This window comes from Larimichthys crocea, chromosome XIX (genome assembly GCF_000972845.2).
Source record: "Larimichthys crocea isolate SSNF chromosome XIX, L_crocea_2.0, whole genome shotgun sequence".
NCBI lineage: Eukaryota > Metazoa > Chordata > Actinopteri > Sciaenidae > Larimichthys > Larimichthys crocea.
The window spans coordinates 12,146,758-12,209,356 of NC_040029.1; the positions used below are offsets into that span (position 1 = coordinate 12,146,758).

The following is a 62,599-nucleotide window of genomic DNA, read 5'->3' on the forward strand; positions in this document are numbered from 1 at the left end:
CGCTTTGCATGGAAATGAAAGGGAGTCTTCCGAACTGTATTCTTCATATATGGGATGATGTGCTGGTGCATTTTGCTTGAATTTATCCCATTCGAACTCGTCCCGCTCCCTAATTGAAACCCCTCTCCTTGGGTAGGCATTACATTAATTCTTCCAGACAGAGGCTCTTATCAAAATGCAGCAGGCCTACTTGGGTAAATAAAGGTCTGGCAGGCGGGAGGCTGCAGCGTGCTACAGCTGAGACGTGGGCGCATATAAAAAAGATATTAGATCCATTCTAATTATGCTCTTGGAAACACTGTGGCTTGGCCTTCGCCATGTACAGTAGAGGTCAGTGAGAGAAGTACAGCAGTGATTATGAAATCGATAGCTCTCCACTGAAGGGCCAACGGATTCTAAAAGGCCAATTATCATGACAGCTGCCTCAGCAAATACATGGTTTCTCTGCTGCAAAAATCTGATTGGAAATAAGACTGTTACCCATGAGCAGTGCTGCTGGTGTAAATAAAATGTTCTTCTACAGATCTACCAAAAGCTTTTTCACTGTGAAAGATGATATTTACACGGCACTCAGGGCTGTCAGAGTCAGAACAGGGTTCTTAGTTTGAAACAGTGACAATTTGTTCAAAAGCCCAAACCAACATGACCAATAAGAGAACTAACCAGCAAGGCAAGATTAACACACTACATGGCCCTCTGATAGAAATGAGCTGTGACCCCGTGAAGTCGAAACATTTTCAACTCGATATGCTCCAGTTAGTTTGTAATGATCCCAGCTGACATTGGGTGAGAGGTGGGGTATACCCTGGACACATCGACTGACACATAGAGATAGACCAAAAAGCCGGAGTACCCTGAGAGAACCCACACAGACACAGTCTAAGCCACAAACTCTCTTTGAAAGAGGAACATTTTGGGTTGAGACCTCTTCCCTACAAACTATATATGCTGTAATCCATGTCCTTCATTAAACACCCCCCTGGCCTGAAGCCACATGACCCAATTCAACTTAGATACCCCATATTTAAATGTTTGTTGTGTTTCATGATGACCCCTAGGTCTAACAATGTTGTTCTAATTTAATTACTACTCCAAGTGTTGCTGGAGCTTTGACCTCTTCAGAGATTTTTCCCATTACCATGCATCCTGAAAGTAGGTGAAGCTGTGCAGAAACTGCAAAATTGGTTAAATCTTGTTTTCCCAGTGGTCAGTGGTCAACTGGCCATCGGGTATACTGGGAGAAATCCCTGTAGGCCTCCACATCAGAGGGCCATCGAAGATTTCACCGCTCGTAAATCTTCTAAAGAGACTGGATGAAATAAACAGCTCTCTTGCTGAATACATATCACAACATCACCGATATTTCTTTGGTACTATTAAACTTGCACCAGTCCTCTGTAGCCCAGAATGTGCACTCACAGGTCAATAACGTCCAGAGGCTAGATCGCCCTGGAACCAGCTCCTCTCTTCACTGCCCAACTTCCCCCACCAAGAGACTTCACTGCAGGATCCCTTTGATGAGCACAGATTCTGTCTTATTAATGAAGGGGAAAATTAGGGGATACAGGGAATTCTATCAGCCCTAATTCTTCTGACGTCTCATTAAAATCTGGTATTGAAGTGCCCTGTCCTACAGCTGCTCCTGCTCAGTCCAAAGGGGAGTGGAGGGGCATAAGCTCTCCATTCTGCTCCAGATCCCAGAGGATTTGGTTTCTGATGTGGTAAGAGGGTTGGACAGTGGATTGCTTGTAGGAGCCACCAAACGGCAACACCCCCACAAAGAAATGTCAGCCTGTTGGGGCCTTGAGTTTAATTTGATCCTATAACGATTCCATTTGAAAAGGCTACCACACACACACACAGGGGATTTGTAATTGGCTCCCACTTCTACCACACCACTATGTTTAACCATGTACGCCCGGAACATCCTGAATAAATCCGTCCATCATACCACAGCTTTAACTTTGAGTGATTTCTATTCCCACTTTTGATCTAATGAAACTCATAAATGTTGATTTAATTCAGTAACCATCATCGAGTGTAACTGAAGACATCAGTTTGAAGATTGCCAGTCATGACTGCCGTAAAAAAGTGTTGTGTTAATATGTTTTTAATGACAGCAGTTTACACTCATTATAATCCCTCATACCAGACACAGAAACAACATAGAGAATCTGGTTGATTTTCGATTTCTTAGAACTATTGAGATGTACTGACTACAAAAATATTTCAGGACCTCATGTTCCTGTCAGGCCCGGACTCAAAGGAGGACTCAGATGCAGAGATTTCACCAGCTGGGTGGAACTTTATTAGAAATACTCCAACAGTGAGAGACTCAAAGAAAAGACTATGAAAATGATCCTAGAGACAAAATAAAGATACTCAAGAATTAACTCTACAAAGCAAAACCACTCCGAAGAGGGGCAAGAATTAACTCTACAAAGCAAAACCACTCCGAAGAGGGGGAAAAAAAAACATGACAATCAAAGAGGAAAAGGTAACAGAAAATCACTCCACAAGGGAGGACAAAAGCCAAACCCGATATAAGGCTGAACAGAAAACAATAACCATAAACTATGAAATTTACAACAAAAAAAATCACTCACGTTGAGGAAAAAACAACAAACACACGTTACGTGGGGAAGCAAGGAAGATCGAGGACTGTGGGAACGACTGGCTGGGGTGAACGAAACACTCCGGCACAAGACAAAGGGAGACGCAGGCTACGTTTACACATAGCCGGGTATGTTGAGAAACGAATATTTCCCTCCCTCCGTTTTCCAAAATCACATTGTGCACATAGCATCGTTTTCAAAAAAGTTTTCGTTTACATCAACCCGCATAAAAACGCCATCAAGCGTCGGAGAGTAAAGTAAAGTCGGAGAGTACCAACAGTGATGACCGCGACATCCTAAAATTTTCACGCCACTCCTCCGGGACAACCACTTCATTTTCAAAATTATCCCACCAGACAGCAGTCCGCCCGGGTCGGACCCAAAACCGGCGACGTTGGCGGTGACGGCGACTGGGTCTTTGAATAGGTGGGAGAAGTGGCAAAATTGCTGACCTCCGAGCCCTCATTCGTCTCTGGTCATCGACATGATGCAAATGCAACACATGAAAAGTGTTTGCACCAGAAGAAATGCGACTGCTACTCTGAACGCTTCCATGATCATCGTCATAGCAACAAGTAAACATTGCTCGCACTTTTAGCGCATCAGCTGCCTAAAACTCCGTTTATCTCAATTTACACGCAAACGCAAAACCGGAGTTTTCCAGAATCCCCACTCTAGCCGGAGTTTTTAGAAAGATTCGTTTTCAGAGGCGAATTCACCATTTGCGTGTAAAAGATAGGTACAAACAAAGGGAAATGTCTCCGTTTTTAAAAATACCCGTGTACGTGTAAACAGGGCCACAGACAATATATACACCAGGTAATGGGGAACAGGTGGAAACAATCAGGGCGGGGAAGACAATCAGACCGGTGACACATGAGGAAGGGCAAGTAACCTGAAACGAGAGGAGAGTTATCTTTCAAAATAAAACAGGAAATGACAAGACAAGACAAAAACCCAGCTTGACCTCACCGCGTGACAGTTCCAACTACCAGCAGATCTTCCTTTTGCCTGTGATTATCAGTGTTATCTGTTGTGAGGCTGGACTTGTCTCGGGGCAGACAGATCATGGTATAACATTCTTGTGGGAAACACACAACAAAGTGCAGTATAAATAAAGACTAAAATGTCTTATTCAAACAGCAAATGGAGGTGCGAGGGATCAGTAGCATAAGTAGTCATTAGATTCATAAATATAGCTTTGATGTGACATCTCTTGTCTTGGTTTACTCCTCCATTACCCAACCTATAATCAATGCATTAGCTCCAAAGTACCAGGAGAAATGAGTAATTCATCATTTTACTAATTCATAATTCAAGTGCTGCTGCAGCACTGATGCAAACACAGCTCCCACTACACCCGCACACTGTCTTCTCCGTCCACAACATTCAGTGAATTTGTCATGAGCGTTGTGTGCTGAGTCATGCCTTCTCTGACTGCCTGTTCACACACACTGTTCACACCACTCCAGGTAAAAGAGTGCTCCAAAAAAACACAATGCATGAGGGTCAACAGTGAGGTTTTTTTTTTCAGATGTTCAATTCAAAAAGCACAGAAGGTGACTGTCTCTTCTATCTTTGTTCGTTTGTTTACCAGTGTTCCACCTGTTGTCAAGCAGCTGCACAAAGCGTTGTACCGCTGCAAAGCACGCACTGTGATTTTCACACTGTGCTGCTGTATCTCTAATGAATATCAAATCAAATCAAATCAAATTTGATTTGTAGAGCCCAAAGTCACAAAGTACATTTTGCCTCGGAGGGCTTTACACTCTGTACAGGGAGTGACACCCTCTGTCCTTAGACCCTCGGTTTGAGTGAGGAAAAACTTGTCCACCCTTTACAGTTTTTTCCAATTGCTTAAACACAATTTTGCAAACTAGGCTGGTTTTATCAAAATACTAACGCAATTCACCAAACCACACACCCAAACTGCAAAACACCTCATATATCCCGCAAAATGAAGCACTGCAACCAAAATCAAACTTTTGCACCAGATGGCACACACTTCATTCGTATTCTTAGATTTTTGTCTAACCAACTACACACTGTTGGGCATAATGAAAAGCACTCTCATCTTTAGTATGCTTTGCCATAATACTAACATAGTTCAAACTGTAGAGAATTCTTCAGGTTGTTCACATGCACAGAAATACTTGCAGATACACACACGTGCTATTGAAATATTTATTTTATTTATTTTTCACCAAACAAGTCAGTGCAACGTATGCACAGCATATATATTTACATTGGAGTGAACTAAAATATGCTCACAAAACAGTGAGCTGAAAAATACAATTGCAGAAAAAATGTCAGAAAATTTTAAAAAATAAAGAGGAAAGTAAAATAATTTGACAACACTGCTCTACCCCGACCTCTCACTCTTCCTCCCCCTCTCATTCAAACCCTCCCTCTCTCAGCAATGTCTTCCAAAGATGCTTACCTGTTCTCTTTTATTGCTTATTTCCTGATTGAAGTGTAAACAATTACATAACACCATGTTTGGCCAGGTGGCACATATAGTGGCCAATGAGCTCATGTAGTGTCATTTTATTTTATGGCGTGTTTTGAAACTGCAAACATGTGACTTTATGTCAGATTGTTGTGTCTTATGCAGAGAACCGCGTTCAGTACACTTAAAAAGTGCCACTTCGAAATGTGTGTAAAGCAGAAAATGTGTTTAAAGTTTTGGAGATTTGAGATGAGGTTTTGCTCCCTGTGTGTCAGTTTAAATATTTGTGCTATCCATGTCATTTCAGTGTGTTAGCAACTGGACAAAACTGTAACAGGGAAAAAAGGTGGAAGAAACCTCAGGAAGAGCCACAGAGGAGGGATCCCTCTCCCAGGACGGACAGACGTGCAATAGATGTCACGTGTACAAAACAAATCAACACAAACATATTGTACAATTACAATGAATGATAAAATGACAATGAATCACAATGAATGATGAAATGATTACAGTAGCAGTGGAACCTGTGATAGAGACAGAGAGACACAGATGCACAGCAGCAGCAAATCAATAACTAACTATAAACTGTAATGGAGATATGGTAGCAATAATGACAGTAATAATATGTGTAGTGGACGTCATGCAGGACCACAGCAGCAGCCACGATCCACGAGAACCTGCTGGACGACAGAGTACAGAAACTCCAGGGAAGAAGTTTAGTTAGTAACATGCATTAATGAGACATGTATGTTTACAGATGGTGGTGGTGATTGTGTTTTGAAGCCGAAAATATTAAAAGCACTGGCGGTGTTGGATGTACCGCTTCTTCCACCCCCCAGCTAATCTAAAAATTGGCAAAAAATTGGCAAAGACGTACATCATCGGACCCCTAGGCACGTAACGGCACGTACCTGCCAATCAAGTGGTCACACTGTTAATTATGCGCAACTTTGAGCCTTAATATCATCTGAACAGGTGAGTTAAAAAATGTTTTACCCCTTTACACACACTGAGAAATTAGCTATACAAGCTTACAAGACTGTAAACATGTTTATTTCTGCTGTGAAGTTGGGGACGTATGGAGACTGACTCACTTCTCAAGCCAGCCTCAAGTGGACGACAAGATGAACTGCAGTTTGTGGCACAGTTTTGGTCTCTGTAGCTAATTTCCCCGTTCATGACAACTGTACTGAGGGTGAATTTATATACAACTCACCTGTTCAGATTATATTAAGGCTTAAAGTTATTAAGAGCATGGACGCTTTGATTGACAGGTGTGTGCCATCGCAGGTGTCTTGTTTCAGTAACCAGGCTTCATTCATTTATAGCAGAGCGGTATGAGAACAGCACAGTTGGAAAAGCCGTTGGAAGCGTCACCAGTCTACAGACCATACAATACCTGTGCCGTTACCACAGCAACCCATGCAGACAGGTTGGCGATGTCTAGACACATAAATTCAATCTTTCAATTTTTATTTGAAAATACTAATAATAGATGTGATCTGAGAACTAAATATGCCAGATTTGCCTGCAGTCTGAACAAAGCCGACTGGTTAGTGGTTTTTAACATCAAAAACCTCAAATGTCACCAGTGCTTCGGAAAGACATTTGTTGATTTGTTGTTGACATGGAGGTCTTAAAAGAACTTTTCATGACTGTTAAACTTCTCAAGGGTATGGGAAACTCAGATGGAGAAACACTTGTGTTGCCAATCCATATGAAACACAAACACAGCACAGGGTGGTAAAGTACATTACTATTTCATAATCAGTTTTGTTTGTATAGTATATTTCAAACGCATAGGCAATTCATGCCACACAACTGTATCTTCCAAACTGTTCTGACATTAAATGTTTGTTGTTGCCGTTTCAGATAATCCGAGTGAAAATGTCAACACTGTCGTGCGTCTCCGTCTGCCTCAGTGTTGTCTTTGATAGTGCCAAAAGCCAGAATTCTCCACATAGTGGCTTAAACAAACATTTTATTCATGAAAAGATCACTTATTTGCATATCTCAAATTTCCCCATAGAGTAGCTCAAACAGAAGAGTGGAGAGTGAACGCTGTGAAAACAAAGAACACTTTTTTTTTCCCCCACCCAGTATTTTCCAATCAGCTGGGAATGGCTAACTAAAAGTTTGTCTGTCCAATATATAAACTCTTAAACATTGTTCAGGCTTTTATTGTAGCAGAGGCCTTAGAGACCTGCCTCCATTTCTGTCTTTGTTTTCTCTGTCACAGAGAAAAGCAAACCTTGTATGATTTAAAGTGTGGCATCAGTGCTGAAACTCTCTCCTCCTCCTCTGGGGACCATCCAATCGTCTATAAATGAACAAACAGTGTTTTTTTTTAGGCCAGAACCTCCTGCTGCCAGCAGCCTGGTGTCTGTGACTCGCTTTGTTCTGCACCTGCTGACATACATACAGTCGACATACACAGGTTAATAAGCAGCAGGTGCTCTTTACTGTCTCCATGGACCTCCCCGTGCTCTGTAAGCCTCTTCAGCAAAGCTCCAATACTACCCTACACATGCTGAACCTTTTGCTTACATCTGACCCTCCTGAACCTAAACTGTTGATGTCAAAGAAGCTGATCAAGGAGCTCAGGACACGGATGCCGTATTCTACTGTAATTCTAAGTTTTGATATAACTGTACTAATATACCATAGTACTAATAGTACCAATCGTTTGGGCGGCTGTGGTTTGGAGGTAGAGCGGGTCGTCCACTAATCAGAAGATCGGCGATCCCTGGTTTGATCCTCCCCAGTCTGTTTGTCGAACTGTCCTTGGGTTGAACCCCAAATTGCTCCCGAAGGCTGTGTCATCGGTGTGCGAATGGTTAGCTCCTCAAACTGATGAGCAGATGGCACCAATGTCATCAATGTATCAGTTGAGTGGTCGGAAGACTAGAAAGGAGTCCAACAAAAAGACTCTCAATACAAGGTCTAACCTTTCTCAGTGCATGGAGTTACTGATTTTTTATCTTTTGTCTTGTTGTTTTTACGGTCAAGACTAAACCTTGAACCCAAACTTCATCATCCACTCTTGCCTTGTTCTTAAGCATGATGTCGAAATGAAGAAAACATGTTCTTTCATACCTCACATGATATGAGTTTTGATATAACTGTACTAATATCTCCAATCGTTTGGGCGGCTGTGGTTTGGAGGTAGAGCGGGTCGTCCACTAACCCCGGTCTGATCCTCTCCAGTCTGTTTGTCGAAGTGTCCTTGGGTTGAACCCCAAATTGCTCCCGAAGGCTGTGTCATCGGGGTGAATGATGGTTAGCTCCTCAAACTGATGAGCAGATGGCACCAATGCCATCAATGTATCAGTTGAGTGGTCGGAAGACTAGAAAGGAGATATATAAGTACAGTGCATTTACAAGTTCTCAGCTCCTACAAAGAAGGAAAATATAACATGAGTCCAACAAAAAGACTCTCAATACAAGGTCCAACCTTTCTCAGTGCATGGAGTTACTGATTTGTTTCTTTTATCTTCTTGTTTTTACGGTCAAGACTAAACCTTGAACCCAAACTTCATCATCCACTCTTGCCTTGTTCTTAAGCATGGTGTTGAAATGAAGAAAACATGCTCTTTCATACCTCACATGATATGAGTCTGATGTTCACTCACAATCTTTCTTTGAGCATTATTTTTTCAAGGCCACCACAGCTGCATCCTTCAGCGCACAAAACCACTGTGACTGGTTTAAGAAATACAAACAAGCCGGCATTCCTTTCCTCCTACGAAGGACCAGAATGATGATTGGACAGAAGGTTTGCATCCCAACTCTTAAACAGTCCCTTCATGTACTATACATGTGGAGCCAGAGGCCACTGTAAACCGTAGGCACAGCTCTGTAATTCTAGTGCTGTCATCTTCTCTTGGCCGACTGGTCAATACAAGTCTAAAAGAAATATTAATGAAATGAAACGGTCACTTTAAAGCCTCAACAGCAGGAGCACATATGTAGAACAAACAGCTGGAGTTGTTTAACGCGTTAACATGTTATCTGGATTTCAGTGCTATTGACGTCTTAGCAGGCGATGGCATGAAAGGGAAACACTTCCATCGACCCGGCTGGCCCCCTGAGCTTCAATGTGGGCGCTCTGTGAATTATCAGAACCGGGTTTTGAGACCGATAGATGGAGCTCAGAGGGACCTTTCCTGGCCACTCAGCAGAGCACTGATACGACAATTTAAATGGAAGGACAAGGGACATTTCTCACTGTCCATTAGGATCCCTAGGGGGGCCTGGAGCATGGGTCATTAAAGGCTCCTTTACAACAAGGGCTTGTAAATGGAGGGTCTCCTGCTGGCTAGGTAGGAGGAGAATTAGTCATGTGTCCAATATTAATCCTGCTGTAAATACAAGGGTGTATTTAAGCATGGTGGAGTTTATGTTCATGTCAAGCTAGATTGTTTTTATGTACAATGTTGTACTTCATCAAGTTGAAGAACATTGCCAATGCTATAGAGATGAATCCCTCTGACTTTAGTGCCTGTCTGAAGTCGGCATTTGGGGTCCTGTAAAATATATAATAGATGGATTGCCATGAAATTTGATACATTTACGGTCCCCAGAGGATTGATTGGATAAAGTATAAAAACTTCAAAAACTTCATTTATGTCTACTTTTTTTAAATATGGATTTGGTGCAGGGATTCAGGATGAAGCCTGATGACTTTGGTGATTCTCCAAGAAACTGGCAGTTTTGCTTTTGACTGAAATATGGTTGAAACATTCATGTTCAGTAGCTGAACTTTGGTGATTCTCTGACTTTTTAACTAGCACTACTGGTGGCCAGCCAATAGTTCAGTTCAATTCAGCAATATTAATAAACTTTATTTGCATTAGCAGTAACTTAATACACATTTTTTCAGGAATAAAAGTAGCTCATTTTGAGCAGAAAAGGCTGTTTTTCCACATGTAACAGACTATATGGTGTTCACCTGTATCAAAATCACCTGTATTAACATATAATGTTTGTTTTCTGTTAGCCATTCAGTCATGAATCCTTCTGTTTTAAGAAAACCTCTGACTTATTTCCATTTCTTCATGTTAACATCTAGCCGTGGCCTCTGTGGGATCTGCATATTCACTGCAGCAATATTGGGTTTTGCCAGGTCCAGTCCAGCCGATGCATTTAAAGCCTGGCTGTGCATCACAGAGCTGCACACATTTACGTCAGTATGAAAATAATACAGTACTTGTTTTTTTGTCTCCATGGCTGCAACAATTTTAGCCTTAAATTGGTTCAGTGGTGTGAGTTTTCCAAACACACATGATAATCAGGTTAATCCACAAAATCTTCAGAATAATATCAGCTTGACTTCTGTTGCACAGATGTTCTTATTACCTCATGATATAATACTGAAGCCTGGATCTTCAAATCTAATGCATCTTACGTATATGCTGGATTTAGGGAGAGGCACCTGGCTGCAGACCTCCACTGTCAGGCTTGGAAGTGATGATGTTTTTTGGGGGGTGGGGAGGTGGAGAGGACATTTTGAGAGGGTCATTTTCATTTTCAGATGGAAATGATTTTCAGATGCCTCACTGAGCAGGTTGGTCCGTTGCTGCGTTACGTTGACGTGTCCGCCATATTGGATGTGGCAGATCTGTCCGTAAACTAATACAAGGAAATGGACTGAACTTCATAAAGCGCCTTTCTACAAAGTTCTTTAAGTTGATGTCTCTTATACACCCATTCACACACACACTAATATATCTGGGAAACAAACAGGCACCAAAAACAACGTATGTAACTTTTAAAGTGATGATTATAAATGTTTACTCCTTATGTAAGCACCAAACCAACGTATGTATTTTTCTAATGCTGAGTGTTTACAGCTACTAATGTGTGTAACACTGTTACTGTGATGATAAATATTGATATTTAACATAATATTTTTAACAGTAATAGCTTAAGAGAAAATGTGCACTGACCAAACAAAAGTTTACTATAAAAACAATATATACAATAGACCGGGAATTGGAAGATTTTATGTCATTGTTTACTAATTAATTCATTTGTGAGGAAAACGATTCAACCGGAAGTGCATTCACAAATTCACGATTTTATTTTGAAATGTATCCCTTGCATTTCCGGGCCTGACAGTGGAGGTCTGCAGTTTTATTTTGAAATGTATGCCGTTCATTTCCAGGCCTGACAGTGGAGGTGCCTGGCAGTGGAGGTCTGCAGCCAGCATCTCTTGGATATAGGGACCGTCTTAAAAGTTCACGAAGAATGACCAGTAAAGCTTTCCAATCTTTGTCAGAGATCATTCCAACTTTATTTCATCTGGGCCTCTTATCATTGTGTGCTTGTATTTTCCTTTGGTATTTGGATTGTTTTCTATGCTGTCTATGGAAAGCACTTTGTGCTCCTAGCTGCATAAATACAATTATTATTATTATTTTTACATTAGCCCATTGTAGTCACTTTTTTGTCAGTGACACTTCAGATCAACTTTATTTATATCTGCTCTTTCTCCCATCACAAACTCCAGTCTTTAAAGAAAAATCATGAAATGAGTCCTGCGATTATTTCCATCATTCATATCCAACCAGACCATAAAAATAATACCAATTCATGCTTGGTACATACTTAAACGTTCTTTGTGCTGTCGACTCTGGGCTGAGGTACACTGAGACATTTTGTATATTGTTGCAGATCCGACTGTATGATGAAAATGTTGCTTCTCCTCAAACCGATGCCCACATCCATAATTCAGGAAATCAAGGGAGACCTGCTCTCCTGATGTGTACACCGTAAAGCCTAGGGCACTTTTTATTGAACCCAGACGACCTTTTCTCTGCATCATTTGCTTCCCTTTAAACTGCACTATTCTTTCCACTGTATACATTTATATTTTGATTTTCCTTTATGGCAATTGGAACAGGGAGGCGTCTCTGTGAAGTAGAAGGCTGTACCAATCGTCCTCATGGCACCATGTGATGTACGGGGGGATGGAAGAGACTGTTTTGTGGAACACTTTTCACACACATTCTGCTGGCTTCAATGGAAGCTGTAAGCCACATAGTGTATGCCTCAAAAGAGGAGAAGATTAACAGCGAGAGATAAAAAGAAAGAGAGAGAGAGACGGCTCTGAGAGAGTGTGTGGACCGTGGAAATGAGATGCTGATGCTCTGGTAGCTCGTTTGTCACTGTTCTCTTTTGCAGGGAAGCCTGTGTAAAGTATTCATGGGCTCCCTTTTACTTTACATTTTTTCCTTTCTGCATTAGATCACTATTTACTCTTATTGAGCCCTCCACTGCAAAGAATCTTTCAAAAAAAAAACAGCGATGATGTGCCAAAGTGTGATATCGCAGCTGAACGTCTGCTGAGGCGTACCAAAACGACTATTCGCCTGCCAGTTTAACACTGGCTGTGTCATACAAGTGGAAAGCAAGGTGGGATAGATATAGATGTGATTAAAAATTAAGTCAGAAATCAATTCCACCATAAATAATTCAGTAGACCAGTAGTGGAGGCTCAGATTAAAAGCATACAAAATGATTAAAGGAAGAATGAAATTGTGGATACAAGCGATGAAAATGAGTCTTCTCCATAGAGAGGATGGGCTTACCCTTAGAGACAAGGTAAGGACAGACGTCTCAGGGCAGAGCTGCTGCTTGTTCATGGCAAAAAAAAACCCAGACATCTCATCAGGATCCCTCCGGGTACAGAGATGATGTATCTCATCTGTCTTGGGAATGTGTCAAGATCCTCTAGGAGGAGCTGAGAAGAGAGACGTTTGGATTTCATGACCAACTCAACTCAAAATAAAAGAAAGAAAAGAGAACACATTCATAAAGGAACCCAAAGACTTTATTGACTGGTCAGAACAGACCTGAGGATCATTAAACCCAAGCAACCATGCTGTCGATCCAAACACACCCCAAAAAGAGAGAGCACCATCAGTGGCGGCAGAAACATGATCTATCTATTAACAAGCAGTATCGGAGCAGGAAAACATGCTCACACATTTCTTTCCCCGATCTAATTAGAATGAATATAATTTGGACCAGGGTTAGTTGGACTTGTTTAATGCCGTCCTTTGCTGGGGTTTGCTTAATCCTACCACTGACCCTTTGCTACTGTGAACCCCTGAAAGTCCATCTGAAATTAATTTGCATATTTTTGTCTGCTACAGCAAAAATATCTGTTCACTAAATCACTTAGCCTCTGTTCTTTGAGGGAAAGGAGGGATTTATGTATTTTGTTTCAGTTTCATGATGATGGACCCTTGTTCTGCATTATTTCAGCATATTACCATCCCTCTATAGGCCTAAAGATGGAGACCATATTTCAATGCAGCCAATCAAATCTCGCATTAAGCAGTAATGTCAGCCAAAAGTGAAGGTTCTTTACTCACATAGAAAATTCAACAATGTTGATTTCGCCAATGCTGCTCAACACCCATTCCAGATATGCCCACGTATCTCTGGCCCCACTTCAGAACCTCCGCTGAAATGATCGTCTTCCAACCATTGAACATGGTGGTATTACAACTGATCCCTTGACCCAACATGGCCAGTGTTAATCGTGGAGTATTCTCACATCATACAACTCCCACTGGTTTATAATGAACTAATCCATGTGGAATCTCCGCTCACACGGCTTCTCCTACCACTGCTATGCCGATGACACACAGCTATACCTCTCTGATCTGTCAACTTGGATGAAAGACCACCATCTCCAGCTTAATCTGTCAAAAACCGAACTCCTGGTCATCCCTGCCCATGAGTCAATCTGCCATGACTTCAACCTGAAAATTGGTACTGTCACTATTACCCCTAACCATGCTGCTAAAAACCTGGGCGTCGTACTAGATGATCGTCTTTCTCTCTCTGAACACATTTCCTCCGTAGCGAGGTCATGTCGCTATGCATTGTACAATATTAGAAAAATCAGACCGTACCTGACCCAATATGCCGCTCAGCTCCTGATTCAGGCTACAGTCAGCTCCCGCCTCGATTACTGCAACTCGCTCTTGGCTGGCCTACCTGCTTGCGCGATCAAACCATTGCAAATGGTCCAGAATGCCGCAGCGCGACTGGTTTTCAATCAACCTAAAAGGTCACATGTCACCCCACTCTTCAGCGACCTGCACTGGCTGCCTGTAGCTGCCAGAATTAAACACAAAGCTCTGACGCTAGCCTACAAAACCATCTCAGGATCTGCCCCTGCCTATCTCAGCGTCTTACTAAAGGCTCACGTCCCGACCAGGGCGCTACGCTCCGCTCATACAAACCGTCTAGTTGTACCCTCTCCTCTTGCAAAGCGAGGTCACTCTAAACTCTTCTCTGTGGTCGTCCCCAAATGGTGGAATGACCTACCAACGGCTACTAGAACAGTAACATCCCTTTCGACCTTTAAAAAACCTTTCTGTGAATGCTTCCCTGCCTAACAAAACTAACAAAACTAACAACTACTCTGTGCTCCTTTACATCTTTTTCAGCTTATGTCCTCCTCTGTAAGTCGCTTTGGATAAAAGCGTCTGCTAAATGCAATGTAATGTAATGTAATGTAATGTAATGTAATGTAATCTGGTCATCTGTCCTCGATCTTTTAGTTGGGTTTTAGGTGAGGGTGAACTCTGTGTGCACTACACCCTCACATGGAGGCTCCAGGGCTTTCCACTCCATGCATTTCAGAGGAGACCTGTAACAGTATGCCCCTGATTTAACCTGTTCATCTGTTGTAAATCACGTGTTTTTCAGTCATCGCAAATTTCAACAGAAAGCGAAAAATCTGAAATCCTCAAAATAAAAACAATAAATCTTTATTATTCCATTATATCAAACTCCCATGATCCTAAAAGACAACAAAGAAGTTCAGGCTTAATTCCTCCAAGCGTTATTGCAAAACACGTTAATCTGATATTGTCTGGCCTTAATTGTGCATTAAACTCCTCTTTGCGTTCACAAATCTGCTTCCCAACATCGTCCTCTCGATCACCTGCTCCCCGTAATCAAATTTATTCTCTCATCACTCGAAGCTGAATAAAACATGAGGTCTATTTGCATCACTGAGGAAGAAGTGCAGAAAGCACAGTGTCTGCAGCCTATCTCATAACAGACAAAAGTGCTTCCCGCGGTCAGAGGCCTTCGATATCTTCATCTCCACAAAATCCCCTTTGGTTCGAGTCGAGGTTGCACACTTTGGCAGGGGTATAAAAAATGGCATCCAGCAGAACTACTTCCATCGGATCTTGGCTCTACCCTTCTTGGCAATTCAGCCATAGTCTGTGCTTTGGAGATATGCAGACTTTGCGATATGCCTCTGCTTAGTGTCGAGGATCTAAAGTTCTGCCACTTTGCACAAAGTGGAGTTATTTGTTTTGGTCTTTAAAGGAAAAGGAGGATCTTCTTAGTAACACAAAGGAGTGACAGAAAGAACAACAGTGAAATATTTAGATGCATTTAGAACTGTTTATGTCAGACAAATCAATTAAAAGACTAAATCAGTTCTTCAGTGGGTTTCCTGAATATAATACAGAAGCTCCTGTATATTTAATCCCTCATTTCCTTTAGCAAGGTGATAACTGTTCTTTACAATCCCATGAAGAAAAACACACAAGATTGCTTCAATCAGTATCTTTTCATAAAGCACGTCTGAGAGCAGATGGAAGGAAATGTAAAGAAAGAAGCATGTCTGCTGAGCTTCTCCATCCTTTCCACGTTCGCACATTTAGTCCCTCAGACTGACTGTTTGGCAGCCCCTCAAGACGAAAAGAAGAAATCCTTTAATGTCTAAAATGAGGTCATCCATACAATGTCTGTCTCTGGCGTCCAGTGTTTTCACACTTTGCCTGTGGAGCAGCTTCTTGTCTAAGCTCTGATAAAACCCGGATATAAACCCTGACGACGAAGATGAATGTATCCCACAGCCACTCTCGCCTATCAGTCGTGAGCACAGACAAGGACAGGGGGGGGGCTTGGGAAACTATCACTGCCGCTCTCCTCCTCCCTTCACAGGCAGAATTAAAGCTGAAAAGGTTTGCGGCAAGGATAAAAGAGAAGGGTGATTGACGGAGATTGGGAAAGAGGCTAATGCTAATTTATTTTTCTTTTTGGAAGGACAGTTTTTATGGCGTGGCCTCAAGCGCTCTTATGGATTTTATATAACAGGGGTGTTGATGTAGGGGCATTCGGATGGCTGACCACAATCAGCTGACCAGTCAAAAATGACTGAGCATATCAGTTTTAAAGGTCTAGTGTATCGGATTGGGGGGGTTCTTTTCAGAATACAGTGGTCCCTTGTTTATCGCGGGGGATACGTTCCAAAAATAACCCGCAATAAACGAAATCCGCGAAGTAAGTTTTACAATTATTATACATGTTTTAAGGCCGTAAAACCCCTAACCACACACTTTTATACACCTTTTTACACGCATTTTGTACAGTACTCCCTTAAACAGGACACAGAACACATGTGCGGTTCTCCCTTAGCCAATTTTGGATGCAGAACACAATGCACTGTACAGTACGCTGTAAAAAAAAAAAAAAAAGTATGCAAAATGACACTGATAAAAATCCGCGAAACAGCGAGTCCGCGAAAAGTGAACCGCGATATAGCGAGGGATCACTGTATGACAGAAATGGAATATATTCTCATCAACTACCTGTACAGCAGACAGGAACGGACAAACTAAACACTGGCTCACGGGTCTTCCCGTGAACGTCTTCCGGTTTGCTTGCTGTTTTTTGATTGTCTTGCGGGACGTGACGTGGGGCTCCAGTATCCCAAAAGTTGAATCTAGCTCAACTTCTCTCCCGGACGCCGGCAACGTTTTTTTGTAGGCTGCCGGTGAGGAAATGCACGAGTCAGTGTTGTAAAAATGCTTTCACTCATCTAATCTTTAATCTTTAGTCACCCCTGACAGTCCAATTGATGAGGTGGCCGTTACCTGTTGCAGCTAGCAGCATACACACTCACTATGTGCAGAAGTTTGGTCTGTGATGTACAGTGGTCCCTCGTTTATCGCGGGGGATGCGTTCTAAAAAAACCCTGCAATAAATGAAATCCGCGAAGTAAGTTTTACAATTATTATACATGTTTTAAGGCCGTAAAACCCCTAACCATACACTTTTATACACTTTTCATAGACAGGCATTGACATTTTCTCACATTTCTCTCTCTTATTTAAACACTCTCAAAGTTCAAACTTTCGCAGATTTAACAAAAATAAGTACGCATACCGTATTTCACACTTTCTCTTTGTCCTGGTGCCGCTCCGCTCTAACGGCTTTTTCCTCCTTGGTGCAGGTGTTTTTTTCCGAGTGCAGACATCAACAACGCATTTTGTACAGTACTCCTTTAGCCAATCAGGACGCCCAATGCGCGTTCATACTGTACAGTACGCTGTAAAAAAAAATCCGCGAAACAGCGAGTCCGCGAAAAGTGAACCGCGTTATAGTGAGGGACGACTGTGTCCCAGAATCCACTCTAGTTGTATTCCTTATGTTTCCAGACGTTTGAGAAATTGCCCATTTTTAACTCTCATACAGATGCTTTATATAAAACAATGCCGTCCCTAAAATGTGGTCTTTATACACCTTTAATCCAATCACTTGTTAACTAATAACAAGTGAAACATTAGACTAAAGGGGCAAACACCTTGACACCCATCCCAGTGTTATGAAGCTTCAGAAATGCGAGGGTTTTATTAGAAACCCACATCACGTTACACTCCCGGGTTTGATGCGTGGTGTCTGGGGCATCAAGTTCTCCACATGAAACTAAATATGTTGAACCAAAACAAAATCAGCTGATGTGACCAGAATGTGGTTTAGGTTTTGGTAGGCACAAAAAATGGCACAGATAGGTTCAGGGAAAGATCGTGGTTTGGGAGTAAATGAGGTTTTTAAGGTTAGGGGATCTTTGTCATTGACCCAGAGCTAATATGAGTGTTTTCAGTGTAAAAATGTTATCGACTGAACTCTTGTCTTTGGAAACACGAGGACAAGTTTCATTTGATGTGTGTTGGACACGTCTGTCTTCCCAGGAAGAATGACCATTAACAACGTCCATGGAACCTTTTTTGAACTCATCATAAAAGTATTAAAGGGCAATCGCCGTCGACTTTTATTTACCATGAATTCTTTCTGTTACTGAATCATAATTTCAGATGTTTTTTCCCCCCTTTTCTATAAAATCTGAGTCTTCAATAGGAAGCCATAAACAGTCCAATGAGATAAACAGTCAAATGTAAGTGGCCCCGTCTTATGAGACTACTTAACATTCGGGTATACCGCCAGTGAACTCTGCTGCATGTGACAGGATTAAGCTTTGGCTATATAACTTTAATTTAATGCTTGGATGAATTAAAAATGAAGCAGCACATTCCATATACATGCATGACTTAGATTCTCAGAGAAAAAATATGCAACATGTCTGAAAATAACCTGCAGCCTAATTAAATCTGAAATCAAAGTGGAGATGAAAATGAATAAAAAATGAGTGGAAATTACATAATCATAATGCTCTGGGTTTGTCTTGTGGATTTCTTTATTTGATGATGAAAAATGGAACGTTTGCACAGCAGAGAAAGTGTTGTTCTGCAGTGTGAGTGAAGTTATCGATCCGGTTTTTCGCACAGCCTTTGTTGAATGGAAATTGAAATACAGACATCTGTTTTAACATGAAACAACAAACACACAAAGAAAGCACCACACTGTTAGTCCAGGAGAGAGTAAATGACATGTAGACTACAGAGCGATGAGTGTGTGAGCAAGGGAAGGGAAAAAAAGGAGGAGACTACCCCCCTCCTTGAGGATGAAAGCCCAGGAAGGCTTGGAGGGGAAGTGGATGGGAGTGCAGTGAAATCCTATTTCAGCAGCCTGAGGGGAGCCGTGGCACCGAGGCTCCTCCAGCGGGGCCCTCCGTCAAAGCCTGCTCGGTGAGAGGACGGGGGACATGTGAATTGTAGTAAGTGCAGAGGCAGACATGAGCAGAGATGAAAGAGTGAGGATGACTCTCAGCTTCTTTGCTGGATTACACTGAGCAGAGGAGCAGCACTGTCTTTGGCATTTTAATAAGACCGCTTAAACAAGGACAGTGTTGCAGAGATGTATGAAATGACTACTTTGTTTGTATGTGTTGTAATGCCACTTTGGGGGTGTCAGTTAATAATTTTAATAAACGTATTTCAACACACACAACAGAGAAAAGTCCGGTCTGTATTTTTCCTTTCGGCAAATCAGCAGATTATAGAACAAGTAGTTCTGACCGAGCAATCTGACCGGTCAACTTACTAGACATTTAGAATGTGCTCAAAACAGCTCATCACTGAAAATATTACTTCCTCACGTCACAACCTGAAAGTATATAACAAGTAAACAGATATGAATAAGTCCACTTTCAATATAGTAATATATCTGAATTTTAAATGTCATCTTTCTTTAATGGATATTCTGTATTTATTCTGTTAGACCGTGTTAATACAGCAGGTCGGAGATCAAACAGAAAAGACTAAAGGTCAACTGATATGGACTGAAGCTGAATATTTCATTAGACGGTAAATGGTCTGTACTTATATAGAACTTACTAATCTTCCGAGCACTAACCATTTATACGCAGTCTGGGGTTCAGTATCTTGCCCAAGGACATGTCGGGGATCGACCTGCTGAACCTCTTAAACCACAGCCACAGCAATAAAATCATAAAAATCATGATAAAATGATGTTTATTTTGGAAATAACTACATGGATCATTTTAAATTTTTGGACTTTACAACACTGTGGAGTTGTGTGCAAATGTTTGGATCACTTCCTCCATGTCCACTGACACAGTTCTACCAGCTTAGAAATACACAAAGCTCATGGATTTAGTAGCTAAATCTGTCCATGGAAAAATGATCTTTGTTTTTTGTGCAGCATTTATCCAGTTTGGAAACTCTGTCTACTAAACTGGCATCAATTACATATAGGAGTCTATGTGCTCCCTTACCGACTGTGTGCGTGACATAAAGAAAGTGAGTAAAGGAACTGGTTGTCAGGAAAGATGCACTTAAAGCACTGTCCAGCACTTCATACTCATTAATCCCAGGGTAGAGGGGGAACTTCATTGCCCATTCAGCGACTATCAGGCCCAGAGACGACATGTCAATGGCTCTGTTAAATGGCATACCCAGCATCACTTCTGGCACCCTGTACCATATCAGGTTAGTGGACACTCCATGCCAAAGTCAATTAACATGACTTTCAGCAGGTGCTTATGGCCGCTCACGATCATGACATTACCTGGCTTCAGATCTGCGTGGATAAGTCCCATTGAGCTCAGGTGGGAAAACACTGTGGCCAGCTGATGAATTATTGGCGTTGCTCTATCGTGGGTTCCTTTGGCAATTTCCAGTCCAGTTCTTGGCAGCTTTGGGGCCTACCGCATTGTCTTTTTTAAGGTTGCAGCATTTGGTTACAAAACCAAAGTCGCCCATCAGGGAGGGACTTCTGGAACTTTGTTTGTCCATCACACTGACAATACAGATACATATATTTATAACTGAAAGTTTCCTGCTGTTATATTATATATATATTTCGTCCTGGTCGTGGAACTGTGGACCAGCCCTATACCCTTAGTGCGGTCCTGGAGGGTGCATGGGAGTTCGCCCAACCAGTCTACATGTGCTTTGTGGACTTGGAGAAGGTCCGCGTCGACCGTGTCCCTCGGGGAGTCCTGTGGGGGGTGCTCCGGGAGTATGGGGTTCCAGACCCACTAATACGGGCCATCCGGTCCCTGTACTCCCGGTACCAGAGCTTGGTCCGCATTGCCGGAAGTAAGTCGGACTTGTTTCCAGTGGGAGTTGGACTCGCCAGGGCTGCCCTTTGTCACCGGTTCTGTTTATAACCTTTATGGACAGAATTTCTAGGCACAGCCAGGGTGTTGAGGGGCTGAGGTTTGGTGGCCTCAGGATATGAGATGTGAGATCCTGCCTCAAGTGGAGGAGTTCAAGTATCTCTGGGTCTTGTTCACGAGTGAGGGAAGGATGGAGTGGGAGATTGACCAGCGGATCGGTGCAGCTTCTGCAGTGATGCGGACTCTGCATCGGTCCGTCGTTGATTTACCAGTCGATCTATGTTCCTACCCTCACCTATGGTCACGAGCTTTGGGTAGTGACCGAAAGAATGAGATCGCGAATACAAGTGGCCGAAATGAGCTTCCTTCGCAGGGTGGCTGGGCTCTCCCTTAGAGATAGGGTGAGAAGCTCGGCCATCCGCGAGGAGCTCAGAGTAGAACCGCTGCTCCTCCGCATCGAGAGGAACCAGTTGAGGTGGCTCGGGCATCTCGTGAGGATGCCTCCTGGATGCCTCCCTGGTATCTAGTCTATATATGGTAGTCTATATATCTATTGACTGTCATCTTTGCAGAACACTGTACATACAGTTCACAGACATTTCTTTTCAATAGAAATGTTTCATTCTTCTTATCCATGTCTATGAACGGTCCATCGCTAAAAGGCACTCAATAACACTCAACCAACCTATGCTACTGTCATAACAATGATATTTTCTGAGGTGAACTCAGAAAGTCCGTCAAACACTGGATGTAGGCTTTAAATAGAAATGTGGCGCCCCTCAGCTGTTTGGTCTAGGTAGATTTAGACAAAATAAATGATCTGAAAGAACTTAAGTTTTAAGACAAATACTGTATAGAAAATTATAATTTTATTATCATTTTGTGTATAAAATGTATATTAAAAACAAAAAAAAACAAATATCATTGATGAAATATGAATCTATTTTTACAATAAAAAAGTAAACCTGACATAATCCATCCATCCTTTGGTTGGAACGTGGTGGCAGCAGGTTTAGCAGGGTGTTCCAGACGTCCTTCTCTCCAGCAACACATTCCAGCTCCTCCGGGGGGATCCTGAGGCGCTCCCAGACTAGATGGGCTACCTCCAGCGAGTTCTGGGTCTGCCCCGGGGTTTCCTCTCAGTTGGATGTCCCTGGAACACTTCCAGGGGAAGGCCCCCAGTAGATATGAGTGCTACTAAAACTGAAGTTAATAATCAAAGCGGGTCTGTTACCTGTAGGTCTTAGATCGACTTTAGTAACGCCAAAGTATGTATTAATACAACAAATAAATGTTTGATATGTAATCAATGTTCAAAGAGATTTCCATATGTGTCTGTTTAAATATTACAAGTTAAAGAATAGAGATTACATATGTTAATAGCCACTGTAAAGATGACATATTAGATCACTAATTGTGGTTCCACAGAAATAAAGCAGCAGAATAATTCAGCTGACGAGATGTTTAGTTCATTTTCATGCTGAGGGATGTTTTGGTGTTTTTTGGACGTGTCAAACAAACGAGAGAAGATATTTTCGTCGCACCTATTGTCGTCAAAGTCCAGTTCAAGGTCTGATTTTTCACTGAAACGTTCTCTTTCTGCAAATGACCTGATTCATTTCATGTGTGTGTGTTCAAGAGCTTCCTACTTTAATCAGAAAACATCTTTTGACTGACATTCAGGCTCAAACTCTCGTTAGTCTATCTATCACTGACCTGAATTTTATAATAAAACATATTTTTAAAATTAAATACAGAATTAAAAAAAAAAAGCTTCAGGTGTCTGGTTGGAGTTGTTTCATAAAGCTTCTGGTTCAGGTAGCAGAACTCTAGTCTGCATTACACACAGGACATGTGCTGCGTTATCTTAACAGCTTTTTAATGACTATAATTCAAAGTGTCCTGACGGTACATGAAATGTAGTCGCTATAATGCTGCTGAGGAAAATGTTTAATGCATTTTAAATGTCTAACCTCGACGTCTGGATGAATTCTGATATGCATATCACTAAATCATTGATAAGAGTTTACACTGAAGCAGCTGAAAAATGTTCACACTGTACAGCAAACAGAACGATTGTAACGGCACTTGTTTTATTTATTTACTTCATTAATGTAGAAATGCACGCCTATGATTGACAGTGCAGGATAACCAATGACAGTACAGGATATGAGGCTTCATATTGGGAGTTAAAGGTGCTCTGTGGAGTTTCAGAGTTATGTTTCTGCCTCATAAAACATCTTTAATATTATAAATCCTGCATTCTTTACATCCATGTTTACTTCTTTTTCACTGACGTTGTTGCTGTATATTTGGTGTGTTACTGCCACCTGTGGAACCTTTAAGGAAATGATCTTCTTCGGCTCAGTACCATGAAGGCAAATATTTTTAGTGATATTCATAGCAATACAAACAAATACCTCAATAGCAGTGTCATTTTTCACCACCCTTGTGTCAGGATGGTGGCAGATGTTTGGAACACCAATATCTAGAAATGTCGACTATCTACGTGTCTGGATACGCGGCTTTCGAAAAGGAGTAAAGAGAAGATGATGTCAGATCCAATGATGATCAAGAAGAGTTCATTAACTGGCACCAACAAAACGTCAATATTCACCCACATCATGTTACAGCATCCATGAAAACAATCAGCTTGGTTTCTCACTCTATCATAATCGTTTCTCTTTCGAAGGATGACAGTGGAGACGGACACAGAGATTGAATTACGCTCTGTGGCTTTGGGTTTGATTTCTGGCTCAGTCAAATGCCGGCAGGCCAAAGAGCTGCGGCTCAAACTCCTCCATGCTCCTGAGTCGCAGTGTGGCCTCCTGGGTTAGGCTCGGGTCCATGTTTTCATCGGGAATCATCACCACCTGCATCCCTGCAGCCAGCGCCGCCTTCACACCGTTGGGAGCGTCTTCAAACACCAGGCACTGAGCAAGGACAGAGGAGAGGAAAACAAAAAGATATTATCCTATAAGCCTATTAGGTCTACAGGATTTCACCCCTGCAGACGCGGCAGAGCTGAGACCGAAAACAAACACAGGAAAATGGGAAACAGGAACGCTGTTCTCATTTTTAACTTGATATTCCTCTGAGGAGTTCCGAAATATCCATTTAATCTATGATTTGAAGAAGCGTGACCCCTGTAGCCCCACTTCATTGGCTTTGTTGATATTTTTATTCACCGAGGATGATCTGATTGGCGTCGCTCTGCATATCAATAAAAGCCACACCTGCAGAGTGGAATATAATCCAGATTAATGTAAAAACAGTGCTCGGTCTTTGTCACTGTGTCAGAGAGATGATGACCAGTGGAAGTAAAAATCAGCAGTCCATTACAAAACAACCCACCAGTGAATGTGATGAAATAAAACTTGGTTTGATTTATTTATTATTTGACATCAAGATATGTTTCCTGTATATGTGACAATATGGTTGTTGATCTTCCAAAAAGGTTGGGGTGTTGCTATCAGACTCAAACCGAATTCTAGAGGTGTTTCAGAGAAACTTTCAAGTGTTCCTGGATAAAAAAAATCCAGAAGACACAAATCAGTTTCTACTACCACGATACAGTATGCAGGCCAATACCAGCCGAGAGTTTCCAAAGAAAAGCCTGCTGAACTGAAGGTGTAAAACTGTTAGCCTTCATTCTTGAAATCTTTCTCATGGAAAACCAAAAAATACAGTTTGAAGTTTGAAGTGAGAATAAATCTCACCTTCAGGTCGCTTGTCCAAGTTTTTGACTGCAGCATCTTCTTTGCATCAAGTCATAGCATGCCAAGCTGTAATGGGTTTATTACTGCCCCCCAGAGGCTGAAGGTCTTAATGTTTCTTAACACTGGTTTCAAACTGTATGTTTTTGCTTTTACAGTAGATAAGACTTGTGAAAAAGAACAGGCTATAGACGTTTCTCTGAACCTTTCAAAGGGAACATCCTCCCACACTGTGGATGGAACTCCAGTAGGAGTCCAGAGCCTAGGTCATAGTAATCTCTATAAACCTGTGGGCGAAAGACAAAGATTTTGGCACCAGGAGCATTCCGGTTTCTGTTTGAAGTCTGACTACAACTGACCAACCACGTTTGAGCGTTCTTTGGTTGTAACATTCCATGTGGAAAGCAAAAGAAATGGAAGACAATGGTCAAGAAGCAATCTTGGAGGATCTTTATTCATATGCAGATATCTGTTCATAGAGATCAGCAGAAATGTGCCTTTCTCGTCATTCTCGCATATCAAGTTGCTGATCTGACTGCAGTAAGTCTTTCTGTTGTACTGTTCTGTAAAAAGGGTATAGATCAGTGTTAATGCCATTGAGAAAAACAAATTCCTTAAAAGGTTTTGAGCTGTTGCTGACTAAAACTACAAAGGATGACTAAAATGTGGCTAGAACTTGTTGAAACACTAAGACTAAATCAACTAAAGTTGCCATATATAGAATAGAATTGAATAGAAAAAATAGAATAAATGTGTATTTCATGACATCGTACAGATAGAACTTTGTCTCAGGTTTGATTTCCTCTGTTCCCATCTGAGTCTGTTATTCAGGCGGTGTTAAACTTGATGTGTCATCAGACTCTTCTATAATCAAGTGTTATTTTCTTCAGTCTAGTGCGTGATCTTCCTCCATTTGCTTTCACGTCCTGACCCCAGGAACGCTGCAACATGTGGAATTATCCAACAGCATTATTTGTTTCCAAGAAAAAGAAATCTTGTATGCTGGATTGGACTGTGTGTGTTTCACCAAACCCGACCTAAAGAGAAGAAGTAAGTGAAAGCTGAAGTAAAATACTGTTTGTTAACACTTCTGTCAGTACAAACACGACTGTGCAACTTCTAACTGTGGATGAGTGTTTCCTGCCGTGTTGTACTGGAACACAGTCAACTCAGGTGTGATGTCATTTCAAAGTAAATGGAACACACTTAGAAGCTTTACAACATGCTGTTATCCACAAATAAGAATATTTATCAAAGTACTGCACACTCCTGAAAAAGAGGCAGAAGAATGGGTAGAGGTACAGTCATGTCTTTATTTGTGTATTCATGGGTTTGTCTTTTAATTATAAGATAGTATGAGCAGAACTTGTTGCTTTTACAACAGGAAGGTAAGATTCATCATCTTGGAAGTCAGAGAAAACAGCCATTCTGTTTAAATCCAGTCTAATAAAGTCTTCGGAAATGGATGTTATTTGTGACGCAGAACTCGCCGCGACATGCCAAGCTGAGCTACAATCTGAAATACATGGAGACTAATTGGCATTTGAAACACTTATCTGTGCACACGTTCAACAAGAACATTCCAACAGCTGCAGTAAATTAATACGACTGAACCCTTCACCAGGAGGTTAATCAGTTTTCAGTATCCAATAATCACATTGACGAGTGTGCCGGCAGGAAGAGGGAAGACGAGGCGGCTCAGTACTCGGAGGGTTGAGAAGGAACGGTTAACACCAACAAGATTTTGAGCTAGAGACAGAAGCACGGACATGAAGTGTACTCAAACAGCTAAATGTGGATATATCGTTCTCAAATAATCTGAATCCACATGCACAGATTAGGTGCAGTAGATGACGTACTGTTGACGTACTCTTTTTCTTTAGCCGCTCTGCCCGACAGACGGTAACAAGTCTGTTGGTAGTGTTGGAGAGAGGAGGATTTTAAAGGTAGAGATCTGGTAGGAACTGGTAGTGACAGGGAACAACAGACAAGAAGTCTGGAATGCCCTGAGTAAATGGGTGGCAGATCCAGGCGTCATTTATTGGAGGAATGCAGGAAACATATGCCTGTATAAGGGTGTTCAAGTAGGTAGGTGCAGCGCTTGAGACTACTTTGTAGTCAGCATTAGTGATTTTGAATTTAATGTGGGCTGCAACGGGTAGCCAGTGTAACTCGATAAGCTGCGGGGTGACGTGTGACCTTTTGGGTTGGTTGTAGATCATCACTGTGCAGGGGGCATTACAGTAATCTAGTCTTGAGATGACCACAGCTTGTGTCAGGAGTTGGGTAGCATGTCGAGTTAAAATTGAGTAACGAGAGTATGTGGCAACACGTCAGGTGGCATCTGTAAGTGAAGCCTGATGGGGTACGTGTTTGTAGGTGATGTGATTCTAACCCGATACACTGTTTTTTAAATTCAGCTCATATCTACTCATAGTGTGCTAACACTTCAAAAACAACACTAACCTGATATGCTGGCTAGGATTTGTGTGTTGGGTGATGTTAAATAACTTTCCCATGGACATCCAGGTTTACCAAAGTGCATTTGGAGCAGGAAGGCAAGCAGGAGCTAATCTATTTGTAGTTTTTAATAGCAGTTTGAGAATGAATGAAATCAATGGATTTATCACATTTCATTAATGTGAATTAAAACATTCCCAAGATCCACTGCAGACTTAGAACACAGAAGCAGCAAATTCTCACGTTTTGTGAAGCAGGAAATTCGTCACAGCCTGTAAGGTTACACCGGATCTGAGAAGTTTGTCACTTCAGATTAACTAAACAGACGAACTAGCTGCTGACGGACATCTGAGAAGCAATACTTGCTCCATCAGCTGAAAAAAAAGGTGAAATTTGTTAGTAATTTATGTAATATATTTCATGAAGACACCAGGAGAAGTGTTACATTATTCAGAACAGCTACATTATAAATGTGAGCAATATACTAAATACTAAAAGCCCGTAAAAAAAAAAGTCACTCCAGGCCTTGTATAATATTCTTCATATATATTTCTGATCTAACATATGCCTGAGGACTTACTGTGGAACATAGATTTTTGGTTTTAGTGAAAACATATGTTATATCGTTATAGGAAGTTTCATATCTCATATGGGTAAGATTAAAGGTGTCATATAAGATTCTGAGGCATTGCCCAGGCTGAAGGAGCAGGAAGACCATTTCCTGGACAAAAACACTGTTTGTTGCTAAGTACCTCAGTGAAGTGTCCTTGGCTCTAAATCGCACTGAGGAGGAGGGAGTTCATTGCTTTAATCAAAAGGCCTTTGGGACCAAATAAAGGAGGGTTGTGTAAATAATCTCTTAAGAATACTATTACAAGTAGAGAGAAATAAGAAATAAGAAAGCCTTATTGACATTCATGCATGTGCATGTTGAGTAAAAGACAAAAGAACAGTGTGACAGAGATTTACTGACAGAGTGTATCTATAGGGTATCTATAGGATTAAAGTAGGGAGTGTAAAGTAGGAATCACCGAAAGCTCTACATACTAATGTGACCCTGCATTAAGATCTCATTAATGAATTGGCTGTGAGGAGATTCACTGTTGGGGAGCAGCAGTGTTGCTGAGGAAGTTTAGTTGATTTGCTCAGCATTACTGGCTGTTGATGGGAGTTTAAATGCTCTGCTGCAATTATCCCTCTTCCTACAGAAACCACCAATCAAATGTCAAGTTGAATATGAACCGAAGGGTGTATGTGTACACAGGAACATATTTTCAGGATGTGTGCATGCGTGCGACAGCAGGTTGTGGGTGTTAACCATCTGGGTCCACAACCTGGAGCTGGATTTTCCAACTTAACACCAGCGTGTACATATACTGTATGTCTATGGGCTGGTTAAGTTCTATCACCCCAAACTGGAAAACCTGTTTTTTATGGGTGTGTCTTTGTACGCAGAGTCACTGTCGTGTTGAACCAGAAAAGAATGTTGAAGGCTTTGGCCAAAGTGCCACAACCCCTGAAACCACCTTCACTTTTTGTTCACACTTCTCTTCTGAGAGACCTTTATTTTTCCACACTACTACATCCATCTTTGTGTGTAGAGAGGAATGCAACACCATCAATACAAGCGGCGAGAGATTAGAGTCTTAGCCTTTTCCCATTGGTACAATTCTAGATCAAGACCTAAAAGAGTTCTTAAAGAGATGTTGGGGAGGCAGTGGGAGGCTATGACAGCAGGTTTTTCAACCAACCTCCCAGTGTGGCCATTGGAAACACACAGAAACACTTAGACTTCACTAGGCAGGCAACACATCATGCAAACTAGTTTGTTTGAAGCATACTGAGGCCTTAGTTCTACATTATGTACAATTTGGTTTGAATACAATCTTTATTGAAAGAAGAAACCCTCACCATGCAGGGAAAAATATAAAATCCACACCACTTCTTTCCAATGTCGTACAAAGAACACAAGAAATCGGGAAATCAAAGGCTGTGGATAGATCCTATATTTTATTCAACTTGAGATACCAGTGCTAAATCTGTTTAATTAAAAATTAATTACTACACTATTAAAAATTGATCCTTTATTTTAAATTAGCATTAATGTATGCCACAAATTGCCCTTTAACCTGAATTTGAAATGCATACTGTCATTTTTTTATTAACCGCTCTGAAGAGTGAATTCATTATTAGTTAGAAGACGGCTTGAACTTTGGGGCTGGAAACAGCACTTCAGTGTGAGTAAAGGAAACAGCCATACAATGAGTCTAAAGCTCTACAGAAGCTCTACCAAATGCTAAGTCTCAGAGAAAGTCTAAAGGACCTTTGTTCATCTCAGCTCTAATACCCAGGTAGAACAAAGAGGCTTCCTTGAGTGTCTTGAAACCCTAATTGACTTCTATGATGTCACTAAGCCTGAACTGGAGGATGTCGAACAATGACAGCGGAAACGCTGAGAGTACACAACGGAGGGCTCTTGCTAATTCCCTTGATTGGGAGCAATTAAAACTGGTAATTGCCCGATGAGCTCGCGAAATGACCCTTTAATCTGCTTCCAATGTGCTCGATTAAAATGAATGAAAACAGACACTGATGCATTGCAGGGCACAGTAGATTGATGGCTCGGCTGGATTAGAGATGAACAACATGATGTGCCTTCACCAAGTATGTGCCTGAACTGAGAGAAACCTAGATGCAACAATTTGAACTGCGGTACCACGGCCGTGTGCAGACGTGAAAAGCGTTAGTCTGAGTAGAACTGCAAAACAAAAGGTCAAGCACAGTCCAGGAAGATATGAAAAAGGTGTAAATGCACCAGTTTCCCCAAGACACATATGCAATTGTACAGGTTGTCTGGAGAAAATGCTTTTCGTTGAAGTAGACACTTCTTATCTAACCCTGGGCTTCCAGAACCTGAACTTTTAATAACCTTGTCAATATTCATGGCAGTGCTGGAGCTAGTGCAAGCTGGTTGTTGGTCCAAAACTGTTTAGGACATGAAACCACTTTACAGTGTTTGGTTTACTCTGGTGTGTACATTTGAATCCATGTAATCTTGTGTGATCTATTGAATGATTACTCAGTGTGTGTGTGTTTAATCCCATTTCTGCTGGGACTTTCCATCCAAATGTATCACAAATTTTAACCAAAGTAATTAAGCAAAAGAAATGTGTATGACAGTTCAATGTATGAATCCACTACCATTATGAGAACATTGGTTGGTCCACAAGACAAGCAACAGGACGATGTGATTAAAAGAGTGCTAGTCGAAGGTTACATTCGATCTGTGTGGCGCCATCATGGCTTTTGAATAATCTGTATGGGTCAGAGACTTCAGACAATTCGGTGTGACCCCATCTAAAGGGAAAAATGTTTTTACCAAGCCAAGATCCAAAAGCCTGCTATCATAGCCCCCATGCTGGCTCCATCCTGCTGCCTCTGCATCAACCTCCAACAAGCTGATGTCTTTTGGTTTGTAATTTCAATGCAATGGATTGCACAGTTGGGATACCAGCTTTCAGACAGTCTGTGCTCAAAGGCATTCAGTGTTAAACTTCGCTGTACAAACAAAAGCTGACAAAAGCAGCTGTGTGAGTGGTGATTTCACACCCCGTCAATAAAGTAGGTGTGATTATTAGATTGCTGCATTCAAAAAGTCGAATCTCAAATTACATCTTTAAATGAGACCACATTGAAAATCTCTGTTTTTATGTAAACTTGGAAATAATCAGAAAGTTGTAGGCTTCAGAACAAAGTGAAAGAAGTCAAACTGTTATTCTAAACAAAGAGAGGCTTTCTTAGCATCAAGTTGAGACTGAAGATTTTTAAGGGGGGGTTGTGTCTGGAACTTGCTTTGCAGAAACTGGATCAGTTGTATCCAAAGCACGTTCAGGATGACCAAAAGTGACCACACCATTGGGAGATCAATACCTTAAGCTTAGTTCCCTGAGAGATAGAAAAGCAACTTCATTTCATCACAGACACAAAATTTTCTAAATAACTGAAAAGTCCACAAAAGTTCTGACAAAACAAGGTGGTCTCAAACGCCGAGTAGGAGTTTCTAAAGCACTTTTCATGAGGGGAAACAAGGACAAACACTTGGGGTGGACTAAGAAATACCAGCATTTCATCTGGAGTTGGACCCCCTGGACTGAACTGACTACACCTTGACCAAGAAGAAGTAGACCTCCATTCCTCATGCTACACCCTTGTGGAGATGGACTCATAGGGTAGCATTTGCAAGAAATACCTGAAGACCAAATGAAACCAAGGGGCCCTGACTGTCATGGTCTTTAGCACATTTATGGGGCAATTCATTAGTAATGAAAAACAATGGTCTATACGAGTGGTCTCAGACTTTTTGACCCCATTGTCCCATGATTCCACTGTAGTCAAGCAAACTAATTTCAAAAACGTGGTTTGAGGCCCTTAAGTTTCACTCCTCGTCCGTCTATTCAAACTGTTTTTATTACAGTTCTTATTTTGGCCTGTTACCCAACCAAACCAACCTACTAAACACAATAAACACTGCAGCAGGGCTTATCCTGATTTGCATCTATCATGGAAAAAACAAGATGGACTGTAATCTGATTTGTGATCTGGTGATCTGGCTTACAGAGATGTTTTTTGGGGGCTGAAATGTGCATTTGACTATAATGTGGACATGACAGACTGTAAACAATAATTGTAAATGAGGTCAAAAACACACCATGTCCATCCAGTAAACAGATTTAGCCAACTGTTCTTGACAGTGTACAGTTAAGTGTAAACAGTTCTTCTTCCAGTGCATCAATAGCTCAGTTCTGCTGACTACGGCCCAAAATCTTTTCCCAAAAGTGGCTGACACAAAGAGGAGGTATTCTGCTTGTTAAACAGCGAGCCACAGAGCAACAAAGCCTCATAAAAATGTAACAAGGTAAATCCACTGAAACTCACTTTAGCCACACTTTAGGGGAGGAAAAGAGTTTAAACACCTTTTCATGCCAACATAAATCCTCATAACTCAAATTCATAACACATCAGAGCCAGTTCACTCACTGATGTAAACAGAAGAATCACCATAGCTGTCAACCGAAGGTCAAACATTAGCAGTGCTGAGGAGATTTTTATTTCAGACATATATTACCCTGACTGTTTTTGCTCACGCGAAGCTACACAAGTCTTACAAGGAAACAAGTCACATATAGAATGCTTAAATGCTTACTGAAATAATGAATTACCCAACTGACAGAAAATTTACAACAGTTTAGATATGTCATTAATTTTTAACGACATGTGTTTCCAGTTTCTTAGTGTGATGATTTATTAGTTTTCTGTATTCTGTATTACCGTACACTGAAGATCTCTGAGTTTAGTCAAACAAATGAAGACATTTCAAGATGTCAACTCTTGGACGTAGTCAAACATTTCAGAGGCAAAAATAACATACAGATCAGACAATAGGCTGATAACTAGATAATGACAATACTCGTTAAGTTAGGTCACAAACATACTGATTCACCAAGTTTTCTTCAAGGTTGACCATCTATCACTGTCATTGAGTTTTATTCAGTTTTAGTGGAGATTACATTTTGACCGGCGACTCTTCTCTGACAGTGTTTCTACACCGGTATCCCACCTGTCTCTGATTGGCCGGTACTTGTTGCCTTCGTAGGTTCGAGTTGGTTGGGTTTAGGCATGAGGAGGACTGAGATTGGTCAAGGTGAGGGCAAGAATGTCAACCAATCACAGGCAGGGTAGGGCGGGCCTTTACTGAATAGTGAAAGTGACGGAGAGAAAAATATAAAGGAGCACAAGCATGACCATTTACATGACACCAAACTTTAGCAATAAAAGCAATACCTTCCGTGTAAAACATCTGATAAAACGACTGCTTGACACAAGATTTAACCACCAAGAAACTGAAAATAAATCTACTATATGTATATGTGCAAAGAATTTCTCTGTCTATGCAGATACTTTTTCCTCGTTGCAGATCTGGAAGCTCTTGCAGGGAATCATGAAATTTAATTTCAACAGAGCTTTAAATAAAACTCTTTAATATACAACTCATCTGCTGGGATTGAAGGAATAAAGAAGCTTGTTTCAAATAAAGGAGGTAGAGATGTGCCACTTGTTTCACACTCATTCACTGTCACTGTGTTAAGGTGCACGGTATGTAAATGGAGCTGAACTTTCTCTCCTGTCTTTACTTCTCTGTGGGTGAACATGTGAGGAGACCAACGCAAGCACATGCACGGTTCATCAAAGCCAACAGAATCTGGATCCAGTGTACCTGAGTCAGTGCTGCTGAATGAGACTAGACAAAGGGGAGGTGGGGCGAGGCCATACACACATCTTTACTATTGTCTCAAGCACAATTGGGTCCCTAACACAAACACACACACAGACACATACAGTGAACCTCTTTAGAGGAGTGTGTTGTGGCCAGATGACAGCAGCCGATGCCTGCGTGCTGTGATTTGGAGAAGATCCAGGCCTTGTTTGGCTGCAGACTGCGCTGCTGGCTGTGGACAGCATTTCAATAAGAACACCTCTACAATGAGGCGCTGGCCGTGAGATAAAGTCCCTTACGCAAGTTTAGGATTAAGGGGCCGAAACAATCGAAGGTTTTCCACTGAAATTGGAAACCTCCTCAAAGAAAGAGATCTTGCCTGGGCCAGAGGACGATAAACAAAAATTGAGGCTCCGTCACAAATGTACCTTCTTAATTAAGACGGCTAAATCTGAATTTTATTTATCTGAAACCACCAAAAATGTAAATGTTCCCAGGAGATTTTGGAATGTTGTGAGATCTGCTTCTGGTGCTATGCCCTCTACTGAACTGCCAAACTTTTTGGTCAAAGACTCTGTAAACCTGACCGATAAATGTGCCATGTTAAATTATTTGAATGAACATTTTATCACAGCAGGGCACTTGTTTGATTTTTCTAACAGTAGTTTTAAAAGCACCGTTTTATCTGATGAACCTTCTGTTGTAAGCCGTCTCCCTGTTGATTGTCCTTTTCATTTCGAACCTGTGTCTATTCCTCTCAACCAGCTGCCTTCAATCCTTAATTCCTGTTTATCACCGTGCTCTGAGGTTTATCACTGGTTGTAACCGCCTCACCGACCACTGTGAACTATATGCAAAAGCTGGCATGCCTTCCCTCAGAATAAGGCGCTATAAACACTAGATGACTCTAGTTTATAAGGCTCTTCTTGGCTCGGTTCCCACATACTTATGCACTTTTCTTTAGAGAACTGGAAGCCCTAAGATCAAATGACATTCTGCATTTTTCTGTTCCTCGTGTTCGGACTGAAACGGGTAAAAAAGCTTTCAGTTTCTCTGCCCCCTCTATATCAGAACTTGTTTTATTGGAAGCTTTCCGCTCTACATTAAGAAACCGTCAATGGAAATCTTTTGAACAGTGCCTATGTTCCTAATTTGTTGCTGTATCTATAACTTGTGCACTTTATTTGCCTATTTACTCGCACTTTAGTATTTTAATATTTGAATGTTTTTGTGTTTGGTTCTTTGCTGCTTGGTTGTTGTTGTTCGTCTGTCTTGATTGTTATGATGTATGCTGCTGCCTTTCTTGGCCACGGCACCCTTGTGAGAAAGGTCTTGATCCCAATGGGTTTTTATCTGGTTAAATACAGGTTAAATAAAATAAACCTGATTGAGGAGTGGCCTGGTACATTTCAGCTGGGTTCATGAAGATCATCTCTTTACAGGCGAGGATCAGACATGGGACTATGTACACTCACTGATGAGTCAATGTTCAAGTACACTGAGGTCAACTTTTAAGAAGTAATGCATTTGAATTTCATTTCAAAATACAGATTTTATTTAGATTTTTTCATTTTAGCCCGGACTAGACATTGTCTCTGTTGGTCTGTTGGTCTACTAAGGCTTGGACTACTTACTGGAGTAGTATACTGTGTTCCATTACAAACAAGAGTCTACTGCTGAGTGTTTCTAGGTATTAGTTGGACCCCGTGTATCTCAATGGAAGGAATCTGTGAGCTTTTTTTTTCTTTTTTTTTGAGAGAGCAAACTGCCCCAAAATATGAAACATTTTGATTATATATTTTATTTAAGTTGGTTATTGTTGTATAATCACAATATTACATTTGAGGGGGAGCTTTAACTTATTATTGACACTTCAGTGATGCTAACGGACCGGACCACATCACTGTTGTGCCAGTAACGACAGTTACTCATTAGGACATTAGGACTGTAGGACAGCACAGCTATCACCCGGGTGCACCATTGAATGCACTGTAAGTATCAGTGATAAGCGATAAAAAGGTGTTAAGGGAAGAACAGCAGTTACATGAGAAGGTGCAGAGAGACTCTAAAGTTTGAAACACACTGTGGAAGAAATGACGTAAGTAAAACAAGACGAGGCAAAGATTTTGTTACGATTCTTACTGTGACTTCTTGTTTTTCCTTCTAGTGATCAGTAATCCTACTTATTGATCCCGGAAGTTCGAATCTGCCAATATCTTTCTAACTTTACCGAAGGGCAGTGGCCAATGTGGCACCTTTCCTTATCTCATAATTACGAGATCTTTTCTCGGAATTCAGACGAGGTCACCCCTGCCCTTATTCAGCTGTTTACATATCGATAATCCAGAGACAGTGCAATTTGTGGCCCCTGTGTTAGCATTAATGTACCACAGGTGTGTGTAAATAAGTCACACACGTGGATAACATGAGAAGTTCCATTTTGTAAGCACCATTTCTCAGTGAAGACAGAAAAGTTTGAGGGACTCTGGAAGAAGAAGAAAACCTGCAGAGGTGTGGCGGTGAATTTCTGTCTTCAAACATCAGAGCAGCTGGATGATGTGAGGCCATGATGTGCCTCTGCTCTCGTATACGATTCACCACACAACCATTGCACACTCTGACAGCCTTATACCGTCATCTGATTTCAACCAGGCGTGTTTTTTTATCCACCTTGCAGAGTGTGACACGCAATGAACTCAAAGCAGCGTTGTTGGTCTTGCAGATAAATGAAAAAGCTGATGCAGCATGGGTAAAACCAGCCTGACACACAGGAGGCTGGTTCTCACACAACATTTCACGTTCAGGTTCAATCCAGAAGAAGAAAAAACTCTCACTCTCTCACTCTGAATCCATCAGATCTTCTTTTAAACCCCATTCAGATGGGATTAACGTCACACAGAAGGTGGTGGATGAAATATTCACCACGCTCCCCTGGATCTTAACCCCAGACATCATTTTTTAAACTGAGAAATTACAAGATATGGTGTGTAATTCCTGTAACAAGTTATTTTACAAAAAAGCATCCTGAAATATGTCAAAGTGTGGGGTCTACGACTGGAGACACCAGCCTGTTCATGCTGCTGCCGTCTGCCGAGCAATACAGAAGTATCCAGCTTCTTTCCTCCTGCACAAAGTGACTGCATGTATTGATTTATTTTAATTCTACATATAATATTTGTAGATATTTTCTACCTTTGTGCAGCATGAATTGGATAACCTAAATGATAGCTTGAAATAGACGTGGGCAAAATAACGCCAGAAGTGGGAGTGTGGGAGACACAGATACTGTGTGAGGTGAACTTGAGTTATAAATTGTACTCATATGTAATTTGAGTCTTAACACACAGACGTGACACACATTTTAATCATTCAGTGTGACTTACACTTCCTGAAGATATCATTATCATAAATGTCCAAAAATAGGAATCTTCTGAGAATCATCACATTTCTGAGTTGTCTTCAGTGTCAGCCTCATCCAGTGACAGTCGTCGGTTCATCCATGGGCATACTGCAAAGAGGAACTGCTAACTTCTAGTTCAACAGACTTTTAACGGTGCCAATGTGAAAGAAATATTAATAAATACAGGCTAAGAAATGGGACATCAGCTCATTTGAGGAGCTTTTTACGAGGTCTTACTCTCCTTATGCCTTTAGAGTTAATAAAAAAAAGTGAAACAAGGTAAAAAAAAAAAAGTAGAAGGACACGAGGCTTTAATTTACAGGATCAGCGAATGCGCTGTAAAAACACAGTGGGTACTGAAGCTTTAATTATTACTGGGGTGTGGGTGAAAATGTTCCCATATCCGCTCTCAGACAGGATTAAAATTACTGTCCACCGCAGGTTAAAGTCACTCCACCTCCCCCGGAGAAATAAATTCACTCCAATCAGAGCTGGGCACTTCAGATGCTGTGCCTGTGCTTCAAATGTTCTCTACACTTGATCAATAGTCAACACATATAACCCTCAACTCAATTCAATTCATTTCATTCATTCAAGAACTGGCACGCAGGTAGCTTCGGGTAGTAATCACTGTCTCTGTGTTTGTTGGGTGTGAACGCTGCTTGTTGTAGGACGCGTGTTGTTGCTTCGGTGTGTCAGAGTACAGAACAGAAGCTTTTCCTGTGAATTACATCAACAGGACCGATCTGCCTCGTCTGACTCGTGGCTTGTTGACACCGAGGTGAAGGCGAGGTGTCAGCCGCGTGCCTGACAGCCTGAACGTGGCTGTGGGATGAATCTGTCATGGTGAAAGTGTTCGCCACAAAACCATTGACTAGGACAAACATCGATGTCTCGCTGCCTGCAAATAAATATGCCGAGTACAAATATGAAGTCATGTTCAAGTGGCATTTTGACACTCATACTAATGATGGCATGGAAAGAAAGAAAGCTCTGGAGTAACTTTGGGCTTTTGGCAGAGGCTGGGTGTCTTCTTCTTTGTTAGTTTCCACATTTGGCTCCCAGCTTCAGGTCTGTTAGCCAGATTAGGTGGACAGGGATTCAGTTCAAGACATGGTGGACTGTTTAATGCAGCTGCCATGTTTGTTTTTATCGTTTTGACCTATGCACATAAATGCTACTCAGAACACAACTGCCACTGTCGGTCAACTGTCTGATTAAAGTAGCAGTTTCTGTCGTTTTCACACATGTAAGGATTGTAGGGATGTCCGCAGATCAAGAGTGACCATAAATGAACACTCCAATAAATGGACTGTACTTATATAGCGCCTTTCTAGTCTTCCGACCACTCAAAGTGCTTTACACTACATATTTCATTCACCCATTCACACACATTCACACACTGATGGCATTGGCTGCCATGCAAGGTGCCAACTGCTCATCAGTTTGAGGAGCTAAGCATTCATACACATTCACACACCGATGGCACGGCCTTCAAGAGCTATTTAGGGTTCAGTATCTTGCCCAAGGACACTTCGACATGCAGACTGGAGGGGATCGAACCGCTCTACCTCCAAGCCACAGCCCCCCTTCCCCAAAGAGACAGGATTGAACTCCTGATGTTCTGATTGCATCCACACCACCCCAATCACAATCTTTCAACACTGATTGCTTGTGTTTGAACCCCTGTGTGAATTCTGATTAGTTCTGGGTTCATTTGATGAATCAGAATCATTTTTGAATTTCCGATCCTTAGTTCAGTTCAAAACATTTGCAAAATAACTAAAATCTCTAAGACCATCTCTTGTTTGCTAAGAGAAACACTTCCTAGCGACAACCTGTTCCTTCAAGCTGAATGAGATGAGCACTTTTATGAACCTGACAGTGACAGATGTCACCAGAGCTTCTAATTCACGATGAAGTTGATAAGCTTTGAATATTATAATAATATGAACTTATCTAACGTGACACAATAAGATACATCACTTCCCTAGAAAAGAGTCTCTACTCCTGTCATGTTGAACTACAAAAACACACAAGCTTTGCAGGGAGCATTAACCAGACAGAACATTTATTTTATCTCTTATTAATATAAATCAGCTACAGCTGATCTATTCTTCTGCCTGTGTCATTTTAACGAGCAAAAACAGTTACAACTGCCTGGCAACTTCACATTTTCTAGAACCTTATATATGCATATAGATGTAAACAGGCAGAGGCAGTGATGTACACTGGCTTAGGTACTTGGATGTCAACAGAAATGTTCCTTTGACTTCCCTTCATTTAACAGTCACAGTTTAAAGAATTAAAGTGTTTGTTGCAGCAACAGTTATGTATCCCAGTGATAATTTCGTCAGGCGAGACGAGACGAAATATGTCCGTCAACGAGCCTTTTTCCCTTGACAAAGACGAGACGATGACGAGACGATACAATGTTCTAAAAACACTGACGAAAAATGTGCCAATGCGTTTTTGTTGACGAATAAAAACGAGATGAAAACGTCATGCAAGAACAAAAACGTCCTCCTTGTTTTCGTCTAGAAAGTCCAGTCCTGCTGTCACGTGTTTGTGCCAGCACTTCTTTTACTGTACGCAACGTCACGGCCACACGTTTGAGATCCTCTTGCTGCTCTCGCACCTGTGGCTTGAAAACGAACAGCATGCAGGAGAAACACGGCGTACGGACAGCGCAATCTAGAGCATGAAACAGACATTTGAAGTCAGGCCCGAACCGGCCCGGGCCCGGTAGAATTCAACCCGGCCTGTTTTGATTGACAGCTTTGTAGAGCCCGAACCCGTTTGCAGCCCGACGTTATTAAAAAGTGTGCATATGGCATAACAGTCATTAGTGCTAAACACTAACAGTGATGGACTCATCTTAATTTGAACATTTTAGTAGATGCAACTGGCATAAAATCAATTTATTTATACTGAAATTTAACAATTGCATGTAGAAGATGACAGAACATGTCATAATAGGGTGTACCTGCTATTAGTAGATTAAAAAATGAAATCAAGTGCATATTAAGTGTGTATTGAAACAACAGACAAGACACTTAGCAAAGTTGCATTGAAGATGAATTCATTCAATTCAATCAAGACATTAAATCACTGTGTTAGCTGTGGAACACAAGTGAACTGGAATTAATAAACAAAAAAATATTCCTGAAATAAATAGAAGAAGACTAAAATGTTTTGACTAAAACGGGACTAAAATTTTGAGACCTTTAGTCGACTAAAATATGACTACCAAAAATGATTTGTGAAAGACTAAAAGTGACTAAGACTAAGAATGAACTTTGACACAAGACTAAATTGAAAGATGGGTGACAAAATGAACACTGATGTATCCTTAAAATACAGAGAGGAGCGATGCAGGGAGACGCTGCTAGTCATCTTCACATTCTCACACAGTATCTTTAATACTAAATGTAACCCATATTTACTGTAACTGTACAATCACTGTCTCTCTAGAGACATGTTCAAAATAAAATAACACATTTTCAAACTTATCTTACCAGATAAGTTCAGGTTCATCTGCATCATAAATGCACTGCCACACTGACTAACAAGTATTGTTAGGACATATAACAATTTTAGCTACTAAAAATATTTGAAACATTTGTAGTTTCTACACAGTTACATGAACAATAATTCATAAACATTATTTAAATATAATCAGAAGACAGGAGACGTGAGGCCTCATTAACTTTTTATTTCTAACTACTAAACATCTTTTTTTTTTGATAAACAAACTTTTACAGTGTATAAACTTTCAACTCTCCCTAGTTCATTGTCTCCGTCTGTCTCCATCCAGAGGTGCCCTACTGTGGTAGATAAAACATGACAAAGTCACATTGGGACGCTATGTTGGCCCAAAACGTGATGCAGTGCCCTTAAAACAGAGGGAAAGCGACACGGTTTCCTCTTGGGTGCATAAAGTCTACCCTACATGCTAGAAAACGAGTAGGCCTCTACGTACCTGAGTCACACAATAAAACTATTTTTATCTTCAGAACCATAAATGCATCATGACCTTCCACACGCCGCTGCCTTTAGTGTTTTTTTCGCCGCTGCTTAACGAGATGATCCGTGTCTGAGGGGAAAAACAGGGAAGTTTGCTGTCGTCAAAATCCAGCTGAAACCTTTCTCGACTTAATGTATGTGTCGTCCAGTGAGAATTCTCTCGTGTTACTGCCGCACAATACATTTCACAAACAGGTTGAGGTATTTGCTTAATCTCCAGAGATGCCGCATGCCTCGATGAAACGCATTTCACCTCCTGAGTCTCTTATGATTGACTCGCCGGCTGTGTAAAAGCATCGTGTGTGTAACTCAGAGACGATGCCGCTGGTGTTCCCAGCAGAGTCGTAAAAAAGGACGACATATAAAGACAACAGTCGCCATAAAATACGGCTGTTATTTACAGCAACGTCTGACACATGATGTGAAACTTCAACAAGGTTGACGCACCCCTGTATGTGTCAACGCACTGCCTTAATGAGATTAAGGGAAACTGCATGTATGTGCATCATAGGTGCATTTGTGTCCTGCGTGCAGCGCCGGTGAATAAGCGACAGTGACGGATTGCCCGACGCATCTTCTAAATGATCCCGGAGCCCGGGGCAACTTGAGCGAGGGATGTGTAACAATTCATCATCTCTGTTGTGGAGAGCAGAAATAAAGCCAGTGTTGATGATAGACAGACCCACACAATGGAGGACAAGTGTGTGCGTGTGACGTCTTGTCTCAAAAGGTCATGCACACTGCCTCGACGGTTCAAGGTCGATTCGGAGTTCTAATGACTCACTGCGTAAACAACACAACCGATGTCGGAATGTCGAGAAGGAGGATCGAGATCCTGCCGGCGTAGGTACGGAGACAAAGATACGTCAAACAAACAAATCCAGTTAGCCCAAATGTTCGCTGCTCCCAAGCCTTCCCTTGACACACAAATCCTCATGACATCAGCGCGACACTTGTCATTGCTGCATGAGCTACCATAGGTTCCTCACTGAGATACTGAGTGTGTCAAGATGTGAACGAGTTAAGAGTTATAAATTGCATGAATCAGGTTGGAGGATTGAGGGTATTACAGGTGGATTTCATCTCTGTATACACCCATCAGTCTGTCCTCTCCAATGTATCATTCATTCACAGCAGGAGAGACTGAATCTGACTCTTTAAGTCATAAATGATTTATTGTTATAGTTTGATTTGATTGGCCTTTAAATTGAACCAATAAATATCATTTTGAGACCGTGATGTGAGAAGAAACCCTGAAGTGGAATTTCTGGTTGTGAACTTCAGGATTGTGGGAGTTCGTGAAAGTCTTTGAACGTATCATTTTTGATTTTGTGTTTGTGTTGTCATTGTTGGGCTCAGTGTGACAGTCTTCATTTTGATTCATGTGCATCCTAATCAAACCTAAAACCACATAAGCAAACTGTTGGATAATAAACTGTTTAAGGAGCACTGGTCAATGAAATTTCAGAATGTGATCAGGTCTAGAGTCTAGTTCTTCTCTTCCTTCTCCCTCATGTATCTTTCACATTAGATTTTTGTCAAACACTTGAGATTGAAAGCATGCAGGTCATGCTTTCAATCACAAGTGTTTGACAAAAATCTAATGAAACGATGATGTGTTTGACCATATTTTGGTGAAAATATCAGTTTAGAACACACCAAAGGATTCAGATTCAGCTGGAATCAGGATAAGGTTAATGAAGTTTAGCATTAAGACTGGAAAGAGTTCAAAGATACTCACACATATACTGCAGATCAAACAATAATTTGGCGGTCTGCATTAATAATGTTTTTATTGTGAGGATTTATAGTTCATTCATTTGTTTCAACTGAAGGAATCATGTGAAGTTAATTGTGTGTCCTGTTTGGAGTCGACTGGTGTGACTCTCAGTTTACGAAGCTCTTTGTGAAGCTGGCGAGAAAGAAACACAGCCTGACATGTTTACCGGCTGACACAATGCATTCAGCGACAGAGGCGGCTATTACCGAGCACATTTTCATTACCAGATAACACGCCGCTGTGCTGAGTGTGAGGAGATTGCAGTTGGCTCAAAGAAAAGCTCACGGACGGCCCGAGGACTTCATCAGAATATCGCCAATGAGCCAAAAATGAGTGTCTGCAAAGCCCCCCTGCCCCGCTTTGCTTAGCTTGTGATCTGAGGAGGACCCTGCAGCCGGCTTAACCCACACATTTGAAGTCTGCGCTGATAGAGTATCCAGCAGAAAACACAAACAGGGCATTCACATGCAAGTTGGGCAAGTCATACGCTAGATAAGAGTGAGTGTGAGCTAAGTGCTTCTATATCAACTTTACCATCACGGCTCTTTAGAGCGTTCACCCACCCAAAATATTTTGTCAGTGTGATCCAAAAGCTTCTTTAATATTTTACAGAGCAGACAAACAGAGTGAGGCTGAGCCTGAGTGTTTTAAAGCAGCAGTCCCCAACCTTTTTTGCGCCACGGACCAGTTTCATGTAAAACAATATTTTCACGGACCGGTATAGAAACAACTTTTTAAAAAATGCATTTATTAAAAATAGAAAAAAAAGTTTACAAAAAAATATATCTTAATGCTTTAGCGTCTGCTTGCCATACGCTTTTCAACACTGTGACCAATAAAATACAACTAAAACCCAAGTGCGTAAAAATACAACTCACCATCCCGCTGAATTAGTGGGAGCCCTGTGCTTGTTTGTTCCTCCTACGAGCCGGTCCCATCTGGGGCTAATGGGAGACAACGACACCCGAAGTGTGTTACTTATGTCCAGTCTACTCCGTAATTTGGTTTTGTTCGCTGTCACTGCAGAAAATCCCGCTTCACAAAGATAGGATGTTGGAAATGGAAGCAAGGCGTTCAATGCTTTTTTGGCGATCTCTGGAAATTCTGCCTTGATCTTAATCCAGAACACCGGCAGAGTTGTTGTCTGAAAAGTATTTTCTGAAATGTGCCGAAGCAGTTTTGAAGGCTTCATAGCCTCATTTGCTAGCTTGTTGCCACATAAATTGCAGAGTGGGCTTAGTGCGTGAGAATCACCTGTAGCGATAAACCTGTATTTTAAGTAGGAATCCTGATATTGTCTGTTAAATGCAGCTTTTTCTGTTGCAGCTTCTTCTGTTTCCTCATTGGGCCTTTTTCCTTTTCCAAAGAAGCTCTCCAAACAAGTTTGTTTTTTTACCCATTTTTGCTATCTTGTGGGTAAAATTTTTGATGAAGGCTATCACATCACGTGACCGAGACGAGCGTTTTTTCAAATTAAAAGATCGTTCAGACTCAATAATCAATAAAATATTTTTTTTATTCAGGGTTAATAGTACAAGGCCCACGGACCGGTACCAAATCACCTACGGACCGGTACCAGTCCGTGGCCTAGTGGTTGGGGATCTCTGTTTTAAAGAACCCAGCATCAGTATCACCACATGCTTCTGTTCCATGAGGGACCCTGGACATGTGGAGCAATCACACGGCAGAACGGTGAAATTAAAGTGAAGAATGAACGTGCACAGACGGCAGCTTGGAAATGGTGATTGTTATGTGAGTCCTTGTAAAGCCCTGATGCTTTCTGGAGGATGGAAGCTAATAAAAGTACATCCTGAATCGTAGCTGCCGTGTTGTTGCAGTATCATTATCTGCACATCCAAAGCCAGACGATCCACCCAATGAAACATGTGCCACCAGAAACTGAACGATTTGAATTTGTATTGTTCAATGTGAACCACTGCATTGAAAAGCTAAATCTGAAATAAATTGAATTTATTAGTTTGGAACTGAACATTCAGTTCTCACAATTCAAATTCAGCTTTCTGTGACAAACATCATTTTTGTTTGTGTGAAGATCCAAAATGTTGAATATGAGAGGGTTAAATTTATCTGAGAGGTGTTTTGACAAAAAAATGAATTATTCAAATTTCATATAAGTACAAGTGCACAAATGTTATTTCATTTACAAAATGTTAAGAGGTTAAATAACTGGACAGCATTTAACCAATGAGTGATATTTATTTTTGTAGTCTATTGTAGACTGTGTTGTATTATTTCATGACAGATCACAGCATAGATTTTCTGATTGAATAAATAAATATTAAAAGAAGGTGAATTAAAGAGAGCAGTGAGAGCGTGACTGTGAATCACGGCCTTCATTACAACAGTAAATCATATTATCTGAGTATTATCTATATTACCCGTCACCCGCTGACAGGTAATAAATCTATGGAACACATGGAACGTCACTTCAAAATCATGTTTGACTGAGTGAGAGTGTACACTGGGTAAATCCAGTACGTGCTGACCTGATCACACATGAAGGTGTGTGTCATGTCTGTAATGCGTCTGAATTAAACCCACAAGACCTCCGGTGGATGTGAAAAGTGTGCCTGTTTATCTGCGTGTGATTCATTTCAGCTTTATGGTTTGTTTGGTATAAGGAGAAGAAGATCTGGCTAGTTAAACTGAGCAGTGAATAAAGAAGAAAGAAGCCAATAAAAGTGCTGCTCAGACGGCTCTGTGCTTTTACTGTCTTGCTGCAGCAGCACTTTTTTTTTGCACTGATGATTTATTTGGGTTTGTGACATTAGTACCGCCGGGATGAGACTCTGAAACAAGGTGGGAGAAAACAGACACGAGATCTTTCCAAAGGTAGAAAAAGCTGCAAGAGCGACTTGGCGGTGCTGTTGCAAACTTCACATGGTGATCAAGGCTCAAGTGCAATCCAGCAAGGACGCCTGACACTGAGAGTTATCCTGATGGAGGGCGCTTTGCTTCGCCCTTCTTGGATACTCTGTTGGTATCTGGAAAAAAGAAGCGTGAAGGAAAACTGCCAAAGCGCCGCTCTGTCCAGCAAGGAGCGCAGAGCATCACCATGAAGGTGTAAAGGTGGAGGACAGTTCGCTTCACCGTCTCCTGGCATGTCATCAGCCACATCTCTGCCTGGACGGATACTTTCGACTATTCGAAACAACACAGGTCACATAACAGATGGCGTTTCACACATGCCAGAGAACGACTTTCAGTGGAGCTCTGCCAGTGCCTCAGTTTGCCCGACCAGCACCAGAATCCAGCACCACGGAGGATCACATCGTGTCTGAACGCACACAGCAGAGGTAAGGTTTGCGTGAGATAGTCTGGGAAACAATCGCTGAGCACTTAACATTTAAAAAGTGACCTCAACCACTTACCTACAGTACATTTAACATTTTCACATGAAAACTTAATTCAGAGATTTGCATTTGAAAATCTATGGGCTGCCGTGTATTTGATGAAGCTGGGCGCCGGGTGAACGTGGTCAGCTTTGTCAGAGCAGTAATGGGCCAATTTAATGTTCAGATAGAAATGTCCGCGTCTTAATTGTACCTGATTTGAATATGTGGATTAGAAAGCCTTCCCCAGGTGGAATGCCTCGTATGATTAATGACAGCGCAAGAACTAGTTCTGCCGGCCCCTCTCCAACCCCCCCCCCCATCATTGTGAGCGTGAACTAGCTCACTTTCATGTTTCATTAATCTTATTCAGGCTGCTGAGCACACCTTTGTTAAAAATCTCCTGTCTCATCAACAGTGTTACTTTGGAGATGTGAAAAATGTCTCCGCTCTCTCCGTGGAGAGAGAGAGAGAGAGACGCTTTTTCTTTGGCTTTCGGTCAGTTCACAGACAGCCACGTCGACACCACATTACTCACCTGTGAGGCCCGCTGAACTGCAGTGCTCACAGTGAGGACACGAGCTCCTCTCTGCTTTGCCTCCGGCATTCGGAATATCACATTAAATCACATCATGTAATATATTTGCCGTGCTGCGGGGGACGTTTTAATGAAATCACTCTGAACGGGACCACGCTACAGTTTTCTGACTCTTCCTTTGTTGTGTCATGTGTTCAAAGCCCCCCGATACTTCCCTGTCAAGGACGAGTCAATACACAAAGATCTGCTACAAATATTTACCGCATAAAATCATATATTACAATGCTTACCTTTCATATAAATGATCCAGTGAGTCGACAACTTTGCTAACAGCCAAACATCAACCAGGTCACCAACAGCAGACCCAGCAGCAGCTAATATTACTGACTAGTCCAACAGCAGTCAGCCCAGCTCGGCGTCTGTATAGTGCCTAGACTACATACAATACAATGAAATACACACTAAGCCAGACATGGGCAAACTACGGCCCGCGGGCTGCATGCGGCCCGTTAGGCTTTTCAATGCGGCCCGCCGAACTTATCCACATCCAAAAAATAAAAATATATCTTACAAAGATGTGTCTCGTCACTGTGCGATGAAAACTCGGCGAGCTAGCCCCCAAAGAGTAGCAACAAAACCCACAAAATTACACAGTATGTCTGATCTTTGCTGTTTTGTGTCAAAAGTTCTATTCCAGCGCGAAGAAACGCTGCTAATGTCTCCTGCTCTGTCTCTGCTTTAGTTTGAATCAGTCATGAAGCTCCTGGTTGTTACATAAAGACAAAGAGGCTTTGACAGTGAAGTGTGACCTCTTGCTGCGATATACTACCTTTGGGTTTACTTAATTCTAGATCGTCATTGGTGGGTCAAAGGTGAACGTGGGCGGTACTAATCGATTCTCCTGACTCTGATTGGTCGACAGGTGACAGGTGTCAATCATCCACACTCTGTGTTGTTTTAGCCTTAGCAGCACCGCTAGCTGCTACCTGCTGCTTCATATTCTTTAATACCGCTTGTTTCAAACATCGCGTCGTGTTAAAACTCGAAGTCTTCTTTCTTCCTCTCTGAATCCTCCTGAACAACTTTTGCAAACAGCTGATGTTAATAACTGTTGTTATCTTCTGCCACTATGAAAAACGACCACACTGGTGAAGACATGTTCATTATTAGTCTGGCAGAGACAGGGCCAGGCTTGGGTCCTGCCAATAAGGCGCGATAACTTTTGGGGCTCCTCGGCTGCAAACGTCAGATGAGTGAACATGTTTTAAGAAGCCCAGCCCCTCTGTCAAATTTTAGAATCCAATGTGGCCCGCAAGTCAAAAAGTTTGCCCACCCCTGCACTAAGCTAATGATTTCATACCATTGACCTGCATGTCACAAGTACACACATTGTACATGTCGGAAAAGTTTCACACTTAAAACACCAATCACACAATCTGCATCAATCGTTGCATCTTATGTGTTTCTATTATGATTATATGTTCACAGTACAATCATATTTATTTGAGAGAAACATTGTCAAACAATATTTACCGTATTTTCCGCACTATAAGCCGCTACTTATTTCCCGCGCTTTGAACCATGCAGCTTATACAAAGACGCGGCTTTTCTATTGATTTTGATTCAGTCGCCAGGGGGCGCTCTAACAGGAAGTGCAAAAAAAACGAGACAGATGGGAAGTGCAAAGAAGAACACGCTAGTTTTTATTTAGCACATGCAACACAACACGCACGACGAATTATTAACAGCGAATTATTTTCACCCCCTCATCATGGAAAGCACACGAAGAAGTTCGCACGATGCAGCTTTTAATTTGAAGGCCGTCGATCTGGCTATCCAGGAAGGAAATAGAGCTGCTGCACGTAAGCTTGGCGTTAATGAATCCATGGTGAGAACTTATTTAATAATAAATAAACATTCACGGTACAAAATCTTTCTGTGTATCTGGTAAATATCTCATTTCTCAACCTGGATATCAGCGGCTTATATATGTACATTTTTATAAATTAAAAAAAAAAAAAACATAGTAGGTGCGGCTTATATTCAGGTGTGCTCTATAGTCCAGAAAATACGGTACATTTGTCTAATTTGTTTTTGCATCCCTTTATCACATTGTATTTACTCGTGTACTGTCTTTCTGCCTCTTTCAGCTCAGAACCTTTCAAACAGTTCACTATTTCCTCGGCTCATCACAAGATCTTCATCTAGCCCAGCATACGAAACACACGGTCATATTGTTTATGTAGAGGATGCAAGCTGCGTATCAAATAAATACATTTTTTTATACAAATATTTGCACGGTGACAGAGACGTCTATGTGACGTCGGTAGTTACAATATGCACACCGCCGTCAGTCCGGGTGTCTTGACTGCAGCAACCCGTGATTGCAACAACTGTTTTCCAGGCTGGAGTCTACAAACAGCAGAAACCAATGAATTATTATGCAGACTTTTTAATGTGCTAACAACAACAAGAATACTATGAATCACTCAGAGTCTGTGAGAAAATGATATTATTACTAGTCTAGGTGCGTCTGTGTGTGTGTTCATCAGGTCTCAGTGACTGAAAACAAGCTGCTGTGTTTTTTCACTTGAGTTAAGATTAAGGCAGGAAGAGCTGACAATTGGATGTGTGTTATTAGCATACGGCTGCCGGTGTGTTTACCTCGTCCCCTCCACCCTCCTCCCTCCAGCTTTGCCTCTGTCTGCTCTCCTTCTCTCTCCCTCTGTCTCATGTCTCTGTCTCTCACCCCTCCTCCCTCTCCCCTGTCACGGAGTGGGAGCCGGGGAGTGACGCATCATCATTCGTTATTCCACTGAACACTCTGTCGATTCCCCCTCTGAGCCTCGGTTTCATATCTCATCAAGAAAAATGCCAGCCTTAACCGTGGCTGGCTCCAGATTAAAAAATCAGGTGCGCCGTGCCACAGGCAGACCTATTTGCAGCAAAAAAAAGCCTTTTAAGTGAGAGGAGAGGAGTTAGTGAGAATATATCTATTGGATGCCTCAAATGTTAAATTAGGCTGTAAATATCCAAATGCGGTGCGAGGAAAATGCAATCATTGCTCACTTTTTGAGTGATTTCTTTCTGACTGTACCTTGGTTTTTATATTATCCGGAAGCCATTTGGAAATGCAGGCTTTTATGCTTAAAATGTGATATATGCTCCCTATCACTTTTTATTAAGGTTAAGGTTTATAACAGCGCTGATGGCGAACCCGCTGAATGATGAACATCTGATGTTATGTACGTCCCAAAAGCCGCCCCTCATAAAACTGCTCTTACTTAAAGCAGACTGCTTAAGACTGAGTAGCGACTGGATTGTGTCTACAGCACTTAACACCCGACTCTATCAAGTACTAACAGTTGTCAACACATGGTTGTCCAGATGCTTATTCATGTTTTGATCAGATATCCCCAAAAACATGTCATACACTCATTAATTTAACACCTTTTCTCATGTTTGTTTCATTTGTTCGTAGCAAGACATCATCAAACCCTTTGAGCTTTTGAGCTTTGCTCCATTTCATTGACTTCATATAGAAAAACATGTCCATACTCCAAGCAGTTACACAGTCATATATGAATTTCTTTGTTTTTTTGTGATAATAGTTAATTATTGATTAATTAAATGGAGATTTTCATTGTTTATGTCATTATTCCATTATCCTGTTGCTCATAAATCATTAACTGGATAATTTTCTCGAGATCTTGAGATAATGAAACTTTCCAGGGATAACAACATAATTCATTTGAAATCTTGAGAAAACAAAAGGACAGTCGAGTATATTAAATTATTTTTAGATTTCAGATTCATTTCGAAAGCTTCTTTATCTTGAGATTATACCCTTATCTTGGGATAACAACATTTCGACATATTGACATAAATAATTCAAGATCTAGAGAAAAAAAGGAAACTGACTCGTCATCATGAAGAAACTGAAATCAAATGTATGAATGTATGACAGCTTAGGGCTTCTGTAGCAAAGTCAGATATTGTGAAAAATATAATTTTGGTATAGGGCAGTGGTTCTTAACCTGGGTTCGATCGAACCCTAGGGGTTCGGTGAGTCGGTCTCAGGGGTTCGGTGGAGCCTCCGCCCTGGAATTTTTTATACCATTTGTTACAACATATCTTTGTGAGCAATCGTTTTTTTGAGGATGCTGGACATAAAAACTAAGAAAAGGAACAGACTTTGCTGTGAAAATGACATGAGACTGGCACTTGCCAAGGTGAAGCCACGCATATCTGAACTGGTCTCTCAAAGGCAACAGCAGAAGTCACACTGAGGTAAGTTGTTGTGAGTTCATGCACTGTGTTGGTTTTGTTATTTGAACAAGGTGATGTTAATGCACGGTTCATTTTGTGCACCAGTAAAAAAATCATATTTTATTTTTTACTAAAGGGTTCGGTGAATGAGCATAGGAAACTGGTGGGGTTCGGTACCTCCAACAAGGTTAAGAACCACTGGTATAGGGACTAAGGCACTGAAAACATTAGTCAGCTCTACCTAAGCAAACACAACTTAGACTACCTGCTGTGAAGAGAATGAGGACGCCCTCAGTTAGTTATTTATATGGCACATTTCTTTTGGTACCCAGTATATCTGTACAACCTTGATTATCCACTACAGATACACTGTACACTGACTGACACATCATCCATAAAAAGGGCAGAGTTGGAAGGCTCAGGGGAAGCAGAGGTCACTGTGGTAGTCACAAAACTCCACACCACGATTGTTCCCTTTTTAAAAGGGGACCAGAGAGTTCGTTCCAGCTACTGGGGGCCCATCCTGTTCATGGAACAGTGAAGCAGCACTCTTGCAAAGATACTGGTCATGGGGCTTTGCCTCTCCAGTCTGCATGTGGTACTGTGAGAGAATAAGGCAGAATTAGAGTGAGAGCTGTCAGAATTTTTTAACAGGAAGTCAAGCGTGTTCCCAGTGGATGCTGGGATCCGTCAGGGTAGTGCCTCGCCATCACTGCTGTTCAGTGTCCAGTGTGGTAGCTTCAGGTTTGCATCTCTGCTTTTGCAAATGATGCGGTTGAACTGGCTTCATCAGACCACGACCCCCCCTGTGTGCACTTGCACTGTCAAAACTGGCCAAAAAATATGCTTGATTATTCCTTCTAACAAACCAATATAACAAATTATTTCAGCATAAAAATGACTTATATACCTACACATTGCAAAAAAAAACAAACAAATAAAATAATTAGGTTACGGTATGCAGAATGGAAATGTAATGATCTAAGCCAGATGTGCTCATCAGGAACAAATTATTTCCAAACAGGGTTTTTAGTATCAAATTGCAAACCACTCTCTCTACAGCTGATGTTGAATTATTAGTTTCATTTTTTAAGGCCATGGGAGAAAACAGAGGAGTTCCCTTCAGTTTTGATGCTCAGTCACTGGCCCAAGTGAACGAATTTAAGTATCTTGGGTCTTGACACATGAACATGACGGATTTGCACCGCACTGCCACGGTGAAGAGCGAGCTGAGCCTGAAGGTGACACTTTTGATTTACAGGTCAATCTATGTCCCAACCCTTGTGAATTCTGACCACAACGGTGAGCTCCTGGATAAAAGTAAAAATAGTAAGACAGAATCATGGATGGACGGATCAACAGATGGATGGATGGATGGACGGATGGACCGACCTTATTAAAACTATTGCAGTATAATTCAACAGCCATGCTGTACATTTCTGAAGGTTTAACTATGGTCATTTTGAAGGCTGGAGTTTTTGATTGTACTGCTTGATGTAGATTTATGTGTGAATGCTTTATGTAATGCTCATATTTTGCCCACCCCATCTTAATTCATGACGGGTATGCCTTCATGAATACAGGATTTATGTTCACAAATAACAACCGTGTATGCTTTATCAGATCAGATCAAGATGCCTGCAAAAATACATACCATGTTCTGAACAGACAAATTACAAACTAACATTACCGTGATTAGGGAGTCAAAGCGGGTCGACCGACAACTCGACTTGGGCTAGTAAGAAATGGTTTGGTCCAGGTTTGGACGGGCAGGTCAAGTGAACAAACAGTGGTGGTCAGTGGTGTGTGGCTTATTATAGTGAAGTTTTACCCACTTCTTGCATAGGATCGTACCCAGAGCCCAAAGTAAATGGTTGGTGTTATATAAGAGTCAGTTGATGACAAAATAACCAAAGTAGATGGTTATGGTAAATGGACCATTCAAAGCGCGTCACACAAACACATTCATACACTGACAGCACTGGCTACCATGCAAAGTGCCAATCGTTCGCACACATTCACACAACAATGGCGTAGCCATCTGGAGGAACTTGAAGTTCAGTATCTTGCCCAAGGAAACTTCGACATACAGACTGGAGGAGCCGGAAACCACCGATCTTCTGATTAATGGACAACCTGTTCTACGTCCTGAGCCACATCCTGTCTTCTTAGTTTTTTAAATGTCCATCAAAATAAATGTTAGTAGGAGGGCATGTGGAGGATGTGACATGATTCCAGTCCCATGTAACATCATTTCCATCCCAGGGACATTCATTGTATTAGTCCATTGTTGTGTGTTCACCTCACATTCACCACAGTCACCAGACTGCATCAAGGTCATTTCTATGTTCACTCCGTCAAGAGCTCATAAACAAAAGGGAGAATCTTGCATTCAGTTAATTTGCTTGACATTCAGACTTGTTTGCATTAACATTGAATTCAACACATAATGTGAGACCGCAACTGTTAACAAGAGATACTTCGTATAAAAGGTCTCTTTTATGTTTTGAAAAATCCAGTTATTTCTCCTTTTTCACTGGATTCATGTTCCAAGGGCATGTTGCCAGTTCAATCTTTGTGCACGGCTCTCCTGAAGAAAAGTGAATACAGAGGGCGTGCTAGTCGAAGGTAATTCTTAGAAAAGGACATGAAAAGAGTTAAGCCCATGGGTCTAGTTTCCCTGCACACTGACAAACTAAATACACACATTATGGTTTAGGCTTGAGTCAATGGTGTATGATATACCTTAACAGCAGACTGGACAGAAGTGTTTCAAAGCTCTGTGGTTGCAGTTTTACCTCTGCCTACACCCAGGATCACTGGTGGGTGGCCCTCTGAGAGAGCCACTGAGTGGGTTACTGTGTTGTTGCTTGGTTAGTGGCTCTCCCAGTGTGTGTGTGTGTGTGTGGATTAACACTTCAAAGCTGATTCTAATTCTCATATTATATATATAGTTAATGAAAATCCACTAAAGTACTATAACTATTTGAATTTGAACCATTTGTAATCGTAATAAAGTTTAAAGCCTCTGGAAAGGTGGCTTCAAAAAGTAAAAATGCAGAAATGATATCAAAGTTGAGCGTCTACATCCATCCACAAAAATCTGAGTGACACTAATCGTTCCTAACTTTTAGAAAACCTGCTTCAAAAACAGCTCACTTTGCCGTTCAGACCATTTCTCAACACCATGTAGGTGTGGCGGATCATGTTTTGATTGACAGCTCCCTCATGAGTAATGACAGAAGTTAAGCAATGTACTGCTGTGGACGGGGAAGCTGCATTTATAGCACCTAAAAACGTCAGTTTAAGTGTACGCTGTATTTTAAAATATATTCACCTCTTTACTTTGATATCAGAGAGTTCTTTATGATGGAGAACTGACGCTGTTATATCATCAGAGCTGATGACAGAGACGGTTTATTTATTACACTAAACGTATTGAGGTCATTCATGAGTCAGTTTCTTTAGGTTTTTTTTTGTTTGTTTGTTTTTCTTTTTGATTGAATTAATTGTGTAATAAATGCCTGAGCATAACCATGACCAATTCAAACCTAATATCAGGGAAATTTCCAAAAACTCAAACAATAATAATTGAATCTGGATTGAAACCAATTTCTAAGTTGAACTTTTTTGATGTTTTTTTTTTTTTATATACATACTGTAAGACCCTAGATGACATAGTAAGAAAGCTGTTGGGTTTCCCATGGTTTGGGGCAGCTGTGGCCAAGGAGGCAAAGCGGTCTTCCACTAATCAGATAATCGACTTCTCCAGACTGCATGTTGACGTGTCCTTGGGCAAGATACTGAACTCACCTGTGTTTGAATAGTAAGCTTCTAAAACTGATGAGCAGTCAATGCCATCACTGTATGAATGTGTGTGAATGGGTGAATGAGATATTGAATGTGTGTGAATGGGTGAATGAGATATGTAGTGTAAAAGCACTTATAGTCCAGTCCATTTACCATTTAGCAACAATTTATTTGTTAGCGTACAAAAAAACTACAGCTCCCATGGTAACTGTTGCCGTGTTATCTATGATATTCACCCATTTCAGCTTTATTCTCCATAGTCTTCATTCAGTGTCCGTGCTGTCCTAATACACATTTGTCAACAGATTTCTGTCCTGGAAAAGATCCCGGACATCCCAGTTTCACTTCAGCTTTCTATTCATTGTAAAAGAAACCAGGGATGATAATATTATGATCTATACGTGACAGCATATTCCCAAAAAGACACCAGAGGTGTACACGGGGAGTTTCAAACTCTTATTAAGACAAGCATGTCTTTCGATTAAATGTTTAATTAGTGTGCACTGATCAACAGTAGATTTGTTCAAATTGGCATACACGTGCTTTACACTGTGAGTGTTTTCAGGAAAGTAGGTCAGGCCTCACGCTGTTATGTTGTTCAAAACACAATGGTGTTTTTAAGCGAGATATTTGGCAGCTATTTTAGACTGACTCAACGCTGCAGAAGGCTTCCAGAGTGTCTGAAAATATATCTTAACCAGCCCATGAACACTGAAAGCTCACCACTTTTGATCAAAGTGCCACAGCAGAAGTGTGTCGGTGCAGAGTGGCTGACACCAGGCCTTGTCTGCATTGCTGCAAATGGAACATATTAGCTGCAAATAAAACGCTATTGGGTGACATACCTGCAGCTAAATACAACTTGATTGACACACATTGAAGACACGCTGTCTGACACATAGTTCTGCCTACATGTGCCTCTATATGCTGCAGAATTTATTGTGTTTTCACTGAAGGTACATCTCAGCTCTGAGACTTTATCCAGTCTGTGCTGTGTGCAGAACACTTTAACACATCACACTTCAATGCACTTCAAGTAGCTAACAACACACAATTATTCATCCTGTATGCTGTGAAATAAAATTTCTAAATATATAAAAATGTAAATGTTTCTAAATATGTGTATAACTCTTAAATGGCTGTCAAAAATTCTAAATAAAATCATGTATCATTTTTTCTTACTTAGTAATGGTCTATTGATACTGATACCGATCTATTTATACAATATCAATCGATTCATATTCTAGAATTTTCCAAATTAAGATTTTCTACAGTATTACGGCTACGAATAAACTTAATAATAATAATCTTTTTTAACATGGACCACTCTCCATTATGCAAATTTTGCAATGAAGAAGTGGAGGATCAGTTACATTTATTTTTTTACTGCCCACATGTAGTCAGACTGTGGTTAGATATTCAAAATTGGCTACGACCCATAAATATTAACTTTGAATTCACACCCCTAAATATTTTGTTGGGAGCACTTAATGCAAATTGCCCACAGATTGAAAATACAATTATTCTTTTGGGGAAAATATTTATATTTAAGGCTCAATGAAAAAGGAATTTGATTTTGGAAAAAATTTCTTTTGGAAAAAATCATTGTGACAAAGTAAAAATACATAACAGAAAATGGAAAAAAAAAAAAAAAAAGTTTGAGTAAATACACATATGGAATGTCAATGTTAAAAAAATGAACAGCACTTCAGACAAGAGTGCTAAACGGATCCAGTTTCCAAATCTATACCTGCACCCCATTCAGAAAGCTCAGTTCCACAACTGATGTGTTACCAACAATTATCTCAAAATCAATTAAAAGATCCACAACTCCACAAGAGCCTGGAATCAAACACAGGCTCAGAGCTGCTGCAGGGCACCAAGGAAAAAAAACAAGACACCAGCTCAGCTAGAAATTCTGCCCTTACAACAATCATGTTCAGTTTTCATGAACACTCTTAAGGAGGTTTTAATATAAAGGTGGAATGAGCAGGACTATTCAAAGTTGGAGAGCAGTGGTGGTTAAGCGACCTCGAAGGTAAATGATCAATAGGAGCTACAATAGCAAGCGCAACACTGTCAGTCAGAGAAATAAAATGTTATTTTCTATTATTTCACACTTTGAACCCTGCGGCCTATACAACGCTGTGACTAATTTATAGATTATTACTGGCCAACGGCCAATGGGGGGCACTCTCTAGCAGTAAACGCAAAAGTAAAATAGACGTGGGGAAAGATTATGCGTCGAAGAAAACACTAGTTTTGATTTTCCTCATCATGGAAAACACACGAAGAAATGCATATGATGCAGCTTTTAACTTAAAGGCAATCGATCTGGCCATCAAAGAAGGAAATAGAGCTACTGCACGTAATCTTGGGATCCCGTGTTGATGCCGTGTTGGTGCCGTACTGCCGATTTTCAGGCACAGTTTGAAAAAAAGCGTGTCTTAAATTAAAACTACAAAAAAATCTTGTGTGTACCGTCTTTCTGTGTAAATACCTCATGTTACAACATGCGCATTATATTCAATTGCGGCCTATATATGTACAAAATAATTTTACCCAATTATTTGATTAATCGATGAATATTCGATAGAATACTCCATTACCAAAATATTCCATAGCTGCAACCCTAATTAAGTTCATCAACGTATTAAGTTTAAACTTTTTAACTGAAGTGGAAAAAAAACTTCACCACCACCTTGATCTGCCCCGATCAAATCAACAACCGTAACCTCCGCCCGCATCCACAGCTTTCCATTCCATTTCGCTTCTAAAAACACTAGCAAAGGCGGTTGACCAAGCTGAGCCTATGGACAAAGATGACTTCGAACTTGGTGACTGTGTATTGCGTAGTACTGACCTTCCCTGGAGGAGCAGGAGGGCTGAATCTACCAGCACAGACCAGGAAAGAGTCAGGTTGAGGTTTGCTGTTCTTCACCTCGGGGTCGTCACCCAGAACAATGTGGTCGAACAGACTGAAGAAGTCTTTGTGTTGGCTCGTCTTTAACTTGAACGTCACACCAGCTGAGCTGGTCGCCACTGCAATGGGGATGTTGTGTTTCTTCAGATGGTTCACCAGTTTCTCCACACCTAGAGGTAAACGAGGTTAGACTAACATTAGTTTGTCACCATGCAAGGCAAATATTTTGAATGACGCCTGTAGACATGGATACTGTATTAATATTGTGTTTTTATTCTTACATACATACAGACCATATATATATATATATATATATATATATATATATATATATATATATGACAATATGGCCTGATCAAGTCTCATGCAGCTGTCTGTGTTGTGGTGGTGATATGAACAGGTGAGATCCTGAAGTCTGAAATATAAATCAAAACCTGAACTGTATGACAGTAGTGCTGTAACCACCACAATAAATCATTCACTAAGGGAGGCAGCAGTAGCTCAGTCTGTGGGGACTTGGCTCGGGAACCGGAGGGTTGTCGATTCAAGCCCAACACAGACCGAAGTATGGAGTGTGGACTAGTAGCACGAGAGGTGGTGGTTTGCCTTCTGGGAACAATCTGTTCAGAGGAGAAACCATGACTGAGGAGGACAAATAATAAGAAGAGAACTGCTTGGACCAACAAACAAAAGGAATGGATAGACCAGTGGAAAGCTTTGAACTGATGAGTGCGAATTTGAGGTTTTTAGTTCAAACCGCCATCATATACAAAAAAACGTATCGTATGCCCCAATACTTGCATAGCTGCATATACACAAACAGAAGGAGCAGCACTCCTACACAGCCCACACAAGAACTAATGATAGGCTGCTCTTGAACTGAGGACAAACCAACTGTTTTATATTTCTATGTTCTTTCGTGGACGCTCTAAAATATGCACTGCATGTTACACGGCACGGTGAATCAGGTGTACCTGGCATGAGTTTGGCAGAGGGAAAGATCCTTTCTTGTATTTGCCTGGTTTCAGCAAGGAGCTCCTCAGCTGTCATGGGAAGCTCCAGAGCATCCCGAATAATCTGGCAAGCGCTCAGAGCATTTTTACCCATCACTGACGACTTCACGTCCCATGTGTACCGCTTTCCAAAGCGGTCACATATTTCCTGGAAGGACACCGTGTACAGTCGCTCTGTGTCTGAAATGAGAAAACACGAAAAAAAAAGGAGGACTCTTTGATTTCAATGAAACACAGGACTGAACATGAATGGAACCTTTCCTACGCTGCCACAAACACAGAAATGAACAGATGGCTGTGACACAAACTTTAAGTAAGTACACACCTGACCACATCAAACTAGGGATGCACCGAAAATTAGAGAAATGATCCAGGCCGCGATGCATGCAGATAACCCGCTCAGAGACGGACCGGAGGAGAGCGGAGCGCAGAAAAAAGGATGCGTCTCTCTGCACCAGATGTGGGGCATGCACCTTTGTTGTCTGATGTGTTCAATGAGATCCTGCAAGATCCTCTTTATGAGAGAACATATTTAATTTTAAAATCTTTCAGCAGACCAGTCAGTTATAGGTCAAGTTAAACATTTTGTTTTGAATTTTAATTTATATTGTGCATTGTTGTAATGTCAGTGCTAAATAAATATTTTCATACTACATACTAATTGATTTATTCTTTTAATTGCAATGCCTTGACTTTTGTGAGGTTAGTACACAGGCATAGCTATGAATGCAATGGTTCTAATAATTGACATAATCATTTCTTTCGGTGTTTTGGTTTTCGGCCTTGGTTTCCTCATTTTTGCTTTTCGGTTTCGGCCAAGAATTTTCATTTCGGTGCATCCCTACTATTTATGCAATAGTAAAAAAAAAAAAAAAAAGTGAAAAATCTAACAACCGCATTTCATATTCGGTTTTGGTATCAGTATTCGGCCAACCATTTAATTTTTATTCGGCTTCCGCCGAAAATTTTCATTTCGGTGCATCCCTACTATTTATGCAATAGTAAAAAAAAAACAGTGAAAAATTTAACAACCGCATTTCATATTCGGTTACGGTATTCGGCCAACCATTTAATTTTTATTCGGTTTCGGTTTCGGAAGAAGATTTTCATTTCGGTGCATCCCTACTATTTATGCAATAGTAAAAAAAATAGTGAAAAATGTAACAACTGCATTTCATATTCGGTTTCGGTGTTCGGCCAACCATTTAATTTTTATTCGGTTTCGAAACCGAATAAAAATTAAATGGTATAAAATGGAATAAAATATCCCTACTATTTATGCAATAGTAAAAAAAAATTAACAACTGCATTTCATATTCGGTTTCGGTATTTGGCCAATGATTTAATTTTTATTCGGTTTCGGACGAAAATTTTCTTTTCGGTGCATCCCTACATTTGAAAATGAACAGTAATAAGCTTAAACACATATTAAATGACATCCTTTTATACAGGTAACAGTCCCAAACGGAGCTTTAGAGTCAAGCCAAACATCATTTAAATATAAGGTCATTTGTAGTTACTGCAGTTATCTGCACATATATAATTGACATGAACGGCGTCATACGTGTGTAGGTGTGTCAGTAGATACATATGTTTGATTCGGCTCATGTTTCATTGATAAAGAAGTTGGAAGTGTCGGTCAAACTCGGACTTTCATTAGTGGGTCACCGCCGTCAGTGTGAGCTTCAGAGCGGGAACTTAACATGGACGTGGAGCAGGTGACGCAGAGTAAATGTTGGATTTCTCAGGTTTGTGACGCAGTTTGCTGTTTGAGATGTATGCCGGATTCATTCGTACGATATGCCACAACAACAACTCTATCAAGCCACGCTCGACGTCATGCGATATTTTAGTTGTGTGCAAAAAGTCGTAAAGTTGTATATTTTTCAATGGAGTCCGGAGTTCACTCGAAGTGAATGAATGAACGTAGGTGCAGGCTCGTGTAGAAGTAGATATAGACCTCACAGACCTAGCAGCAGTCCGTCCATGTCGAAGAGCACATGGCTCACAGGCTGGAGGAGACTGCTCGGCACGGACATGTTTCGCTCTTCACTGTGGCTCCGCGTCAAGCAGGGCGGCAGGAGGACGACTAAAAAGTAACACAAGTCTAAAACGAGCCTAAAAACGCAGCTAAAGTCGACTAATGCTCCGATAATAAGCACAAACGATGCCGTTTATATCATTTCCATACGTGCTTCACATGAAACTGCCCATAAATGAAAGGTTTTTGTATGAAATAGTCATTCAGACTGCTCAGGGTTTCTTTTTAGTCGTCCCGGCGCAATGGCTACTGGGAAATGAAGTCCACTTCAGTGTAAGAGCTTTGTTTGTAGTTCCAGAAAGCACTTCACACATCACTTTGTAATATGCATTAAAACACATGTTTATTGTGAACATGTACACACAACAGACAACAGGTTTATGTGTCATTTCACTTGTCCAGTTCCATTAGTTTAGTATTTTAATTTTTAATAATGATTTAATAGTTTATTAGCCATATACCCATATACACAAAGTATTACGTTCAACTGTGCTCAGCTAATTAATTCAATAAGAGTAGTTCAGTAATGTATTTCTTAGCTTTACTATGGATTGAAAATTGTGCTTCATTTCTGCGTGTGCGAACAAAAAGTTGTTTATTGCGAGTAAATGAATCCTGACAAATGACTGGACTGTGCATGTTTTTTTTCCCTTTATATTGGATGACTCTGTAATACGCAATTAATGTCCAGTTTTTTACACACTAAATTTGACACACACTAAATTTGATGATATGGTTGCATTTGCAGACGGAGTTTACTACTATAGGTAGCAGTGTAAAGATAGCACAGCAGAATATTCATCAACATTACTTCATTAACTAGTTATTTAGCTGACCAAAGAGCAGTTTGTTTTAATTTTATATCTTTGACAACATTGAGTATAATACAGTGTCAGTGGCACTGATTTTGATGTGAGCATCAGCATTGCATGTGTATATTTTTCTTTTTACATTATTACTCTTTTTACTCAATTTTACGTTGCCAGAAATATCCCAATGCAAACCTCTTTGTTCAGCCTATTATACTAATCTACAGACCTTTTCTTCACAAACACCCTTTATGCTTATTGTCAACAGAGAATAATCCTGCACAGTCTGCTTCTGCTGTCCTTTGATCGTAGTCACTCAACCATCCCGTAGAAACAGTCAGTCCTTATCAAATCTGATGCGATGTGGTCTATAGTTAATTAATGACTTGCTGCTGCTGTGCATCTGTGTCTCTCTATCTCTATCACAGGTTCCACTGCTACTGTAATCATTCTATCATTCATTGTAATTCATTGTCATTTTATCATTCATTGTAATTGTACAGTATGTTTGTGTTGATTTGTTCTGTACACGTGACATCTATTGCACGTCTGTCCGTCCTGGGAGAGGGATCCCTCCTCTGTGGCTCTTCCTGAGGTTTCTTCCACCTTTTTTCCCTGTTAAAGGTTTTTTGTGGGCAAGTTTTTCCTCACTCGAACCGAGGGTCTAAGGACAGAGGGTGTCACTCCCTGTACAGATTGTAAAGCCCTCAGAGGAAAATGTACTTTGTGACTTTGGGCTATACAAATAAAATTTGATTTGATTTGATCTACTAGGTCTGGGTCTCTGTTCCCTTAATGACAAAACATCTATACAGAGAACAAAACTGTGTTAGCTGCAAAATCAAAAAGCACTTTTGGACATTGCTCAGGTAGAACTGTCACCAGGGGTGTCAAAAGTACACACATTCTTTACTCAAGTACAAGTATAGATACCTGTGTTTAAAAAGACTATAGTAAAAGTTGAAGTACTGACTCAACTTTTTTACTCAAGTTAAAGTGAAAAGTACAGGCTCTAAAACATACTTAAAGTATAAAAGTATAAAGAACCGGTAACGTTGTGAAGGACAAAACCACCATTATAGGGAAAAGCTTACAGGACCTACAATCTGTCCAAGCAAAGAAAAATGAACTGAAATCAATACAAAAAGCTACATTGGCCAATCTTTCCTAAACACGTTAAAAAAATAAAACTGCTGTTCAAGAATGAGGGACTGCGAACTCAATGTACATGGTGTTCAAAAACTTAATTGGTATGCAAATAGATATTAGTATCAGTAACATTAAATGCATACCCTTGACTAACATCTATTTAACAGCA

At 40.9% G+C, this 62,599-nt stretch overlaps 1 protein-coding gene across 2 annotated transcripts; it reads right to left on the reverse strand.

The window, feature by feature from the left end:
- Positions 1 to 22,948: 22,948 nt before the first annotated feature.
- pudp (pseudouridine 5'-phosphatase) lies at positions 22,949 to 60,723 on the reverse strand. Of its 2 annotated transcripts, none has more exons than XM_019273135.2 (4): positions 60,401 to 60,720; positions 58,393 to 58,611; positions 57,359 to 57,588; positions 22,949 to 23,802 (listed from the first exon to the last, which is right to left on the reverse strand). In XM_019273135.2, the coding sequence occupies exons 1-4, from the start codon at positions 60,468 to 60,470 to the stop codon at positions 23,626 to 23,628; spliced, it is 696 nt and encodes a 231-aa protein (XP_019128680.1). In that variant the 5' UTR covers positions 60,471 to 60,720; the 3' UTR covers positions 22,949 to 23,625. The 2 variants fall into 2 exon arrangements, with proteins under 2 accessions (XP_019128680.1, XP_027147613.1); XM_027291812.1 differs by lacking the exon at positions 22,949 to 23,802 and adding an exon at positions 54,673 to 54,849 and having other exon boundaries at positions 60,401 to 60,723.
- Positions 60,724 to 62,599: the final 1,876 nt, after the last annotated feature.

What these genes read in the sequence shown, in the direction of transcription:
- pudp (XM_019273135.2), bottom strand. Translation starts at nt 60,470, where the DNA reads ATGTCCGTGCCGAGCAGTCTCCTCCAGCCTGTGAGCCATGTGCTCTTC. An exon ending in CTCTGCCAAACTCATGCCAG is followed by an intron (nt 57,589 to 58,392) that starts GTACACCTGATT and finishes GTTTACCTCTAG; the next exon opens with GTGTGGAGAAACTGGTGAAC. An exon ending in CTCCTGCTCCTCCAGGGAAG is followed by an intron (nt 23,803 to 57,358) that starts GTCAGTACTACG and finishes GTCCTTGCTCAG; the next exon opens with TGCCTGGTGTTTGAAGACGC.